Genomic DNA, 72,089 nt, shown 5'->3' with positions numbered 1-72,089 from the left:
CCATGAACTGGTCCACTGGTTTGTTTTAGCAATGCCCCTTTCCCTGCCACTGCAAAGCAGCAGGGAAAGGGGCATTTAAACTCACAGATCAGCTGCTTGTGGGTATACTATTGCCCAACTGATCAAACTCTTGAGGATAATCTTCAGATGGAGACGGAAATATGCAAGGTAACTTAAGCACAGGGTGATTGCATGCCCAAGATGCTAGAGAGCGAGCAAGCCTGAGAATACAGCCCTCAAGAGAACAGCTGGGGCAGGCAAGGGTGACACCACATGGCCCCACTCTCCCAGATCTGAGGCTTGGGGAGGGAACCCACAAAGATGAGAAGAAAGACCCCCTTTTTATTCTTGTTCTTGAAATATTGAATAGAGATATAAGGCAAGATGAAAGAATTGGAGGTATAAAGTTTAGAGAAGAGTCTTATAAGTTAAGAGCCTTTTACTGATATTTTGGTGTTGGTTTTATAAGATCACTTAAAGGGAATTGAAACTTTAGTGGTCAAACTGAAAAAAAATGTGTGCAGTTGCGGGTTTTAAGGTCAATAAACAGCAGGCTAAGATGTTAACAAAAATATGAAAATTCATGACCAAATTAAATTGCAAAATAAAACAGGTCTTAAAATTGAAAAGAAGGTAAAATATTTGAGTATTACTTTGACAAGCATAAACTGTATGTTATTTCAAAATAATTATATTAAGATTTGGAATGAAATTTTAAAAGATTTGTTAAGATGAGACAAAGTTCAATTATCACTTTTGGGAAGAATAGCTGAGATTAAGATGTCTTACCTAAAATGTTATTTTTATTTTAAACAATTCCTGTTTTGACAATGGAGGCCCCATTTAAACAATGTCAGAAAGATATTTTTAGATGTATATGGCAAGGGGAAAAAACAAAACAAAAGTTAAATATAAGATACTGCAGGATGCAAAGGAAAAGAGGAGGATTGCGTTTACCTGATTTGAAATTATACTTTGATAAGTATACGTAACTGCTGTTATAACAAAACTGCCGTTTTGTGTGGATGAAGGAATGGATTTTGTTAAGAAACAGAAGAATATTGGATTTAGAAGGACATGACTTGAGATTGGGATGACATGGATTCCTGTAGTATGACAAAGCTGTTAATGCAGAATTTAATAGCCACTATGTTAGACATGCCATTTTGAGTCTATGGAACAAATATAAATTTAGGATTTGTCTGAAAATACCTTTGTGGCTATCACATGGTAAAGTTAAAATAAAATTGTATTGTCGATGTATTGTCGAAGGCTTTCACAGCTGGAGAATAAATAAAATAAAATTAAGAGAAGATTTAGTAACTGAGGGACACATTTGTCAATGGTTTTCTTATTTGCAAATTTTTTTAAGTAGACAAGAAGCATTATGATTTTGAGCAATCCAAGACTGAGTTTGAGTCAGAATTATGTACAAATAATTAACGTTATTGTAAAAATGTATAAACTCTTATTGAAATTTGAGACAGAGGAAGAATAAGTGTAGGAATCTATGATTAAATGGGCTAAAATTTTGGATATAACGTGTTAATGGAACAATGTGAAAATATGTGGTCAAAAGGGTTGAAATTTACATTAAGCTCTAGTCTTAAAGAGAATTTTTATAAGATGATGTATCATTGGTATATGACTCCTGAGAAACTAGCCAGAATGTATAAGGGTATTTTGAATTGATGCTGGAAATGTGAACAACATGAATGAACATATTACCGTATGTGGTAGACACATAAAAAAGCAAAAAAAAAAAAAGAATTGGACACAAATACAATTATTAATTCAGAAGATTTTAAAAACTAATATAAAACTGAAACTAGAATCTTTTCTTTGGGGACTGATGGATACTCAGCTGGAAAGAAGTTATGAAACTTTGTTTTTACATATGACTTCAGCAGTAAAACTATTAAATACACAAAATTGGAAGAGTCAACAAGGAGGCCCGCCTAGCCTCGACTACAGCCAGGGCCTTTTCGGTCCTGGCTCCCACCTGGTGGAATGCTCTGTCTTCTGAAATCAGGGCCCAGCAGGACCTACTATCTTTTCGCCGGGCCTGCAAGACAGAGTTGTTCCACCAGGCATATGGCTGAGGCTGGGCCTCCGCCAGCCTGGAAAAAGGGGTGTCTAAATCTTAACCCTCCCTGTGAAGGCTGTCCACCATCCTGTTTTAAATGTGTGTTTTTTTAATGTACATGAATTTTTAATTGTATTTTTAATATGTTGTTATCCGCCCTGAGCCCACTCGCGGGGAGGGTAGAATACAAATCTGAAATAAATAAAATAGATAAATTGCCTAGGATAGAGGAATGGTTAGTTAAGGCGTTGGAATTAGCAATGATGGCAAAACTTACATCAATTAGAGAAAAGACAGTAAGTTTGTTCATTGTTGAATGGAATCCACTTACAGACTTTTTTGCATGAATTAGATAATAATTTGATGATTTGTGGGTTTGCTGAATAAGGATTTTGGACATTAGAAAAAAGAGTGTTTTTCTTTGTAATATAGAGTAAGAGAAAATTTGAAAATTATATTTGTCACAAAGAAAATTGGAAGACTTCTTTTAGTTTATATAGTTTTTTCTTTTGTTTGTTTTGCCTGTTCGTTTTGTTTCCATTTTTTATTTTTTAGTTGTTATTTTCATTTTGGCTATTATGTGTGTAATTGTCTTTTTTTGTCAATTTGTCATTTTCTTCATTTAAAACATTTAATTAAAAGGGGGGGGGTGAAAAGAAATGGTGAATGGTAAGGGGGTGAGCCCCATGGAGCCTGAGTGCCACAATAATATATAACTATATAAACTAACAAGCTATTAAAAATTTATTTACCTTGTTTATATCCCAATGGGGACCCCAAGTAGCTTACATTGTTCTCCTCCATTTTATCCTCATAATAAAAGCCTACGAGAAAGGTTAGGCTGAGAGTCTGTGGCTTGCCCAGGGTCACCCAGTCAACTTCCATGGCAGGGTGAGGATTCAAACCTGGGACTCCAAGAACCCAGTCTGGCACTTTAAACATTATACCATACTGGCTTATATAGATGTTCTTTCAGATGTTCTTTCCTTGCTTGATAGGCCCGTATGGAAACATTTCACCCCCAAAGGTACTGCAGAGTGGAGCTCTGCAGCACTGGATCTCCTTTCCACCTCACCTTAGGAGTTCAATTGTATCTTGGTAACAACAAAGCCCCTGTTCTACTTGGCTGATGCTGAGAAAACAGCGTACACTTGACTCCAGTCCTCCCCAGCCATCCATACATCTGGTTGCTGCTGATTTCTTGGGAGTCATAAGAAAGCTTGGGGAACAACCGTCTATTGCTGAAGGTGGTGTAGAGCAACATGGTGTGTGTTATATTGTGTTTTGAATAGGCATACTACAAACTTCCTAGCAAACATATTTGATAGGAGAACATATTGTGCTGAATAGCCATGTTCACCTTGAACCAAAACTGTTTATTTGTCCACATCAAACAGTTGTTGAACACTGGCAGAATTTCAAAACCCATACTGAGGAATAGAAAGAAATAACCAAGCTCCAGCTAATCTTTTTTTTCCATTAATACGTATGGACTGATAGTGCACATGCACTCTAGCTACTGCCTACAAAGATTATTGGATAAGGGATGCAGGCTTTAGCAATCTTTTCCTTAGTCATTTTGAAATTTAAGTCTGCAATCTTGAGATTTAGAAGCCTGTTCTTTATTAAAATGAAAGCTGAGAATCTGACAAGTATGAAGGGTTCACTTGATATCATATGACAAGTCAATATGACCTCAGCCACTCACTAACGTCTGTACAGTTCTTTCAGTCCCATATTAAAATTACCAAGTTTTGACTTTTCTTGCTATCTGAAGAGCAGACTTCCCCATGCAACAGACTATTCCATTCCAAATCTAAACCAATACACTAGCATTTTATCATTTCTCAAGGAAAAATCAGTTTCATTCTTTATTAATAAGTTGGCTTTAAAATAAAACATATTCTTGAAATAATAGCTAATAATCATTAGCCTCTTTATTCAGTGGCCTCTTCTTTCAGCTTCCTCTCCTCTGGTTTGCCATAAACCTATGTGCCTGCTGTCATTTCTCCTCTGAGTACCTTTGTAGCCCTCCTTCCTTACCAGCTTCATTGTCTCTGCCACTTTGATACTCAATTCTTTCATACTGTCCCTCAGGCTTTGAAAGCTTCCTCTTGTCTGACAAAAGCCCTCCCCCACATTCAAATCCCTGCTTAAAATCCACTTCCCTCCAGAAGCCTTCAAGTACTGATCTCTTTGTTGACATTCCTGTCCTCCCTCCCCACCAACTTGAATTAAATTGTCATCCCACTAATTGTTGTCTGTCGGAATTAGACTTTAAGCCCCTCAGGGTAGGGACTTTTGTCTTACGTACTTCTAACATGCCATGTACATTTATAGTGTTGTACAAAGATTTTAAAAATTATGTCAGAAGAGCTACTGTAAGTGCTAGTGGGAAAATAACGCAAGACGAATGTAATTTAGCATGTAGGCAGCACTTCTGATAGCATAAAAATTGAGCTTGTGAAGCTAATGTTTCACGAATCCTTCAGTAATCAGGTTTTCAAAGACCTTGACAAAGACCCCTCCTTTGTTTCTTTTCCATATTAAAGTTCACTGGCATAAATATCTGCTGAAAACACACGTCCATTTCATATGATCCATTTGAAAATATGTCATGGTAATGATATTTTTCTTGGGTCCATGAATTTCCAATAATTTAAGTGGCCCGGACATTCGTTTAGAAACTTCAACCCTGTAATTTTATTTATTTATATCTTGCTTCTACAGTCAGAATTAAAGTACAGTTTTAAAATAAAACAATAATCAAAAAACTAAAAGCAGCTATAAACGTCACAAATTAACAATAAAACTGTAATTCAAATTTAAAAGCTCAGAGAAATAAAACACCATTAAACATTTTCAAAGGCATGGTGAATGTATTTTCAAATGTCTCTGAAAGGCCTGCAGAGTAGAATTTTTATTTTTTAAATTTCACTTAATTTATACCCTGCTATCCTCCCCACTGGGAATCCAAAGTGCCTGACATCATTCTCCTGTCTTCCATTTTTTCCCCTCACAACAACGCTGTGAGTAAGATTAGGCTGAGAGAATGTGACTGGCCCAAAGTCATCCAGTAAGCTTCCAAGGCAGAGAAGCAAATTGAACTAGGTCATCCAGATCCGAGTCCATCACTCTAGCCACTACACTACACTGGAGTCCAAATGTACCTCCTGTGGGAAGGGGTTCCACAATACAGCGGTGGTAACCAATCCAGTCTTTCCATGGGGCTCTGCTAAGTGAACTTTTGAAAGGCAGGTTCCTGCAGTAAATCCCTCCCCTTATACACCCTCTGATGTCACCAGAACTCAGATTAGTTTAAATAAGTGATCAGTGTCCTTCAGGTAATTGAACCCTACATGTCAAACCACAGTTATGGTTCAATCTTAAAGACACTGTCTCGGGAGTAAGACCCATTCAACAGAGCTGAATAAGATGCCGAGTATACCTATTTAGGATTGCTCTCCTGACATTGAACCTGGAAACTGGAAGCCAATGTAATTGACACAAGATTAGCACTGTATTCTGGCTGTAGTTGATTCCTCTACAGCTGCCACATTTCGAACCAGTGAAAGTTTCCAAATCAGCTATCTTGTTGCTCATTCTAAAGAAATTCTTAAGAGAGCAAGATAAAATTATTCTCAGAGTCTTAACAATCATGATTAGACAACGGTAGAGGAGTCCTGCTATTTAGGACTGATAATATTTATGAGATGAGGGCTAAAGTTTTCATAGTATATGATGCTTTGGGCAATTTAATGGAAAGATGCCCCCAAACTGAAGTAAATAAACCAAATGAAGATTTGTTCTGAGAAAACACAGCTTTAAAAATCATTAAACAAGAAATATGGCTCTCAGATGCTTCACTAATGAGTAAGGAACCATAGACTTTACCACTATGGCCAAGCTACAAGTGAAAAAAGGCACAGATTGGACACTTGTCAGCTTTCCTCAAGTTTTGATGGGAAATGTAGGCATCCTAGTCTTGAAGCTTCGCTCTCTGACTGCTGTCCAATGGACTTTTCAACTGTCACTTGTCCAACATTCCGCCAAGCTGCCTACATTTCCCATCAAAACTTGAGGGAAGCTGACAAGTGTCCAATCTGTGCCTTTTGTCACTTGTAGTTCCGCACTATGTTGCCTTATGTCACAGAATCACGGAATCACAGAGTTGGAAGGGGCCATACAGACCTTCTTGTCTAACCCTCTGCTCAATGCAGGATGAGCCTAAAGCATCCCTGACAAATATTCATCCAGCCTCTTCTTGAAAACTGCCAGTGAAGGGGAGCTCACTACCTCCCTAGGCTGCTGATCCCACCTTTGAACTACTCTTGACCATGAAAATCTTTTTCCTAATATCAAGCCAGTACTTTTCTGCATGTAATTTAAGCCCGTTGCTTTGGGTCCTATCCTCTGCTGCCACTGGAACAGCTCCTTGCCCTCCTCCAAATGACATATTTAAAAGAGCAATCATGTCCCCCCTCAATCTCCTTTTCTTCAAACTAAACATTCCCAAGGCCCTCAGCCTTTCCTCATAGGGCTCAGTCTCCATACCCCGGATCATTGTCATTGTTCTCTTCTGCACCCTCTCAATTTTGTCCACATCCTTTTTGAAGTGAGGCCTCCAGAACTGCACAGAGGATTCCAGGTGCAGCCTGGCCAAGGCAGTATAAAGAAGGACTATGACCTCCTGCGATTTTGATGCAATGGCCCTTTTGATACAACCCAAGACTGAGTTTGTCTTTTTTGCCACTACATCACACTGACTGCTCATATTTAGTTTACAGTCCACTCTTACCCCAAGATCTCTTTCACAAGCACTACTACTCAGTGGTGTATCCCCCATCCTGTATTTGTGCTTCACATTTTTGTGGCCCAGATGTAATACTGTGCACCTATCTATGTTGAATTGCATCCTGTTCACAACCACCCACTTCTCCAGAGTATTCCAGTGTTAAATTTTAACTCTATCTTCTTAGGTGTTTGCCACTTCTCCCAGTTTGGTATCATCAGCGAATTTAATGAGTAGCACATTTACCCCTTCATCCAGATCATTGATAAAAATATTGAAAAGCACTGGGCCCAAAACCGAGCCCTGTGGCACCCCACTGGACAGCTCTCTCCAATCTGATGACTTTCTCCATCACTCCATCTGATGACCATCACTCTTTGGGTGCTGTCCTTAAACCAGTTCCCTATCCACCGAACTGCCCTATAGTCCAGTCCGCAGTCTTCCAGTTTACCCATTAGAATGTCATGGGGAACCTTCCCAGCAACAGAAGTCAGACTGACCGGCCTGTAGTTTCCCGGGTCATCCTTCTTCCCTTTCTTAAATATTGGGATAACATTTGCTCTTCTCCAATCTTGTGGCACGTCCCCAATGCTCCAGGAGGCCTTGAAGATGATGGACAGAGGTTCTGCAAGTTCTCTAGAAAGTTCTTTCAGCACTCTTGGGTGCACAACATCTGGCCCAAGGGATTTGTATTCATCCAGTGCAGCCAGGTGCCTCTCCACAACTTCTCTGTCAATGTCAACTAGCCACCCAGGTGTCCTGTCATGTCTTCTACCATCTCTAGATTGGCTCTTCAGGGAGAAAAAGAGGCCAAAAAAAGTCATTAAGCCTCTCTGCTTTTTCTCTGTCCTCCATTAGAGTTTCTCCTTCCACTCTCAACAGTGCCAATTGCCTCTTTTACCTTGAGTTTGCTTCTCACATATCTGTAGAAGTTTTTCTTATTGTAGTGAGCCCCCTGGCCAGACCCAGCTCATATTGAGCTTTGGCTTCTCTGATGGCTGATCTGCAGTACCTAGTAACCCTCATATATTCCTCTTTAGAGGTCTGTCCTTTTCTCCATTTCCTGAACTTTTCCTTTTTCTCCCTTAGCTTATTCTGGAGCTCTCTGTTCATCCACAAGGGTTTCCTGGAGCCCTTACCATGTTTCTGTCTTGCTGGAATAGTGAGGGCTTGAGCTTGTAAAAGCTCATGTTTGAGAAGAGCCCACCCTTCACTTGCTCCTTTCGCTTCCAGCAGACTCACCCATGGAACGACTCTCATCAAGCCTCTGAGTTAATTGAACTTAGCCCTATGAAAATCTAACCTACAAACCTGGCTATGAACTTCCTTGGCTCTCCACAGCAACTGGAATTCAAGGTGGACATGGTCACTTCCCCCTAAGGTCCCCACCACCTTCACCCCATCTACTAAATCTTCCCTGTTGGTTAATATATGGCTGAGCCCCTTGCAGCTTCCTCCACCATTTAGAAAAGGAAGTTAGTGGCCAGGCAGGTCAGGAAGTTGTGTGATTCTTGTCACTTTGCTGAGCTTGCCTCCCTGCACACATTGGGGAAGTTGAAGTCACCCATAATTATAAGGTTCTGATGTCTGGATACTCTACCAATCTGTTCAAGGAGGGCAGCATCCATTTCCTCTTCCTGGTCAGGCGGTCTGTAGCAGACTCCAACAACAATAGCCTTTGTCCTTCCTTCCCTTTTCCACCCATATACTTTCCACTAGGCTGTCAACCACATTCTCCAGAACTTCCTGACAATCAAGCCCTCTCCTCACATACAATGCCATTCCACCTGCTCTTCTACCCTTCTGGTTTTTCTTGAACAACTCGTACCCATCCACTACCACATTCCAGTCATGGGAATCATCCCACCAAGTCTTAGTAATTCCTACTGCCGTCTGTTTGCAAGAGAAGCTCAAGCTCCTATGTCCTATCTCAATGTCCTATTTGTTGCTTTAAGTATGTACACCTATGTATTACCTGAGCTTAAGTATGATCCTACTGGGAAGTTATATGTTGTCTAACGTCAGTTATATGTTGTCTAAATCCAACTCTGTATTGGATTCTTGCTAATGCTATGTCTTTGTAAAATTGTATTTCTTTACTCTATGGCATTGTTTATGGAAATGTCCTTGATACTGATTGTACTAATCTCACACTATATAATTCGCCTTGAGTCTCAGTGAAAAAGGCAGACTATAAATGACATAAATAAATAAAATTGAGAACCTTGATATAAAATCTCTTCTTTGATAACAAATGATTGAATCTCTCTAGCCTCTGAATATGCCAGGCTTGAGGATCTTGGTGGTATAGGGACACTGTGATGGGACACCAATTACAAGAGAATGCTAATGTTAATGGGTGCTAATTGTTAGGAAATGGTCCCCTGGACAACTGCACCACATAAGAGGAAAGGGCAGAAGCAGGGAGGAAGTGAAAGAGAGATTTTCAGTGAAGTCCTAAGCAAAGTTACTCCAGGCTAAGCCGATTGATTTCAATGGGCTTAGACAGGAGTAACTCTGCTTAGGATTTCACTGTTTGAGTTGGGAACAGAGGCAGAGAGAGAAGCAGTCAGAAACAGCTATAACTTGGCCAAAACCTTGGCAATGAAGTCTCTCCCCTTCCCCTGGTTTGATGAATGAGAGTGTAACTGCTCCCCTGTAAGTCCATGTTTACTTCCTCCTCTGTTCTACTTGTATATTTGAAAAAAGACTCTTTTGAAGGCAAGTAGTGCTGTCCCTAGAACTTTTCAGCAATTGGAGGAGTGAGGAGCAAATCATAGCAATTTTAAAACATCACTGATTATTTGTATTTCTATTTCAGTAGCAAGGGGAACTATAACCAGTAAATTGGCTAGAAACAGAGGTTCTTCTATGGAATTCTTATGTGCGGTCTGAAAACTACAAAGGTGGCATGTGACCTCAATCCACCCTTCTAGTCGCTACAAAAAGTGTATATATTAAGGGATAATACAACAGAAATGTGAATTCTTCACTTTAGAAAAGGGTTAAATACACTGGATGAATAATTAATCATAAATTATTTGCTTAGCTTAAAAATGTTTAATGACCTCTTATACCGTTGGAGAGGAGGGACAATAAAAAAAGTCATTTTCAATAAATATCAGATATGAGTGCACTTTTGTCATAACCCTCTTACTGACAAGAATGTCAAGTGATATGCTCAAGTGTTTTTTAGTTTGCAGATGTCTTACTTTGCAAGGGCTGACCTGAAAAAAGGATTATTGTATGTTATTTTTCAGTACCTCAGATTATGCTAAGCTTGTCACTTATGGAGAATTTGGACACACTCCTTGCTTTGGAAAGTAAGAAACTGACATTTAGGTAAGATTCATTGAAGGGAAAACAAGACAGCAGTGAAGCAGTGAGGGAGGACTGAACTGATAATTCATGAATTAGCAAAGGCCAGAATAAATATTTATTCTTTGCACTGTCTGGTGTCAGCAGGTGTGAAGATGCAGAATTCTATCTTATTCCTTATTTCTAATGTAGTAGTTTATTGTTTATGAAATTGTCCTTGATACTGACAGTACTACTCTCATAGTGTGTAATCCACCTTTAGTCTCAATGAGAAAGGAGGACCATAAATAAAAATAAATAAATAAAATAATGCTTACAACTTTTATCTTACCTGGTGGCATTTTACCTTTTCCAGGTTCTGTGCATTATAGTCTTCATTTAATACTTTTCTTTTTTTTCATATTAAAGAAGATTTTATTGGGTAGGTTAATACACACATATATCTAATATATACATCAGTTCCCTATAACACTCTACAACTTTTATACCGTATATTCGTTAATTAAAACATATAATTTAATACTTTAAAAACATTAAATACTTTTCCTTTGAGTCTTTCTGGGGTAGGGATGACTGAAGTCACCCCAAAGTAATTTTTTTTGGCTCCTGACAGACCCATCAGCACAAAGATAGCTGATAGATACCCAGAGTATGTAATATGGAGGCAAAACAAAATCTAGGGTTCAGATAGAGATAGAGCTTCTCAAGAACTGGCTAGAGTGCTCATTGCACCACTGCTATTGAAAACAGTGAGTGATACTCATACTGTTACATAACACTGTTGTAGTGTAGTGGTTCGGGTGTTGGACTACGAACTGGGATGACTGGGTTTGAATCCCTTGCTCAACCATGGACCCATAGTGACCTTGAGCCCATCATAATCTCTCAGCCAAACCTATTCTCACAAGGTTGTTGATGAGGATGAAAAGCCACTTTGAGTTCCTGATTAGTTAAAAAAGTGGGATATAAATAAAACAATAAAATAAATAAATAAATAAAATAAATAATAAGCATATAACGCTTACCATAGGTATCTGCTTCATCACATTATATGCTTCCATGGTCTCACCCATGGTCACTAGGAATGTAGAATGGGACGTGAAACATGTAATGCACTGATGGTAATCTTCTGTTTCTTAGGGAGAGAGACTCCTGTAATAGCTTTAATAGCCATTGACATTTAGGTTTTTTTTAAAAAAAAAAAAAGTTTTTAAAACCTCAGTTGTAAATCAAATGAAAACTTGAATCAAGCTGCTTACTCAAACATGCAATGTTTTTGGTAACCCCCAAAGCAATAGTATGGAGGCTGCCTAATTGATGCCTGAATAACTGCCTATTCACGTACCACCACCATCCCATTGTTCTGCAACTTCTGTTGCAAATGTCTTTTTGGTAGGTTGAGGCTCATCATAAGGAAAGCCAGGTCCTCTGCAAGCCAGGTTGCAGCCATGCTGCTTCTTCAGATTCCTAGATGCAGTGGGAGACAAGATGAATGCAGATCTTTGGTCTGCACCATGGCAAGTCAACTCACTGTAGAGAGCTATTGATGCATTGCTCTCAAAACAGTCATCATACAACAACTTGTTTGCAGTTAAACTTACAAGACACCTGAGTGCCACTGGATATAGGTAGAATCTCTGAGAAATGTGAAGCAGCTAGGGTGAGTAGATTCAAAGGAGATCAGGGCCATTTCCACACGGCTTACCTGAAGCCAGGCCATGGCGCAACGTTGCGGATCATGCCAGGGAAAACGCGAAATATCGCGTTTTCTTGCTTGAGTTTTGCACGACGTCACGCAAAACTCACGCGAGAAAATGCGATATTTCGCATTTTCCCCGGCATGATCCGCAACGTTGTGCCACGGCCCGGCTTCAGGTAAGCCGTGTGGAAACAGCCTAGGTCTTTTGTACCCATCAGAGTAGTACAGAAGAGGGAAAAAGTGATGAGTCTTGCATGCAGAGATGAGAAAAGCTGCACCTGCTGAAATTCCCTTTCTTACACAATTGCTTAATTCCGGTTTGCGTTGTAGGATGATTAATTAAAACCCTCCTAAGGAAACGGGGGTTATTTTTGCTGGCAGAGTACAAATAAAACAGAGAAGTTATGTTGTGCTGATTAAAGAGGCTAAAAGTTTATTTAAGAAATTCATACTTGAGAGTGAAGAAGAGAGATAGAGATAGAGTCCTCCTGACTCTCTGACTACATCTTGGAGAAGAGTGATAACGCAGGAGAGAGAAGAAGCAGGATATTGCCCTGTTTAGCCCAACATGAGACAAGACAAGACAAGGAAATGACCCCAGGAAATAAGAGAGATGCTGCTCTCACTGTCTAAACTAAGTGATCCTTGCTGCCCCCCTGTATAGAAGGCTCATCTTCCCTTCTTGCTGCTGCAATTTCCAACAATTTTGACCCTGGAAGTCATTGAAAAAAATTGATATACCCATTTAAAAAGTTCTACAGACACCCAATTCCCGTTGTGCTTTCTCCCCAATGAACTACAATGCCCTGAAGTCCCTCTCTTCCCTCTCCACTGCCTTTCTTTTTTAAGTTTGAGGTTCATACAACTTATGAAAAGAGCCATTCTGGTCCCAAAGTGAAAGTACTTTGCATAATTGTAGTGACCCCCCAATAAATATTGAAAAATGATTTTAGCACTGTTTCCATGTATAACTAGATGGACCAACATGTATTATCTCCATTTTATAGGAAGGTGGACTAAATAGTGAAAACATAAATTATGGAGATATTTGTTGTGCAAAAATATCACACTTTTGGATCTGGTGTCTTACACAAGTTTTGGAATTGGGGGTTGAAATTACCCCCAAGGAAACCACTGTTTGAAAACTGAGCTGTTGTGTATATAGCAAGAACAGGTAAAAGCCCTGTGTTTGAGCTCTCTCAAAGCTTCCCTGATGTCCATAGCCATGTGGAAAAGCTCAAAGTGAACTGTATTGCAGTTTGGGAAAATGCAGTCATTCACAGTATGAGTTGCCAACATGGTGGTGGCGGCGGGAAACTCACTCCGCTTGTGAACTACTATGAGGTAGCCAGCAGAAGTCAGTCCTGTTTCACAAATCTTCCTCACAGTAGTCACAAGAAAGACAACCCAATACAATCTTTTACTGCATTAAATCACATTAAAGCTCAAGATCACTCATACAGAGTCTCCTTGAGAAGGTTAAACCAAAATCAAAGGAAAAGTTTAACTAGCAGGGCTTATCCCATGACATCATCTATCAAGCTCACTGTTCTTTATTTTTTTTAAAAATGCCCATCAGGTACCATATAAATCTTAAATCCAACAGAGCCCTACCTCCAGGTTTGCAATCTAATTACAATGAGAACAAAGGGGAGATCAAGAGAAAGTGGAGAAATATGTTAAATATTGGTTCTGTTATCATTATGTTAGCATGGAAAACAGTCAACAGTTTCACTGAGGCAAAGGGGGAAAGTGGGCTTTTAAATATTCATGTTTTCATCTTGGAAACTTACCCCTGTGCCTCAGCTCAATAATCGGAAAGTGCTGGAAATTTTGTAATATCCAACAGGGGAGCTTTTACTATTGTGGATATTTCCACCATTGTGGCTGTTTCCAGGAAGCACCCTTGTAATGAAAATGTATAATTTCTTTTACAGCTTCAAAGCAAAAACATTTCCTGAAACTGGAAAACCTCATCAGCTCAAACTTGGAGCATAAACCTAATACTGCTAAAAGAATAATTTTTTCAAGCCCACTAATCAATATGTTTTCTTTAAAAAATAAATATTCGTATTTAAGTAGATATTAACTGAAACTAGAATTTTTTAAAAAATGTGAATCAGTACTGAGATATGTAATGCCAACCTTAATCTGCCCCCCTCATCTTAAACTTTCCCTCCTTCTCTACCCCTAAGAACTTCTGACCTAAAGTCCAGTTACCTGGTGGGTGTAATATTTTGGATGTAAATTAAGTTTCAGTATTTTATTCCAGCTGGGTAATGTGGGGTTTTATATATTTGTTACTGTGGATTTTAATGCAGATTTCTGAAGTAAGGGGGACTGGATGGATGAGTGAAGTGTGCCATGATTGGGGGCAGAGTTAACTGGTTTTAATCAGAGAACAAAGGAAAAGGTTTTCAGTCCGTTTTTGTGTATCTCAGAGTCTCTCTACACGAGACGTCTAGGCGCATATTCGTCAAGTCCCAGAAGATGCAATATTAGACAGAGCCAGCAGTAATTGCTTCAGAGGGGGTGGATTCTCTCACAGCCCTCCACTGCCTCTGCCAAGCTAGGCTGTCTTCCATTCCGGAGCCTTTGCCCTGCCACCCTCACAGCTTAAAACTTCGAATTAACTGAGCCTTGGCAGGGCAAAGGCTCCAGTCCAGCATGCCAGAGGCGGTGGAGGACTGTAAAATAATCTGTCCCCTCCCGAATGATCTCTGCCGGCTCTGTCATTTAAAACTATGCTTCCTGGCTAACATTGTGTCTCCTGACATGTGAAGAACATGTGTCAAAAGTAATGTGTAGAGAGACACTCAGAGAGAGGTTATTTTGGCTAAGTCAGACACGCTGTGTGGAAGCCTGAGAGCCTCATTCTGTCTAGGTCAGGCAAATTGTGTGGAAAGGCCTGAATGAATCTATATCTGTGTGGGTGAGAGAAGAGTTTATTCTGTTAGTGAGGATCTGGGTGAAAAATTAGTCTTTATGACTAGATTTGTGAATATATAACTGTCTTTGAAGCCACCAAGCTTAAGAAATATTCTGAAACAAATAGGCTTATCAAAACTCTGCAACCGTCACACATGTACTTATAAATAAATTCTACTTTTGTTTTTGTTTAAAAAATCCTTTTTAACCTGACAACCACCCACATGCGCTGACTGTTCTGTCATACTACCATCTGTAACAAAGCCTTCTTATAATATCAGTTAAACAGAGGAGGCCTAAGGTGAAAGCCTTTGGTTGCAGCGAAACCTTTTAAGAACATCAGGGAGGCAGCAATATATAAATCACACAAACAGAGCAAAATGTGACAGGCAATGTTATCAGTGAGATTCAAATCCCCCAAAAAGGTGTTCTTTAGCTATAAGCCTGGGTAAAGTAGAGAACAGCTGAAGTTCTGTTTGTGTGGAGAAAAAAGTAGTGTTAGTTGTGACTAGGGCCCTCCTGAGGCAAACGTTTACGGTAATGTAAGAAGAAGCTGAATTAAAGGTCCAAAGGCAAAGGGGTTTTTTAAAAAAAGAAAATTGTTACAGGCGGTGGCAGTAGTGGGATGATGACATCGTGAAAAATGGTAGAAATATACTTATAGCTTAGAAGAACACAGACTCAAAAAAGAGAAATGGCAGAATTTCTGGGAATGAAAAAGGACTCTCTAACTGAAATGTGTATTAAGTTGAGAATAACTCATGAAGAAAAAATTATTGAGATGTTAAGGGTGTACCTGATACTACACCAAACAAAAAGGAGTGGTAAAGTAGGAACTTTAAGAAAAAACAGCTTGAACAAGTTAAGGATAAAATCAAAGTAGAGGGTTTAAATCCTCCAAGGGTGAAACTTAAAGATTTTATTTCATATGTGGTATAGAAAGGTCCTCAGATTTTTGATGAAAGCTGCTTTTGAGAAAGCTTCACAAAATGGGAACGTTCTTATCTCACTGTTTATGAAATATCTACCCAGACTTATAAAAGAAGAACTGGCTGAGGTATATGAACATTTCCCCTCAGACAAAATGATCAAATATGACAAATTTAAACAGGCAATATATAATGGAATCAAGTTAGGGTCTGATCATTTCAGAAAAAAAAACCAGAGCTTTAAAAACCCCAGCCTGGGAAGTCATATGTAGCCTTTGGGGCAAAGGTGGAAGATTTTTGTAAGAAATGGAACCTCAGCTGATACAGCAGAGAAAATGAGGGATCTGATGATATATGACCGGATCTTATCCCAGCTTCCCTCCAGTATCAAAATTATTGTCAAGGATAGATTACCTCAGAATGTCACACAAGCAGCAGAGTGGGCAGACACACTGAAGGCTAACAGGGAAAGGTTTGACAAGTGGATAAGACAACCATATTTAAGCCATTTTTCAAACCTGAGAACTGGTGGGAGGAAGAAAGGAAGAGGGAATATGGGGAAAACAATTTTACCAGAGAAGTGACTCACTCCACTGAAAAGGCAGGAAACCAAACTAAATGTGGGGGAGAGAGGGTATACGGTGAGTGTGGGAAAAGGGATGCAAATGCCTGTCCTACAATGCCACCTAAGCAGATGGCTTCTGAGCATGAAGGTGAAGGTAATGAGGACATTCTCTGATAAAAAGAGAGAAAGCCCTAGGGCCTCATCACCTTTAACTCGGTGACCAAGAGAACCCATACAGTCCCATGTGGATCCCAAAGACAGAGACAATAAGAAATATTTATATGGTATCCAAGTCGGTAGCTCGTATGTGGACACAGAATTTGGAGAAACAGTACAATTTAATGGAGAAAATACTCTAGCTGTTTTAGATAATGGATCTTCAATTACTCTGATAAGAGCAAACCTTGTAAAATCGAAAGATATAATCCCTGACCATTATGTGCTTTGAAATGGGTTAGAAGGAAAACAGGAGAGGTTCCTGTTGTCCAAATGAAAGTAGGATGGGCTTGCAGGAGGTACTTCACTTTCCCCAGCTGTATCCCTTTACCCAGATCATTTTCTTTTTCCTTCGTCTTGGAAACCCCCATATGCTCACCTTTCCCTACCTTCTTCTCTCTTTCAACCCCAGCAAACAACGTACCTTTGACCCACCCTGTTGACATAATGAGCCAAGAAGCATGTGTGCATCTTGCTGTTTAGGTCTGTCTGTCATAACTGATGTAATAGATCTATTTGACAGGTCCTTGGATGATGCAAGAATGAAGAAACAGCTTAGTCACCTCACCTGATGTACTGGGATTGGACACTGGGGGAGGTGCTATAGATGTATATAAGCCAGCTGTGTCTGGTGTAAGTGTGGAGCTTGTTCCAGTAAGTGCTTGGCGAAGCACTTTGACACTGAGAACAAAGTCTTGTATATAAGTCACTGTAAAATAAACTGTACGTACACTTTTACTACTAAAAGTGTGTGGAAGCCTTATTTATAGCTCAGCTACAGTTCAAACCACGCTGTGCCAACACACCCACCCCGCATCTTCTGCTACAATGTTATTTATTTATTGTATTTATATATTCCCTTTCTCTGCAATGGGGACCCAAAGCAACTTATATCATTCTCCTTTTTATCCTCACAGCCACTCTTTTATGTAGGTTAGCCTGAGAGAGTGTAATCCGTCCAAAGTCACCCAGGGAGCTTCCACAACAGAGTGGGGATTCAAACCTGGGTCTCCCAGATCCCAATCTGACTCTAACCACTATATTACATTGGCATTAATGTGGTGACTGCTGTTGAACAGTCACAAGAAGCTGGGCCTGAGTGAGTCATGCAAGTTGGATGGTAGCAAGTCACCCAGTGGTTGCTGATGGACCTGGCCCCTAAGAGTTCTCCCTCAGTGGCTAAAACCGTCCTGGAAAGGGCCATGCTCTTCCCCTCACCTTTTATTGACAGATGCCAAGGATTCAACTGGCAATACTGTTGTAGTTACTTAGCAACAGCCACTAGGGCATTTTTTTGTGTAAAGCTACTGCTGCTGCTTCTATTACCTTGGGGGTTTTATGGTTTTTTTTTTAAGATTTCAGATTTTTCTGCACACCTATGCTGTTTGTCAGGTTTATAGAAAAGTCTATCCTGTCTGTTCATATCTCCATTCTCCAGTTTTAAGTATCCACACATTTTGTGATGTTGAAAAGTAGATATTTTGATGATAACAATTATGGCTGTATTATGTATTTTTTGAAATATTTTCATATTACCAGTTATATTACCTGTAAGTAAATACAGAAATAGCACCAGTTCACAACAGTGTAGTGAATTAATACAGCTAATTTCAATTTTTTAAATAGTGACCATGACAACCAGTGCTATTATTTGCAGCAAGCACCAAACCAATTATCATGTATCATGCTGGCAACATGGTAAAACAGTAGTGAAAAGACCATTCAAATGACATAGAGATTGTACTTCTATTTTTTTAAAAATGTGTGGAATAGAATAGCTTCTAGATAAAAAATGAGACTGGAGAGCTTGAATATCAGAACAGTGGATTGTTGAGGAGGGACATCCATTATAAATCTGTGTACAAACTGTGAAAATCACACCACATTTCACTAGTGTAGAACCATGAATCATGATTCTTTTAAATTTGATGATAATCATTTTGTGGAAAGTACTGGAAATCAGCTAAATTCTGATAGTTTGTGGGCTTGTTAAGGAATGTATTGTAAGGATCTGCCAAGCAACTCTCAAAAGACTTCACTGTAGGCAGTAAACAAACTTTATTGAAAAGCTGCTAGTATCGTGAGCTTACTCCATCTTTGCCAGGAATATTGTTCACATGCAAGCATCAAACATATATAGGCTTCCAAAGCATGAGCAAATTCTAACACCCCCCCCCCCTCCCCAGTCTAACGGTCAGCTAAGCTCAGCAGGAAAGCATCTAAGTGGGAAAACAGCAGACCTGATGTATGGGATTTTCAAGGTTGTGGTGCCTGTGCAGGTGCCTCTTCCCAGACTAAGGAGAGAGGGCCCTGGTGCAGTTCAGAGGAGCATACAGATAACAGCAGGAACAAACACCTCCCTTGCATAGTTTCATATCGTGGATCTGAAAGACAAGGCGAGTAACATTTGCAGTCCAGAAAAAGAATATTTACCATAACCATAACATAAAGCATTAGACTACAATTATATCAGCAGGGTGTTGTCAGGTATGATAAGTGATACTAAGCACCTGACACGTATGCCCTAATATTCAACATATTCTAGGGAAAAATCTTTATCAAGTATTTTCCTGCTTCAGTTAGTCCTATAAAAGAGCTATAATCCATTCGCAAGAAGGAGGAAACAATGTGATTCTTAAAAGTAATAAATCAAACATAAAATGAAAATTTTGCTTCTTATATAATTTAGTTTCCCCATCAAGGGTGTTTAAATCATTCTTATTGGTATTCCAATATAATAAAAAAAGACTTTTAGCATGCTAATTACCTGTCTCAGCAGATTATACCTTTCAGTTAGGGCTTTCCCCAGCAACATAAACATCTACAATAATGACAATGGTTCATTAGTAATAAAAATTGAAAGGTGCAGGATAATCATACTTGTCTTTCTACAGTACCAGCTATTTAAGGATTGTAAAACAAGAGAAAATTCTAGACTTTAAAGTATGTGGCAGAAATGTGACACATTACAGTTGCTGCCAGTGCATTAGTGTCTCAGGTTTTTCTCCTGATATTGGCTGCCCATAATTAAACATAAAAGCAATTACAATACAAACAACAAAGATTGTAAAGCCAGTGATAAGGACAGGGATAAAAATCAGGATAAGCACTGGCATAATAAATTCAGCATACTCAGCCATGAGAAAATTCCTAGCAGGCCACTGCTAGAAAGGACTGCTGGTGTCCTAGGAGTAAACCAAGCTGATTCCCAGCAGCCTGGGAGGTGCTAGGGACTGTTTGGTTTCAACCTGGATGTCATTGGAAGGTGAGGAAAGGATGACTCTCTGTTCGTTAATGCTGTTGTCACCAGATCTGAGTTGATCAACATGGGGGGGGGGGGCATTTAGCTCTGCCTGCTTCTCAGACATTTTAACAGTCCAAATTGGAGAGGATTCTAGAGGCCTCATCTCTCCAAAGAAACATTCTTCACCAACATTTTGCTACTAACCATCTCAATTATAATAACAAAAAGGTCTAAATATGGTAAAGGACAACAAGCATGCATCAAATTTACTCAAGTTTGTGTTTGTTTGGTTTACATTAGTTATAACTTTGGCATCCTGAAAAGTGGTAAAAGATTATAATTTTTTATCTTAAAATACCTCTATAACATGACAAGAATGTCAACAGAAAAATTATGCCAAAATTTTGGCGGCATCTTCTCTCAACTATATATTCTCTAAATTATACTTTTTTGGTAAGTTCTACACACCACTTTAGTTTCCACATGACAGATATTTCTCATACTTGGAATCCATGTGTATCTTTTCTCTGCCTAATTTTAAATAAACTTTTAAACGTTAAATGTTTTAATTTCTTTTTGTAAATCTACACCTGAATGCTGATTTAATCTAAATTTACAGAAACTATAAATTTAATTTTGGTTTTTTTAATGTACTGTAACAGTCCAGTGAGAAACTCATCTATTAACTTCCAACTAAGCACATTTTAGAAGTCATTTTGTCAGCATCAGTCAATTCAATTGTTAAGGGCAGTAATTATTTTATGGAGGCATGGTTGCTTATATTTAAAAGGATGTTTAGAAAATATTCTGGCCACTACTTGTACTTGCTTCATGAATGGCTGAGCTACATAATCACCATAACAGAATGGATTTGAATTGGAAATATTAGCATATTCACCCTCACTGATTCAGAGCAGAAGGATCTCTGTGGATGGTTCTTGAAATTAGCATTTGGGGCTGATACAAATGAAGGAGATTTGGTCTTAAATAGCACAGTTACTCTGTCCATGAGCATCCCTAGGTGATTGATATTTACTTTCTGTTGAAATAACTTTAGTACAGGTAACCCCAATTTGGTAAATTATTAACTAGTCGGGATTGCTTACCTGAAGCAAATGTTTTCATGATTCTTAAACCTCTTTAGGAGCATCGATTCCCTATTTTTGAAAATGATGAGATGGAAAGGATGCCTACACACTGGTGAAGAAAATGTGAATTTTGCCAGACAGGATGAACTCAACAGGATTCATAGTGAAGAGGAAGAGAACCCAGCCTACCAGACACAGGTTCACATGCAACATGACCAAACCATGCTGATTACCACTTGTGAAGCTGGATGGAATGTAACTAATGCTATTCAGGTAACTCCATGTTCCAGAATTCACCACGTCTATAACCTATTCATCATTTTCTTTAACTGTTTTTCTTTCACAACCTTTGAAGGTTTCTACTTGCTGTTCAAGATATAAAGCAGTGAGCTAAATTGTGATCATAGTATTAGATTTTTATATATTTATAAAATATTATGCAACATGCATTTGCTCTCAGCCATCTCATCTTCCTCTCCTTTTCTTCCTCTTCCTTTGTTTTCTCCTGTCTGTTGACATTTAGATTGTAAACTCCTTGGCATACAAATATGGCTCATATTTCTTTATAAAGCACCCATACCTTGATAGTACTATATAAATTAGGATATCGAATAACTACATTGATTTATTGCATCTAATGGGAAAAAATACTGAAAAGTTTGTTGCTTTGCATTGCAACTACATGCACATCAAATGAAGCAAAACTGTTGATGCAGAGTACATAGATCAGCTTTGTTAATGGGATTCATATTGGCTTCAGTCCAAGAACTCTTGACTTGATAGCTTTTGCTTGAGGAACTGAAGTGGGACTTAACTTAAGATGAACAACAAAAGAAAAAACAATCATTTATGCTTGTTTCCATAAATTCATGGACATTCATGTAACTACAACTCACATTAACTTTTGGTTTTTGTACACATCTGCAATATTGATAAGGCAAATTGTAAGAAAATCTATGCAGATATTACCAGTTGATGCTTGGCAATACTTAAGTATTGCCCAGTGAAATTTCACCATTCCTTTCATACCTTGAAAAAAGGAAGCAGCCTGGATAGGAATAATGTTCGAATAGGACCAAGGTATGAAACTAAATAAGTTGTACATAATTTAGAAAATGAGATAGCCTATATTTCAGATAGTGATAGCTTTTAAATGAAGTGGGGGCAGGTTCACCAAGCAAATTCAAGGGTTCCCTCCTTTATGAATCTAATCTAGACTTCTAATTAATATGGCCCCAGTTTGTGCACTATTTCCTTTTCAAGGACTCATTGATGCTGCTGCAACTGCCCTTCTTCATAAAGATTTAACAATAGTATGGAGTGATCTCACAGTGAGTCGTCTGTTTAACGATTAGTTAGTATTAGACACACAGCTGTGACCAGTATATCAGGAACCATAGGAAACATTAGTTGAAAGCTCCTGCCCTTATGAACTCCATAATAACTACATTTCCCATATTTCTAGCCTCCAGTATGCTGCAGTAGCAGCATATGGATATAATGGAAATCAGAAGTTATATTTTCAGGAAAGGAAAGGGGTAGGACAGTATGAGCATCATGGAGCTTATATATTTAATAATGGCTTAGATCTCACCTGGATTTCTGTTGGTGCAGGGGTGGATGATTTTCATCAGTCCTCCTTCTCATCATGAGACACCTCTAATCCCTCTCCCATCCTATCCCTTGGGGGGGGGGGGTCCCACATCCCACAGGAGCAGAATTTTAGAGACAATTGGGAGGGTGGGTAGTGTGTGAGAGAGGAATCCATTAAATCATACTTGAGCCTACAGAACTCTAGATAGAATATACGCCAATGTTTAAATGCTATTATTCCTAATAAAAATTTCTGAGGCAGTCTTCAATTACAAAATGATGAACTATAAAATAAACTGAAATTTGATAAAAGAGCAACTGACTGCAAAAAGAGAGCCAGTTAGGTGAAGTGGTAGACTAGGATTTGAGAGAACTCAGTTTGAATCCCCACACTGCCATGGGAGCTTGCTGAGTGACCTTGGGCCAGCTATACAGTCTCAGCCTAACCTATCTCTCTGGCTTGTTGTGAGGATAAAATGGAGGAGAGGAGATGATGTAAGATGCTTGGCGCCTGCATTAGGGAGACAGGCAGAATATAAATGAAGTGGAAAAAAATCAAAACAAGAATGAATTAAAAGTTGACTGAAATACCAACTGCAGTGATAAATAATTAAAATCCTTTATTTAAAAGTGGTAGCAGCTACACAAGAAGCAAAAGAATAAAAACAGAAGAAGCTGGTATAGCAAATAATATAGCCAAAAAGTAACCATTCAACAAATTTAAGCAAATCCCTACATGCCTCAAATAAAAAACAATCTTAAAGTAGTATCAAAAGACAATTGGAAGATTATGAAGAGGACCTTCCAACACTGAGATAACATAGCAGAGAAGGTCTATCCTTGGTTGCCACTTTTTTAAATTCTCAAGATGGGGGACACAGAGCAGGACCTCTGATGACAACTGTAACTGTCACTCAGGTTCATATGAGAGTAGGCAGTTCTTTATATTTTTTGGTCCCAGGCTGTTTAGAGCTTCCTAAAGATTCCTAGCACTTTGAATTGAGTCCAGAAATAAAGAGACAGCTAATGGAGCTCATTAATCACGAGCATGATGTGTTCCCTCAAATTAATACCTACTAGCAGCCTTACTGGGTTTTTTATATTAACTCAAATTTCTAAATCCTTTTTAAATACAACCCCATATAGAATGAATTACAATACTCTAACCTGGATGTGACCAGAGTGTGGATAACTGTGGATAGATTGTACTTTTCAAAAAGTGACTACAGGTTGAGAATCAGCCACTAGCTGCAATAGAAATTTGAATGTTCATCTGTAGACATAGTATGGAGAATACTTTTATTTGTGTGTCAAACCCTGCCCCTGTTTAACTGATAACAGCAGGGGGAAGGGAAAGCTAGATGCTTTCCAAGCTGCACCCAGCCTTGGGATTTAGTTATACAGATGTGCCCAGGTGTTTATGGGGGGGGGGACAGAGACTTGGAGGACTAAAATGCCAGAAAGGTTCCTTCATGGAACTTCCAAGAGAAGCCTCTCTGACCTGCCCCTTTGATCTGACTGGAGAGGGAGGGACAAAGGGAGAGAATAAAACCACCTGGGACAAGGAAGAGAGTCTCTTTGGCTGACATCAGCTGAGAGCTGAAGGTGCTGTTGATAGCTGGCTCCTTACAGGTGGTGGCCATTGACCATCTGGAGGCTGGAAGCCTGAACCATGACAGGTATGAGGACATCTCAATAAGCTGGAACTGTTTAAGATAAAGAACCTGCCTTAAAGAAGATCTAAGTTAGGCATGTACAGAAGGAGGGGCAGGAGAATTGCATTTTTACTCTCTCTCTCTCTCTCTCTCTCTCTCTCTCTCTCTCTCTCTCTCTCTCTCTCTCTCTCTCTCTCTCTCGTTCCTTTACTTCGTTTGGAATTGTGCTTAGAAGTCTGTGAACATTTTCCATTTTCTTTAATAAAGACTTTTTACATTCCTAAATGCAGAAATGTGGTTCTCTGTACCACATAGACTTTGTACCATATAGACTCCTACTGTTCAACCACACTATCAAAAACAGGTGCCATGGGAAGGGGGTGGCCTGTTAACAATTGACTGATTCCCCCAGTGGTGACAAGTGCAGTAAACAGTCCCTGCAGTAACCAGATACTGGGTAGCAGGAGACAGGGCACAAGGCAGGGTAGTAAGGAGTCTTGGCCTTTCCCATAGGCAATTCCCACAAAAGCCAAGTGGTGGCAGTGGGTGCAAGAGAGAAGGCGCAAAAGCCCCCCTGAAGGTTAGTGGCCACCATGTGGGTGGATGTATCAGGCTGAGACTTGGACTACCATTGATGAACCCCGACACCACAGAGGGCAAGAAGGGGCAGTGCTCATGGGTCAGTGGGACACAAGGAACTAATGATAGCCACAAGTTATGAACCTGATCCTTTAGGAACTATACAACTAGGTCCCCAGTTGCTCACCAGTGGTGGGCAAATTCCTGGTGATGAACTCCAGAAGTGATGTCATTGTGCTGGCTGCAGGAGTGCTCCCACACTTTGCACAGGTCTCATTTTGCCCCAAAGCATAGAACTGATAATGTTACTTCCCAGTTTCAGGATAGGAGTAAGGGAAATTGGAAGGAAAAGAATGTCTGAGCCATGAGAGAACTAATATAAGCCCCTCCTGAAGAGGGAAGGTGTTTTTCTCCCAGGAGCTGCAAGGCAGAGAAGCAGCTAGAAGTCAGAGAACAGCCTTCACTCAGGGAGGGTTAATTGGACCTAGGAAAGAGCAGGTATTGTAGGGACAAGTCAGGTAACTGTGTTAGGAGACTTTGTTTTCTTGCTGGCTCCTTTATGTGATAATTTTGCCCGGCTTAATGAAAAGTATCTCCTGTTAAATCTGTTATTCATAAGAGTTCTTCCCCCACCCCCTTGTTTGGTGATTACCCATCTTCTTAAATAGAACAGTTTGTTTTATTCTGCCTGGATTCTCACATCTCGACCAGTCATTTGGCAATACGTTCCCCAATAAAAGAGTACTACTTGGAAGGGTGAAGGAAGGGGGAGTACTCTGGGCCTTCTGTAGGTGAACTCCCAAACCAGAGTGGTGGCAGCCAGTAAGGCCCTTGCCAGCTCTAGGACTAGGGTTGCCAGGTCCTCCTATACTCCTAACAAGAGATGTTCCTGCATCATTTTGTAAGGAGAAGTTTATATACAATCTGGAAGAAGTACAGAATTTATCTACATGAAGGAACCCCCTTGTGGGTGGTTCCATATGAGGTGATAGACCCGAGAGCTGTTGATAATGAACAACAATGCTTAACGTACAAAGAAATAACTAAAATTGAAGTATCTAAACTTAGAATAAAGACGCAAGAGGAACTATCACCTAACTATGATTGGTTCCAGTATAGGCAGATCAGAGACTTATACAATTCGGACTCTGCAAAAGGGGGCATACGAACAGAGAACTCGGAACTAGAGCAGACCCTTCTTAAAGAAGATAAGAAAAGAATATCCAAGGTATACCAAGTACTGCTGAAATGGTATACTGAGGACGAGACAGTTAAAACACAGATGGTGAAATGGGCTATAAATTTTAATAAAGAAATAACAATGGAGGCATGGGAATACTTGTGGAAAACTACAATGAAGATAACGACATGTACTAATATTAAAGAGAACATTTACAAAATGATTTATCGTTGGTACATGACACCAAAGAAGATTGCGCTAGGGAACTTGAATACTTCTAATAAATGCTGGAAATGTAAGAAACATGAGGGCTCCCTCTACCACATGTGGTGGTCGTGTGAGGTAGCTAGGCAGTACTGGGGGGAAATAATAAGAGAAATGAGTGAAATTTTACAGTTTCAAATAAATAAGAACCCAGAACTCCTGCTACTAAACTTGGGAATGGAGGGAATTCCAGCCCATCATAGGACGTTGATATTTTATATGACAGCAGCAGCTAGACTTTTGTATACGCAAAAATGGAAAGTACAAGAAGTGCCAACTATTGAAGATTGGATCTACAAATTGCTGTATATGGCTGAAATGGACAAGATGACGAGAAAATTGAGAGATCTGGACTCAGGGCAGTTTAACACGGACTGGAAGAAGCTGAAACAACATCTGGAGAAGAAATGGGAGGTGGGAGGAAAACTGTGGCAGTTTGAGAACTACTGAAGTATAATATAAGTATAAAAGAGAGGGGTGACTTTACCGGGGGAGGAAGAGAAAAGTGAACTTATAAGCAGTTAGATTAATAGATTGATATATATATATAGATATGTATAGGTTAATTGATAGAACATTGATAGAGAATAATTAATGATAAGGTTTAAACATGAGGATTGAGTAACTAACAATATTTTCTTTCTTTGATAAGATTTATATGCACCAAACTGAATGTACAGAAGAGTTAAATTGATTGACTATGTGATGAGCTATATAGAATTACCATAAAAAGATGAAATGAGTAACATATAGAGAACAAATCAAATTGTTTGATTTGTTTGATTTAAATGTGGGAAATTTTTATGGTTTATGATATATAGGTTTATGATATATAGAAATATTCAAAATGGGAAAAGGGGATAAATTGTTTATCCAAGGACGTACAGTTTGGGTGTATAGTAAGTAAAGGAGTTAAAGATGTACTGCTTAATATAATGGAGAATGCATATCTGTTTTAGATAGAGGAATTTAATAGAAGTAAGGGAAAAGGGACAGAGGGGGGGAAAGCTGTTGGAAGTCAACAAAAGGGGGGGAAAGGGAGGGGGTTAGAAATGAAAAATTTGGGGAAAATTGAATGTAATGTAAAAATAATAATATTCTAACCCAATAAAAATTTTTCTAAAAAAAAAAAGAGGTGGGGGCTCTGGCACCTACCTGTATTGGTGCTAGTTGCATGCATGCAAAACGTATGTGCACTCACAGGCCCATGTGATGATGTCACTTCCAGGAAGTGACATCATTATGAAGGCTGCAGCCACCATGAGAATGCTCCCACGCTTCTCAGGGGTGAATCAAACCTGATTAGGGCTGAATAAGGCCCAAATCAGCCTGGATCAGGCCGGAATCAGCCTGGAATGGGCCGCTGAGGAGCATGGAAGTGCTTCCGCACTCTGTAGCGGCCTAATCTGGGCCTATTTGGGCCTGAATCTGCCTGGATCAGGCTCAGATTGGTCTGAAACAGGTCTCTGTGGAGTGTGGGGTTACTTCTGCTCTCCACAGCAGCCTGATCTGGGCCAATCCAGGCCGATTTGGGCCGGAGTCGGCCCATTTCAAGCCTGGATCTGCCCAGATCAGGCCCAAATTGGCGGGGAACGGGCCGTTGTGGAGGGTGGGAATGCTCCCATGCTCCACAGCAGCCCGTTCCCCGCCAATTTGGGCCTGATCTGGGCAGATTGCTCTGGGAGAGTGCTCCCATGCTCCAGGCCAAATCAGGCCAGGATTGGGCCAGAATGAGCCTGCTGGAGTGTGTCACCCCCCCCCCCAGAACATGCCCCAGGAGGCCCTGCCAGCCAGGTTAGCAGGGGCAGAGGTTGGAGGATGGGAGCGGGGGATCCCCTGCCCCCGGCCAGGGAATAGCAACCCTTTCCAGGACTGAATGTGGCAGAAGGGAAAGAGATGTGATTGTGCTGCTAGAGGGCTCCTGGGACACTGCCTCAAGACAAAATGTCCACTCTCTTACTTGATTCAGATGAAAATGAGAAGCAGAGATATGCATCGTTTACCGCAAATATCCATATGACTTCTTACAAGTGATTTCTTCATGTAACTGTTAAAAAGCATGGAGAGTCAAGATAAACTTTGTGGGTCCAAAAGTACCTTGGAGATGAACTGGAGAACCAGATGGGGTTAGAATCACTGGTGTGTGGTACTTCTAGTGCTCATCATGGCCAGCTAGTCCAGCTGGTGGATGTCATCAAAAGCTGGTGAGAGATCCAGGTGAATCATTCTATCTTTTCCCAGCATTCTGTCTTTTCCCAGCCAAGGTCATCCATTAGGGTAGCCAAGGCAGCAGTCTCTGTTCCCAAAATCAGCTGTGAAACTGGATTAAAATTATTCTAGATAATTTAGTTTCAACAGAACTTGGAATTGCAATGTCATCATCTGCTTGAGCACCTTGCCCCCAAAGGAAATATTTGTGACTGGTCTAAATGACATTATCAGGAATGCAATAGGCATGAAATTTCAGATGAGGCGTGGTAAATCATTTTCTGTTTGGGGGAGAAATATCAATTTCTTGAACTTACTCTCAATAGTGAGAGCCCAAGTCTCTCTGCAAGTGTGCTAGGCAAACTTATTTGCCTCTAATTTTAGACTTGTGGGACTTGTTTTGCAGTTCTATATTGAAAGATAATCAGTGTACATGTGTTCAAAGGGACTTTGATGTTAGTTCACATGTGCTAGGATAAGACCACAAGTGGGAAACACGCATGCAGTTTAAGCTTTCATTAGGACTGGCTCATATTAGGGTACTTCTGCTGTAATATTATGATGATTACTAGCTTATTGCTCATAATAACAGTGAGTTTAGGATAAAAGATGACAAAGACCAAGTAAAAGGTTGAGTCAATTGCCACCTGCCACGGCTGACTTCCTCTTCCTTCAGTGTGTCTTTAAGATGGAGCAACAAGGTAGAAAAACATTGTGGGGAAGACAATATTTGACACTAAGGAGGCAAAAGAAGTGGAGTGTGAGAGCTCTTCCTCATAAGAGATGCTTGAACACCTGCCAGTATGGCTCGCATTTTACTAACTAGTTGCAACCAGAGTCAGTTTTTCCCCCCAAAGCAGTTCAACTATTCACAGACAGCTTGAAGCTGTTCAGCAGGATTCTTTTCAGATGTTCAAACCATACATTTATTTATGTCATTTATAGCCCACCTTTCTCACTGAGACTCAAGATGGAGGCTATGGTGCAATCAGCAGCATTTCATGTATGCGCATTCTCACACAGCCCAGTGGGAGTCTTAGTCCCACCCACTCACCCCCAATACACACACACACACACACACACACACACACACACACACACACACACACACTTGATCTGTTTTCACTGGGGAGAGTTAATTTGACCTACACTGCAGGTACAAAAGCAGTTGCAGACAAGACACGGAGGTCTGAGGTTTGGCTTGCATGTGATCATGGCTATGTTTATAGTGGCATGTTCATGTGCTAAACATGTTCCTCAGGAAATTCGCAACTCTCCATTATAGCATGCAAACACAGTTACCTCCTGTCCTCTTTACTTCTGTGAGATCTAAAATTATTTCAGTTTTTGCATATAATTCTACTCACGGTCATAAACATTATTAACATCAAAAGTAGGCAAACAAGTGAATTTCATTTCAGGGAAAAGAGGTAGCAGAGATGAGCAAAAGTAGATCTTTCTTAACTAAAGGTCACTTTACTTGCGTTCTTATGGTGATTGTTTACATTTCATTGCATTTTATTGTTCATTACTAAAAGATAAAATTAATTTTCTCTTTGGCCCTATTAGCACACATATATGATGATGATAAGAAAAGTTGGGTGAAATAATAATGAATTGAACAGAGGGAGAGTCTTTGCAGCCTTTATAAAGAATGATTAAAGCCATCAGACTGCTCTTACTGTTGGAAACTGAGTGTAACAAATGAGAATGACACAGTTGTTTTGCCCTACCCAGAGGAAAGGGCAAAAGTGTTTTGCATGGCAATTAGAGGTTGCTCTTCCAAGTTACATTTGGAATAGTTCAAACGCTCAGCACAAAAATATCAAATTGGAAAGTGCTTATAATCTGTATTAGGTCAGATGGGGAGCACAACATTACAACATTCTGAATGCATGGGGAAATATATATTGCTATTTATGCTCCGAATATAAATATTTCTATTAAGCCAGTAATATGCTTTCTTCCTTCTGCTGAAATGCATGTGATTTTGATGACAGTATTGGTTTCATACATTTTTGCAGATATTTAATTAAGTGAACATGTTTTCCAACTGTGTGTGCAAGTGATTAAAAAAGTCAGACTGTATGTATTATTTGGTACTATAATCAGGGATTTTTCAGGGGGAACATGGTGGAACGGAGTTCCGGAACCTCTTGAAAATACTTGGCAATAGTGCTTGAAAATAATATTATTTCAAAGAATCCTGTGTATTTTTTCCTCATTTCCCTCTTGAGAGTTCCACCACCTCTTTTCCCAAAAAAAAACCCTGACTATAATCCTTTCCTTGGTAGAACCCAAATATAGATTGAAGTGGCAATGGGAAAGAGGGCACCAACAAACTATTTTCATAGTCAAGAATGAGTCCCTGGAGCATTTCTAAGCCTTGGTAGGGGGAAAGATATGCACAACAACGGGCACAAAGTAGCACGGAGAAGCATTTTTCATCATGGAAATGGCACAGAGAAAGTGTGTTAGAAAACCCCTTCAGTGTGGTCTCAAATCATGAGACTGTTTTTTAGAGTTAAAGATTATATAGGGAATGCCACAAGAAGCAAGTGTCACTTGCCAAAGTTTTAATCCAATTGTAGTTAGGCAGAACTGAGGACATATAAAACTCTATTCATCTATGACTGGATGAAAGGTATCATCTGTCACCACTGCTCCACATTCTCCACTGCTGATAGAACTGCTAATGCTACTAAAGTCATGACTAGAGATGGGCACAAACAGAAAAAAATGAACATGATGTTTGTTGTTCGTTGCCATCCATGAACAGGGACTCGCGAACAACCATGAACATGGCCCTGTTCACAAACATGTTTGTGGTTGGCTGTTCTTGGGGGTCAGCAGGCTCTCCTCCAGCCATCATCCAAGTTTGGTCAAGATCCCTACTGCACCACTCCCAGAAACCTGACCTGAGCAGGCAGCAGGAAAGGTACCAATAATAAATAATAGCTTGGCCCAGAGCCTGGCAGCAGCCCTGGAACTTGAAGTAGTAGATCCCTATCCCACCATACACAAAGAAAATTCAAGCTCCAATGCACTCTATCAAAATGCCAACAGCAACTGTCTCTCCCTCTCCACTGTCTGCAAGCTAAGCCAGAGCTGGGAGCCCCCCTCCCCCCTGGTCCTTGCTTCCCTGTAACAAATTTGGAGCTCCACACTTGAAAGGAAGACCTGCTTATCAAGCTAAATTGGGCTTAGATTGGGGTTTCCAGGGCAACAGCAGGAGTTCAGACAGAGTTCAGACAATCCCTGCCTAATTTGCCAAGGGAATTGATTGCAGGTGCCAGACTGTCTGGCTTGACGAACAGCAACGAACAGCAATGAACGAGGCTTGCAACGACCACCTGTTCATTTAGAATGGGGCCTCACAAACAGCTTATTCACAAACAGCAGATTGGGCGGTTCGTGGCTTTCTTTGTTTGTATTGCTGTTCATGCCCGTCTCTAGTCATATGCTCCATGTTCTGCCTCCTCCTGCCAAGGGAGGCTCAGATGATGATGATGATGATGATGATGATGATGATGATGATGATGATGATGATAATAATAATAATAATAATGGGGATAAATGAAGTCATGTCTGCAGCCTGTATTAGAATATGTCTGATCATAGATGCAGATTTTCAATGTGTCTGTAAGTGGGAGATCTTATTTCATTTTAGCTATCTAGGGAAAGTCAAATCAAACAAGATGAAACATTGTAGACCAGCATTTCTTCAATTTTTTTAAAAAACACTTCTGCAGTGAGCAAAGGGAGACTGCTCTTTTCCCCTATTCCATTTTCCTGATTTTCTTCCAAAGCTATTATTTTTTCTTATTAGACAGAACTTATGAATACCCAATAGTAGTGGCAGTGATGGAATTTTTATCCTTTAAACTTACAATGGTAGCCTAGATGCAAGGAATTCTCAAAAACATCCTACTACCATCTGTCCACTTATGCAGCTGCTTCTAAGGCAGCCACTGCAGTAGAGTTAATCTTTCGCTCTCTCATACCTTGAATACTACATGAGGAATCCTGGGATATGTAGCTTTCCCCAGATGCCTGATATCTTTAGTATGGAAACTAGCCCCTTGCTGAACATGGGGAGGGGGACACATACATGACCACTTCCTCTTCAAGGGCACAGGAAATCACGCAGAGACAGCACAATCACACCCACTCTCCTTCCCAACATGTTCAGTGAATGACAGGGGTTGTCATGTATACTGGGCTCAAGTGCTTGGGAGGGAGAGAAAGACATAGGAAGAGGGAGCAGCGCTCCTTCCTGGTTCATGAGAATTTTTATCTTTTTTTATTTAACAAAATTTATATTCCACCTTTCTGCCATCCTAAGGGCCACCAAGGCAACTAACAAATTAAAACATACATACTAAAAATCACATTATAAACCATTAAAATCAACCAAAACACATAATTAAAATAGTTTAAATCAGAGCTTTACAAACACAAAGACATAAAAACAACAATTAAAACAATTTAAATGATTGTGCATGAAGGAGAGGTCGCTGAGGATACACCAAATGAAACAAAAAAGTCTTCACTCACTGGCGGAAGATGGCAATGGAAGGGGACAGACAAAGGCCCCTGGGGAAAGAGTTCTAGAGTTTTGGTGTCACAACTGAGAAGGCCTTCTCTTGGGTTGCCACCTATCTAATTTTAGAGGTACCCAAAACAGGACCTCAGAAGATGACTGCATTGGTCAAGTAGGTTTGTAAGGGAGATAGTTGTTGGGGCTCATGAAATTTGGCAATGTTCAGACATTCTGTTGTACTCCTAAGAATTATAAAAAAATACCATGAACAGTTATAAATCCAAACATTTCTAAATAAAATCTCACACTATTCAATATTTATTTATTTATTTAAAACATTTATTTCTTTTTAAACATTTTCATCCCATTCAGGGTTCCCAGTGCAGCAAACCATCAAAACATTAAAACATATTTTAAATGGCATTTATATAAAATAATAAAAACAATTCATCAAAACACAAACGCATGTGCACATACATATATAACATGTAAATAGGAAAGAGAGTCAATGAAAAAACACCAAACAGAACAGAAAAGACTTCCCCACATGGGAGAAGACAGTGATAGAGGGGAACAAATGAACCTCCCAGGGAAGGAAATCCCACACATTTCAGTGCCATGACAGAGAAGGCCCATTCTCCAGTTACCACCTGTCTAACCTCATACGGTGGAAGCACACAGAGCAGCATTTTTGATGACCATCGTGGTCAGGTAAGTTAAGGACCAAAGTCTCAAGAGCATTATCCATTGGGATAGCTCACATCATAGAAGCATAGAGCTGGAAGGTACATCACTAAGGGTCATCAAATCCAACTCCCTGCACAATGCAGGAAATTCACAGCTACCTCACCCCTTTACCTCCCCAATAACCCATGCTCTATGCGCAGAGGAAGGAAAAAAAACATCAAGGATCCCTGGGCAATCTGGCCTGGAGGAAAATTCAATCCCAAAGTAGTGATCTACATCTCCCTGGGCATATAAGAAAGGGCCATGAGAGCTAGCACTAGCTAATCCCTTCGTGCCCTCCCTCTCCTGATCTGTGTACATTCATATTGAGTTATAGAATCATCATTGCTGTCAGGTAGCCATCTAGTCCCTTCTTAAATAACTCCAAGGCAGGAGAGTTCACCCTTCACCATCTTTGTTGCCCTCCTTCGGACACATTCCAGCTTGTCTTTCTTAAACTGTGATACCCAGACCTGAACACAGAACTCCAATTGACGTCTAACCAGAGCAGAGTAAAGTGATACCATCACTTTGCGTGATCTGGACACTATACTTCTGTTGATACAGCCTACAATTGCCTTTGCCTTTTAAGATACCACATCACACTGCTGACTCATGTTCAGGGTATGATCTACTAAGACCCCTGGATCCTTTTCACACGTACTACTGCCAAGACAAGTCTTCCCAATCCTATAATTATGCCTTTGATTTTTCCTACCTAAATGCAGAACTTTACACTTATCTCTGTGGAAATTCATTTTTTTAGTTTTAGTTCAGTTTTCCGGCCTGTCAAGATCACCTTGAATCTTGCTTTTGTCTCCTACTGTGTTTGTAATCCCTCTCAATATCGTATCATCTGGAAAATTTAATGAGCATCCACACAGGGCACAGGACAGATTCCTAAGGCACTCCACTTGTCACTCCTCTCCTAGAGGATGAGGATTGAGAAACCATTACAAGTGCTACATAAACATTAGTTACATATAACATCTACCAATAAGTATTAATGATTACCAAGATGACAAATTTGAAATATCTATCCTATAATCTTCCTATTTATGTATCAAAACCTCTTTTCCTGAACATCACTTCTTCAACTACTGGATTTCATGATCATTAAGAATGCAACAGGGTTTCTGAATTTCAGAACTGGGATATTTTTTAATATGTGGAGTCCGTGGGCAGTGGTAGCTTTCTTTGCTGAGCTCAGATCTTAATTGAGACAGCCTAACTCAAGGCATTAACATTGTTTAGAGGTAAATGGACTGAGCAGTATTCAGAAATTGCTCAGAATTCCATAAAATGCTATATTGCTGTAGATATATTTAGCTATTTGTTGTGTCTTTTACATCAGGGAAGAGAGTTAAATTGAGAAAAAGTGTTCATATGAGAATGAATGAAAAAGTGAATTGGCATTTACTGATGTGTTAAACATAGTTCCACCTGCTCACTGCTGCCCCAAAGCACCTTTCCAACCGTTTTGCTAACCTAATGGACTGTAAAGTAGCTACAACTACTCAGATTGTTCCAGCTACATCTTTTCAAGTCCAATGGTGGCACTTTATCAGGGGACCCTTTAAAGTGTATGCTCAAGGTATGGCACAGAATTTATTTTTAAAGATGCATGCTAAGCTTCCTCTCCCAAGACTTAGGATTTTTTTTGTTTTATTTAATATTTTTTGGAAAACAGCCTTTTTTAGCTCAGAATGTTTGCAGTATCCTCATGATAGCTGTTCTGGGAAAGCAGTACTGTGATGAAGAGGAGAAATCTATTTGAAGCTTTTATTTTAGATTTCCTCAGGTTTTTGGAAGAACTATGAACCCAGATTTTCTCCTGGCTTTCAGCAAGAATGATAATGCTCGGTACTTCTACAAAGCAGGCAAATATCTCACACACTGGCTTGTGTCACTAGCCTATCATTATTCTTAGCAACAGTAGCTAAGTCACCACAGTACATAATGGCACGACACTCTAATATATCTTGATTTCGTTATTTCTTATAATATCAATGAATACTTGTTCTCATTGTCAGGAGAGACTCTTCTTTGTTGTCTTCTTTAATTTGTGAATATACACTGAATAGTTTGCCTGCATTGTTGCTGTTGTTCTTTCTAACCGACTTCACTAAATCTCTTCATCATGTTCCATATGCTGCTTGCCCTCATAAAGGCTATATGAGCATATGTTAGAGAAGATGCTATCATTCTAGCTAGCAGAATCTTGGTAACAAGTTCAAGTAGATCTGATATAGCAAATGCTATCTATCATGTTTTAATCCCACCATTCCTTTAAGAAGCTCAGGGCAGATTACCTGGTCCTCCCCTCTTCCATTTTTCTTCACAACCATGATATGAGGTATAGCACTTTATAGCAGGACTAGTGCCAGAACCCATTGTGATTTAATACGATGGGCTGCAGCAGAGGGGAGCCCCGCCTCCCCAGCCTCGCTGCCATGCTGAGCCTTCCTGCCACGGCTCCTCAGGCAGCTCCTCAGGCTGTGGTGAGCTATAGAGCTCCTCAGGCTCTAGCAGTGGGCTGCCATGCCTAGCTGCACTGCACTGCAGTGTGCCGCTGGACTGGGTAGCCCTATGCCGCAGTGAGCTGCCAAGTTGGGCAGCCCCACACTGCACCAGGCCCTGAGGCAGCAGGAAGGCCTGGGGCCGCAGCAGCAGGTCTTCTTGCTGCAGCACAGGTCCTTCATGGGCCTCCAGAAGCCCAGAGGCAGCAGGAAAGCCCAGGCCCACAGCACCAGGCCTTCCTGCAGCTGCACTGGGCCTTTCCGGGCCTCTGGAGGCTCTGAGGAGGCGGTGGGGAGGCAAACTGTTTTACTCCTGACTTTCTTCTTAACACCATGTACTGAGCCTGCGCAGGATAAGAAATGAGTCATCAGCAACACGGTCTTAGGATGGGAATTTGAATGCAGTTCTCAATCTTAGTCTGACATTCTAACCACTCCACCACACTGGCTCATTCAAGTACTACGCTGAGGCTAGCACTTGTTATTCTTCCCACAGCCTACTAGGTAGCTTAAGGGAAAGATGGTGCCTCAAACCTGATGAAGGTGATGATATATCAGGCTTGATACTGTACTGCCTTGCATAACAAGATCATTTATACTTGTGATTGTTTAAAGCAACCTTACACCAGAAAAATTAAATGTTATGTCCTCCATAAATTAATTTATTTAACTGCATTTCTGCATTTGTGATCTCTGTTAGAGATTTAAGAAATTAGACGAGGCTTAAATATAGACTATCAAGGAGCAGAGGATTATTTAGAATGTGGGTTTCTACCCTTGCCTGGGTCACAAAACAATGCCTTCTTCCTGATGCCCACTAGCCTCCAGCTTCACCAATTGAACTCAGAGTTCAATTGAGCCCAGAGTTATGCAACACTAACCGAGTCTGAGTGGCAAAATAGTAAAGAATCCAGTAGCACCTTTAAGACTAACCAAACTTTATTGTAGCATAAGCTTTCAAGAACCACAGTTCTTTTCATCAGCTGCTTTCAAATCTCTGCAAATTGTATTTGCATACCCTATTGTATTGTTGCTGAATGTCCCTGCTGTTGATTGCATTGACTTGCGCTGTGTAATCCGCCTTGAGTCTCAGTGAAAAAGGCAGACTATAAATAAAATAAAATTAAAAGTCTGCTTCTGGTCTGAGGTCTAGTTTGTGGATCGTTTTGTTTGTTTAAATGACTTGTTTTTATATTGATAGCTTGTTGTTTTAATTCTAAGCTGTCTTGAGTAGCAGGACTCTGTCCTAAATGAATTAATTAATAAATAGAACTTGTGAGTTGACTAGAAATGTTAGTGCTTTTGAAAATAACCCCATGTTGAACTGTGGATGGGGAACATACCCCTCCTGGCCTTCTTAAATGGGTTTATAGAAGAAACAAAAGTCCTTTTCCAATGTTCTCAGTAGATAAAATGAATATGCAGGGAGAATAGTGATAGCAGACTTTGGCTGATTCCGCACACATTGTATAATGCACTTTCAATGCACTTTATCAATCGTTTGAGGTGGATTTTTTGTTCCACACACAAAAAATACTGTTTCAAATTATCTATAAAGAGGATCGGAAGTGCATTATCCAGCGTGTGCGGAATCACTCCTTATCACCAACATCTTGGCGTACCTTAGAACCTAAGCACAAAGGAACTCTGTGCGATCAGGAACTCTCTCTCTCCCTCTCCTTCTGTTTTTGTAAGGAATTCTAATGACTACATGAAGGTCTGAGATCAGAAATTACCAGCACAATCCTCTCCACCCACCCCCAGTCCCATTAGAACTTCTAAAGGGATTCTAAAAACGGCTAGAGAGACTTGCACAAGAAGAACATTCTTTTCTCTTCTAAGCCCACTCAAAAACAGGGATTTTGCTTTTGTCTCATAGGGCCAGGCTACAAGTGACAAATGACACAGGTTGGACACTTGTCAGCTTCCCTCAAGTTTTGATGGGAAATGTAGGCAACCTGGTTTTACAGCTTGGCTCTCCGACTGCTGTCCAATGAACTTTTCAACTGTCACTTGTCCAACATTCCACCAAGCTGCCTACATTTCCCATCAAAACTTGAGGGAAGCTGACAAGTGTCCAACGTGTGTCATTCGTCACTTGTAGCCTGGCCATTACTGAGGGCCAAGCTACACATGACGAAAGACACTTGCCTGGCAAGTGGATTGAGTGGAGGGCAAGTGAACAGGGAGAAATACACTTGCCGTTCAAGTGTCATTTGTCACTTGTAGCTTGGCCCTGAGGCTCACAGTTCATGTAGAAACTACTTCTCGTTGCTGATAGATTCTTGTCTTTTAATAGTACTTTTGAGGTATGTTAGCAGTTCTGTCAATTGCATTTATTATATCAGTGTAACAGAGGCATTTAAGAACGGTGTTTTCTCTTAAGATATGCATTTTCACGTACCCTTCAAATGAAAACCATAATCGCAAGATTCTTATTCTTCACATGCTGTCCTTAAGCAATATTGTTAAAATAACTGTAGTCATTTGTACATCCTCCTACTTCTATAATATATTTAGGGGAAATAACAAATTTGGTATTCAGTTGCCTGGCACAGAAGCACTGACTTTTAAACTCCCTTTATTCTCTGGACTTTATTTTCTGTGTAAATAATTTTCATTAACAAACAGCCTTTAAGAAATGGAAAGTCTTGTTTTGAGGAAACAACATATGGATGCCTGAGTTCCATGAGTGACAATGCAGGCTGAAACTTTTAGAGCCAAAGGTTTTTTCTTCCACTCAGTAGGAAAAGAAATTCTCAGATAAAACTGTCAGTGGCTATAGGGCAGCAGTCTTTTTTTTAAACCAAAGAAGGGTGACCCCTAGTGTTTGCAAATAAAGATTCAGAAATCTGACCCTACTTGATAGGAGTATCCTAACGATTTTAGTAGGGAAAATTGTGTACTTTAGTTATCACATTGCAGATTTCAGATGCTTCTCCCTCCTCCATGTGCCCACAGTTAATCTAGCAGGCCCATCAATAAATCCAGCCATGACATCCACTTTGGAACAAGTACAGTGCTCTACTTGAATGAGCAAAATGAGCAGTTCTAGAAAACCCAAATCCCTAAACAGTGATTACAAAAAAATACTCTATGATTACAAAAAATACTCTAAGTGCCAGAAGTATTGAGGTGTATGGAATGTTTGCACCGAGTGCTAAATGAATGAAATAAACCTTTTCATCCACCACATTTCAGCTACATGGGAAGATGAAAAGAGGGACTAGAATCATTGCTTTTCAAGTTAGCAGTTTTCTAAGAAGCACATATAAACATACTGTGGCCATTGTAAAGTTTCATTGATTTCACTGGGAGAGCATTAAGCGAGTGTTGCACCTGTTACATTTGCTGCTCTGATCAAATGGGATTAAAATGCAGCATGCATAGTAATCCAGTTTAACATCCCCAAAATGACAAAATAGCATAATTTTTGCAAAAAAAAATATGAAGGCAGAAGAGTGAAAAATATGAATTTGCCTGTTTTTTTCAAACACCTATGCATGTTTTAAAGATTAATGCAGTAATCAAAAATTGGTGTGTAGTAAAAGATTAATAATTCAGGTTTATCTAATCCTTTCCCCCTGAATGTGTATTAAAGGTGTATTATTATCTGTGATCCCCTTGAACGTTTTGATAAATATTTTAGTCATAGGAAAAGGTTGTCCAGTTCCCTTTTTCTGTTTTATCTATTTTCTAGTTTCTTTTTTTCTGTTTTAGAAATCTGTTGGGAATTTAACTGTCATATGCTGTTTTTTTTTAAATATCACAAATAAAGATTCTCCAAAATTGACAGGAGTCCCCAAGGACTATTTCTAGCAGACCTTACATGTGAGATGGGCTCTGCATGATAGTTTCCAAGTGGAAAATGATGGTTCCTCCCACCCCGCAATTCAGAGTTCATGCCTCATCATAGTACTCCCCCTTTTCTGTCTCAAGGTATCCAGGATCAGTCAGTCAGCCTAATCCCTAGAGTTCAAAATGCCCACAGATGGCAAAATTGCAAATACTATGGGGAAGTGGCAATCTTGGGACCACATTGTACACAGTGCAGTTTGGCCTTGGCCAATACAAGCCATGTGGTGCATGATAAGTAGGGTTGCCAGCTACAAGTTGTAACATTTCTGGAGATCTGAGGGGTGAAACCTGGAGAAACCCGGAGAAAGTGGGGTTTGGTGAGGGAAAGGACCTTGGCATGGCATAATTCCATAGAGTCCACCCCCCAAAGTAGCCATTTTCTCCAGGTGAACTGATCTCTGTGGCCTGGAGACCAGTTGTAATTCCGGGAGATCTCCAGCCACTATCTGAAGGCTGGCAACCCTAATGATAATGCGCTGGTGAGCAAGTGAACTCATCCTACCCCTGTTGCCAGCTCTGTTTTCCTGTCTCTTTCTTCCTTGCACAACATTTTCTTTCCCTTCTCTTCACATCATTCTTTTTGTTGTTCTCTTTGTTGTTCTTTTCCTCACCCTCTTACATACTTCTTTCCCTCTTTTAATAGAATCAAAGAATCAGAAAGGTGGACAGGTCCTTACAGACCATCTAGTCCAACCACCTGCCCAATGCAGGAACAACCTAAAGCATCCCCAACAAATATTCAGCCGCTCCTTGAAGACTGCCAATTATGGGAAACCCATCACATCTCTAGGCAGCCAATTCCACAGCTGAATTACTCTTAAACAGCCAGTACCTTCCTTCATGTGGTTCAATTGTTTCAAGTCCTATCCTCTGTTGCCACCAGAAACAGCTCCCGTCCCTTCTCTAAATGACAGCCTTTTAAATACTTAAAGAGAGCAGTCACGTCTCCCTTCAGCCTCCTCTTCTCCAAACTGAATGTTCCCAGGTCCATCAGTCTTTCCTCGTAGGACTTGGTTGCGAGGCCCCTGATCATCCTGGTTGCTCTTTTCTGTACCCGTTCCAGTTTGTCCACATCCGTCTTGAAGTGAGGCCTCTAGAACTGCATACCATATTCCAGGTGGGGCCTGACCAATACGTATATAGTGGGACAATGACATGCTATGATTTGGATATTATGCCTTTGTTGATACACTCCAAGATTGCATTCGCCTTTTTGCTGGGGCATCACACTGACTGTTCATATTTAGCTTCACATACACTCATATCCCAAGAACTTGTCCACATACACTGCTGCCCATAAATGTATCTCTTATCCATTACACATGCTTTGCATTTTTGTTACCAAGGGGGAGAACCTGGCACTTACCCATGTTAAATTATATCTTATCCAAATCTGCTCACTTCCTCAATGTGTTCAGATCTCGTTGAAGTATTTCTCTAACTTCAAGGGTGCTTGCTACTCCTCCCAGTTGGGTGTCATCTGCAAATTTAATAAGTAATCCCTTCACACCCTCATCCAGATCATTTATAAAACTATTGAAAAGCACTGGACTCAGAACCAAGTCCTGTGGTACTCCACTGGACACTTCCCTCGAATCAGACGTGATGCCATTGGTAACTACTCTTTGGGTGCAGTTATCCAGGCAGTTCCCTATCCATCTAGCCATCCTAGAATCCATTTGACAGTCCACCAGTTTACCCATCATGAGGAACGTTGTCAAATGCTTTACTGAAATCAGCCCTTTCAGCCCTTATGCTAGCCTTGTTGCTGTTTTCTGCCTTCTTTCCTTTTTATCTTGCCTCCCATCTTCACTTTATTTTTTATTTACTTAATTTATACCTCACCTTTCATTACAATAAGGGCCAAAAGCAGCTTAGTTAATTCAAGGAAGAGGCAGTCTGCCTAAACCAATTGGCGAGGCACTGCTTTCCTCACCTCAGGCAGACTGGATTCTGCTTCCCTTGACTAACTTGGGGCTCAACTGGATCGAATTGAGACCATTAGTATAGGCCATAGGCCAATGGTTTACCTCACCCCCAGAAACAGTCCAGCTAGGCTAGACCTGCCCATTCTCCACCTGAGGCAGGGAAGGTGGCCCCTGGCCCATCAGAGATTAGGCATGGGAGACAGCACTCAGCCTTCATGAACCCCACATGAGTTGAGGTGGAGGAGGTGGTGCCCAGCCCACCCAAACCCTGACTTAGCCTGCCCTAAAAGCCCTGCAATGTGAGGGAGGAACCAGCACCTGGCATGACTTGCCCTGAGCCCCACTCAAGGTGAGCAAGGTAGCACCTGGAACACCCCATGCAAGGCAAAGGAGGTAATATTCAGCCTGCCTGAGCCCCATGTGAGGTAAGAGAGGCAACAGCCTGCCTGAGCCCCATGTGAGGTAAGAGAAAGCAGTGCCTGGCCAATTGGTTTAGGCAGACTGCCTCTTCCTTGAATTAACTAAGCTGCTTTTGGGCCTTATTGTAATGAAAGGTGAGGTATAAATTAAGTAAATAAAAAATAAAGTGAAGATGGGAGGCAAGATAAAAAGTAGTTTGGTGGGTGGGAAGAAGAGAAGGAAGCAGAGTAGGGTGAGGATATGTGGGTTGCCAGGAGGCAGGGAGGGGAAATAGGGAAGGGAAGGTAATACAGGGGAAAATGAGATGCCTCACCAAGTTCTTGCAGGTTCCCCATTGCGCAACTAGGCCCAGCCACCAGCACCATGCCACTGGGCCATAATTTTCCCAGGTAGAGAGTGTCAGGGGTAGGAGAAGGAGAACAACTGAAGATGGGGGAAGATAAAGGTAGGTTGGCTATGGGTAAGGAGGAGTCAAGAGAAAGGGAGAGGCTATTGAGGCTTTCAGGATAGGGAAAGATGAAATAGTGGAATAGAGGGAAATGAGATGAAACTCACGACTTGTCACAACTAATTTCTGTTCCTGAGACAATAAAGGCTCAGATTTAGGAGGCATCAGATGCTTTGACTACTAGAATGGTGCACAAAATGGTGTAGAAAAGTAACTTTTCTTTGCCACTGTTACCACTAGAGATGGGCACGAACAGAAAAACAAACAAACATTATGTTAATTGTTCGTTGCCATCTATGAACAGGGACTCACGAACAACCACAAACATGGCCCAGTTCACGAACATGTTCATGGTTAGCTGTTCATGGGGACCAGCAGGCTCTCCTCCAGCCATCATCCAAGTTTGGTCAAAATCCCTACTGCACCACTCCCAGAAACCTGACCTGAGCAAGCACCAGGAAAGGTACCAATAATAAATACTAGCTTGGCCCCAGAGCCTGGCAGCAGCCCTGGAACTTGAAGGGGTAGATTCTTACCGCACCACTCCCAGAAACCTTACCTGAGCAGGCAGCAGGAAAGGTACCAATAATAAATAATAGCTTGGCCCAGAGCCTGGCAGCAGCCCTGGAACTAGAAGGGGTAGATCCCTATCCCACCACACACAAAGAAAATTCAAGCTCCAATGCACTCTATCAAAATGTCAAGAGCAACTGCCTTTCCCTCTCCACTGTCTGCAAACGAAGCAAGAGCTGGGAGCCCCCCTCCCCCTTGGTCTTAGCTTTCTTGTAACAAATTTGGAGCTCCACACTTGAAAGGAAGACCTGCCTATCAAGCTAAATTGGGCTCAGATTGGGGTTTCCAGGGCAACAGCAGGAGCCCAGACAGAGTTCAGACAATCCCTGCCTAAGTTGCCAAGGGAATTGATTGCAGGTGCCAGACTGTCTGGCTTGACAAATAGCAATGAACGAGGTTTGCAATGACCACCTGTTCATTTAGAATGGGGCCTTACCAACAGCTTGTTCGCGAACAGCAGATTGGGCTGTTCGTGGCTTTTTTTTTGTTAGTATTGCTGTTCGTGTCCATCTCTAGTTACCACTGCTTCATAGGTCTTCCAATGGGCTGTATAGCATAATCTGTCAGTTTCAGTACAAGTTCTCTGCCAGAATCATTCTAGACATCTCCTGGCTGTCTTCAGGTCGCCCAGCTCCATTATAAACCAGGGAGGCTGGGTTCTGCCTGAAGGGTAGGAGAGGTTGACAAAGGGCAACTTTGTCAATAGCTTCAAAGGGCTTCGTATTCCAAGCTCCCACCACAATCTCAACGCACATATCTGGAATCCTAAAATCCCACAGAGCATTCTGGAATCCAGTAGGATCCATGAGCCTCCATGACCAGACCATTTTAACTGAGGCCTCTTTCCAGTGGGGTGTCAGTACCACATTAATCTTGTCTTGTTTAGACAGTGGTCAGGCCATGGTTCAGGCCACATCTTCAACTCTGAAACCAGACCTTCCTTCAAAGGATCATTAAGTACAAGGTGTGACCTCTTTCATATGCTTGGCCCATCATGATTTCAGAGAGGCCGTGGGCAGTGTAAGAAGGTATAAAATTCTGTGTTGGCCCCGGCAAGGTATCCTCAGCACTGAGGTCCTCCAAAATAATTAGTCTAGTTGTGTCCTGCTTCATGCCCAAGAGTACCTCTGAGAACTCAGACAGGGTTCCTTCCAGGAAACTAGGGAGCCATTAAACAAACAGTATGGTCAATCTATCCTTAGTTCCTAATGTAAAGAGTATATAATGGATGCCAGTCATAGTTTTCATTGGGAACTTGCAAAAGTTGAAAGATTCACAGAAGATAATAGCCACCCCTCCTCCTCTTCCACCTGTGCAGGTCTGGTGGAGGACCAAATAAGCAGCCAGAATTAGTTGGGGCAAACACTTCACATTTTTTTTCAACTGTCTCTATTATGCAATTTTCTCTTTCTGTAACATTCTGGAGAGACATGCAGTTTTATGCCTCATGGATCCGGTATTGCACAATATTAGTGTAGAGGTGGGGAGAGTAGGGGGCCCTTGCATCATCAGTGGAGTCAGTGAGCATCCTTGCCTAATACTGGCCATTTTTGATCAATCCCACCCCCCTATCTGCCATCTCCCATCTGCACCAAAATAGTGCATCCATCAAACATCCTGCTCCAGGTAAGATGGCTGCTAGCGTCACTAATAACTCCCCACCCCACATTCAAAATTATGGTATCCACAGAGAAGCCATACCATAGACCAGGACTATAGTCATGATGTGCTGATGTTAGTGTTGTCCATCAGGGGTTGTTCCATGTCAGTACTGCTCCTTTTTTCCAGTTAAGTAACTGGTATCATTTCACCTCTCCAATAACAACAAACCTTCTTCTACTAGTACGCAATGGCTGGGCCATTAAGTACGCAGCCGATCCATACCTACTGAAAACCCAGAAGTGGCTTGCCTCTCAGCATCCTTTATCAAAACAAAAAAAACCCTCCAAAACATCTTCACCTGGCCCAAATTGCTTCCTAGCAAGAATAGGCCTTATATGCCATCTTATCCAACCCTGTGCTCGATACAGGAAATCCAAATTTACAGAATTCATTTTCTGGAATTTAGGGTTCATTAATGGATGGAAATATTATTCCCCCCCTACATTTTGCTGCTGCAGGCAATGAATTAATTTGTACAGGTCTGTGAGCTTGAAACAGGTAAATTACAATCATTCAAGGCCAGCACTTTCAAAGAGCATTGGGAAAAGGTGTTATATTCTTGGCAAAACCAGCCAGAAAATGTACGATTATGTGGAGAAAAGCAAATGAATTCAAAATAACAATATTTTGAGGTTTCTTTTCTCAGGAAGTATTTCAAGGCTCCCAGTTACCAAGCATGGTTTTCTCCCTATTAAAAACAAACAAAAGAATGGAGTCTAACTTCAGGCAACATTCTGCAATACAAATGTTTTCTGAACATAAAAATAAAACAAGCAAGAAGAAAAGAAAACACTTTTCAAACCAAGAACTTTTGGTAATGGTGCTTTATAATATATAAAATGCCAATGGCATGCTAATTCTGGACAGAAATGACTGCCAGAATCTTGACAAGTTATCCATTTTTATAAATATGAAAAGTTCTTACACTCACAGTGCTTCAAATAAGCTCCCAGTGTTATGTGTTTATATAAGTACTAGGACAATACATTTCCTACAAGAACACAAAAAGAATAAGTTTGAAAAGGCACTTTTTTCAGAGTTCATAGAATAACCCCTTGTTCCTTCACAGAGACTCCTGGGAATTTTTATTCTTTTAATTTTGGTCTCAGTCAGGTCTGTAGATACACTTGACCATGTAGCTGCAAAACATTTAGGATTATAAAAATACATTGCATTTGCCTTACCACAGCAAAAAGTGAGAAAGGTTAATGGGAGCTAACCTTTGCAGACGTGTGCTTTGTTTTTATAGTATGCCTGTGTTGTGGGTAAACTCTGGGGATTTAAATCCATTGAATATTTTCTTCTAATCTCTGCTTTTTGTATCCTTGTTTTACTATTGTCCTGATACTGAGAAATAGTGGCTCATAGCACAAGCACTAATTTCACACACTGGTACAAATCTGTTCCTTATCCCCTTGCTCTGGCACCCTACATGGTTCAGGAAGACCACACCAAGTATATTTTATGCAGGGGAGATTTGCTATTACCATAAATGTAACCAGAGCAACAGCATTCCAGCACAAGATGGTAGTACAAAGCAGTCCATGGGGGAGGGAAGAGTTTAGAGAACTGTGGTAGGCTTCTCAGCCTCCCTCCCATAAGATGTCTTCTTGCCTTCTCATATGATGCAGTGCAAACTAGCTGTCACTTTTGTTAGCTCACAAACATCATATCCCTCATGGAATACTGTGGCACTTCTGGCCAGACCCCAGCCTTCCTCTTTATTTTCATCCCTTTATCCACAGCAACTGCCACTGAAAACCATGGTGTCCAATCAATAGTCTTCTTTTGGAAGAAGTAGTTGTTACATCCAAACTGAGAGCCAGTTTGGTGTAGTGGTTAAGAGCAGCGGGACTCTAATCTGGAGAGTTGGGTTTGATTCCCCACTCCTCCACTTGAAGCCAGCTGGGTGACCTTGGGCTAGTCACAGCTCTCTGCAGCTCTCTCAGATAGGTAGGGATAATCAGCAAACATCCAGAGCCATCACAGTGATGGAGGGAATGTCCAGAACAGGCCATCTCAGGCCATGCGGCTGGGTGGTGCTGTGAAGGAGTGCCCTTGGTGCTGAGCATCACCTCTTGAACCTTGCAGCCTGTCGGGGGAGGCAGGTAACACTGGGCGTGGCACAGCATGGTAAGTAGCTCCTGCTGATTGGCTGACCCTAATAGTTCCCCCACCAATGTTGCCTTGTGCCACATCTGGGTTAAGGTGGGCTGAGGCAAACTGGTCCCATGGCTCTTAAAGCCATATACCCCACTTCTGGGAATAAAAGAAGGCAGATAGTCTACCTATCTTGTTTTACTCTTAGGCAAAAGCAAGAGAAAAGCTGAAGATCACCCACTTTAACCCTGTATTTACCATTAACAAACACTGTCCTCCAGTAAAAGTGCACTCTCTGTTTTCTAGTTAAGTAAACAGTTCAAGTGAGAGAATCTGAAGTCCTAAAAAGGCCTTTTCCTGGTCTTCTGTCTTATACATATATCCCCTTCACCATGTAGTTTGCCATGCTGACAGGGAGTCATGAAGAAATAAATACCACTGGTTTTACTTTCTCACCAAAAGACCCCCTTTCCCCTTTCTTCTTAATTTAGTGTTCTTTAAATGTTCCTTAAATATTTAAAGGAGGCCCAAAAGGTATTTTTAACCAGCGACTGTGATGGTCCTTAGCAGCCCTAAAAAGGCAGATAAACAGATCAGCTATAACTTCACTAGAGAGGTAAACCACAGCCATGGAGCATCTGCAGTCAAAGCCCTACTCCTTACTATTAATTTTTTCACCTCGTGGAGTGAGGGTACACAGGGCAGGGACCGCTTTGCAAAATACAGTTAGCAGCTGAGCTTATAACTGGAGAGGTGGCCTTTGAGTTACACAGCTCCCAGGTCATAAATAGCCAGCATCTTGATTTGGCAGGAAACTGGCAATCCGATCACTTGCTGTTATGTGTTGAATATGTCCTTGCCTCCCAAATTGGTGGTGGTGGAGAGTGCTGTCAAGTCAGAGTTAACTTATGGCGACCCCTTGTGGGATTTTCATGGCAGGACACTAACAGAGGTGGTTTGTCATTGCCTGCCTCTGCAACCCTGGTCTTCGTTGGAGGTCTCCCATCTGATTACTAACCAAGGCCGACCCTGCTTAGCTTCTGAGATCTGATGAGATCAGGCTCACCTGGACTAATTACTGGTTCTATATTAGTTGAAGCTTCCAAGTCATCCTCAAGGGCTGTCCAACATGGGGCACATTACAGTAGCATATTCTGCTGATGCCCATAAGAAGAAAAGCCTGAACCAAATTGAGGCAATGTTGCTTTACAGTTCTGGCAGGAAATTCTTCCTATCCATCATGACCTCTTTCCAATCAAAACTATTTACAGTGCCATCCTATCAAAAGTCACACTTTTCTAAACTCACTGAGTTCAGCAGATTTAAAAGGATGTAATTCTGTTTAGGATTGTACTGTTTTTCTCTTGAAATTCAAGATGGAGACAATCTCTGGAAGAACAGCAGGCTAGATGGTAACAAACTAACCCCCTGCAGTTGTTCTCATGCTGTTAAGACATTAATCTAATAAGGATAACTTAACTACATAAATAATTTTCTCCTCTTTTTCTCTCTTTCAATTGCCTTTTATGAAATGAGAAACACTGACAAGAGTATGACTGATGTCCACAGTACAGTTTAAAGCTTTGTTATATGAAAATGGAAAATGTCGATGAGGACTGTTTATCTGAAATTGAATCTTTTTTTTATCCACAGCTATTGTTCAAGTGGATTCTGGTTTCTGTACTAATGTGAATTAAATGGTAATAAGAAAAACACACCGTGCATGGAAGACTTTCATTTGAATGGTAGCTCATGCTTTTTGTTTATATTTTAGAAAAACATTAGAGGTGTAATAATATTTAAATTTCATGTAAGTATTTCTGGTTTTCTTTTGCACAGTGCAGCCAATCACAAAACATCTGCGGAAAATCTAGACAATAAAGGTTTTATTTCTTAAACAGGATTTCATAAAACAGAAGTTTTGTTAGCTACGCTGAACATGGAATGGTCAAACATTATTCTAGGTATACAGCAGAATTGGCACCAAGCCAAAATGGAGCCCCTCCCCCAGTTGCAATATAATTGTTATTTTTTTTAATGCTTCAAAACTGGGAATTGTCTCTAATTCATAGTCCTCTAAGATTCCCCACATCTTGGAATATTGCTACTCCATTTTCATGCAATTGAATAGTTGTGTAGCCCCAAGAAATTTATACTTGTCTTCTGCATTTAACTTCAAGACATCTAGCAGGTCAGTAGAGGTGCAGCGTATACTTTTTCTAAATGAATGAACTGTTTGTAGTTGCATACCTAAGGAGCAGAGACGACATACATAGTACCTAGTCATGAGGGTGAGATAAAGACTTCCACTTTTCATGTCTCTGGAGGATGCAGAAAGGAGAGGGAATATGACAAAAATGTATATCGTTTCTCCTTAGATCCATCATTACTGCTAGAAGTGCCATCTTCCTACTTATACACATTGTGTAGAGAAAGCTAAACCTTTTTGATTTCATCATTATTGAACCACTATTGAACATTAATATGCACATTGACTAAATAACTGCTCTGCAGCCTTTTAAATTATGCTCACAATCACACCAGCACTTAATATTTAATAAGAGTTTGTCTCCATAGTTTGCTTGTCTTCAATTTCCTAGCTTATCTGGATTTCTGTGCATCTGCCAGTAGTTATTTTTTTAGTGCTAACTTCATTCATCATGAATATACACATTTTTGCCACCTATTATTTACAGAGACAGGTTAATGTAACAGTGATCCGTCCATGCAATTAGCAAAAGGTAGCCACCAACAGCTGCAGGTTTGAAAGGGTTGTTTCTAGTAAACATTTTGCTTCGGGGGTTTTTGTCTTCTCTATTTTTGTCTCTAGGGGATTTTTGTTCTAGGTCTGCCATATGCTCTACTCCACAGTGGATACAGCGGGCTGGTTCTTATTATCCTGGCTGCAGTTTTCTGCTGCTACACTGGCAAAATTCTAATCGCTTGCCTGTATGAAGAAAATGAAGATGGGCAGCTCATAAGAGTGAGAGGCACATATGAAGACATTGCAAATGCCTGCTGCAGAGAGCTATTTCCGAAACTTGGTGGCAGAGTTGTCAATGTGACCCAAGTGATGGAACTGATCATGACGTGCATTTTGTATCTGGTTGTTAGTGGGAACTTGCTGTCACATAGCTTTCCAGCTCTACCAGTGACTGAGAAAATGTGGTCAGTGATTGCATTTGTAGCCCTGCTGCCTTGTGTGTTTATCAAAACCCTCAAACTTGTTTCCCAGCTTAGTTTCCTCTGCTCCTTGGTCCATTTTGTTATTATCTTTGCAGTGATAACTTACTGTCTGACCCAAACACATCGGTGGTCCTGGACAAGTTTCAGCCTCTCCACAGAATTTGAGGACTTCTTGATTTCAGTAGGAGTGATCATTTTCAGTTACACATCACAAATATTTCTCCCTACCTTGGAAGGAAGTATGAAAACCCCTAGTGAGTGCAGATCCATGTTGAATTGGACTCACTTCTTGGCTTGTGTCTTAAAGACATCCTTTGCACTGACTGCCTTCCTGACATGGGGTGAAGAAACAAAGGAGGTAATTACTGACAACCTACCATCATCTTTACAGACTTTAGTGAATTTGTGCCTCTTAACAAAGGCTCTCTTGTCTTACCCATTGCCTTTCTTTGCAGTGACAGAAATCTTGCACACTTGTGTATTCCAGGGGCAGAAATCCAGTTCCGAATTGCCATTGCTTGCTATGATTTTCAAAAGTTCAATCCTTTTGTTAACTCTGTTGATGGCCATGTTTGTGCCCCACTTTGCCCTGCTGATGGGTTTAACTGGCAGTGTAACAGGTGCTGCAATGACTTTCCTCCTTCCATCTCTTTTCCACTTGAAGCTTAAATGGAAAAAGTTAATGTTCTTTGAGAAATGTGCAGACATTTCTGTGTTTATGCTGGGCATTTTCTGCAGCTTAGCTGGTCTGGTGTGTTCCATAAAAGGTCTACTTAAAGCATTAGGGCAAAAGTAACATGATTGCTTCCAAGTAATATACAAAATTAAGTGTTTGTCTTGATGTCTCCATGTATGCACGCAGATGTTTTGACAACTGACTTCATATTCAGAACAGTGAGTGATTTACATTGTCATCCTAAATAGAGTTATATCATGCCAAGTTTATTGACATCAGTGGACTTAGAAGAGTGTAATTTTGCTTAGGACAAGTGAATTCCCCCAAAGGAATGCAGAGATATCATATACTGGAAGAGACAGACTTGTTGATGAGTGTGCCACAAGACAAATTCAAATTATGAGAGCTTATGGTGCATATGCACCTTTCTATATTTTGAGCTGACTTGCTCCTAGTCAGTTGCAGGGAAAAGGAGCAATACAGAAAAAGCAAGCAAAAATACAAACATGGCTCTATGGCATAGTAAGGCTGAAAGTTCTTATGCCCCAGTCCAGGAATGACACAAACTCCCCTTGCCTGTGCCACCTGCCCCAGGATGCCTACTCATATTGTACACTTGCCAGGGTGAGGACTATAAATGCGTATGAAATAGCCATGGCAAGTCCTTTTCTCTTTGGGGGGGGGGGTATCACAGGCTAAGTGAAAATATATGTAGCCCATCTCAAATTGCTCATTTTAAAACCAGACAAAGCTGGTTTTAGAGTAGGTGATTTGAAACAAAGTGACAGGGAGTGCTTAATAGTTGCTCTACCTGCCACTTTTCATCTCCAGATGTACCCCCCCCATTAAGGCAAATATATTAATTTCATAGAGGAAACCTGAGGAGCTAATTTGGAGCAAAAAGTAGTTGGCAGGGAAAGGGTTACCTACACAAACACGCAAACACTTACACTGGTTCTCCAGTACAAATCTTCCTTTCCTGATGTGGCCTTTCCTGAGAAAAAATAAGCGCTGTCAAGGTCTGAATACATGCCATTTGCATATAACATGTAATTAGGCCCAAAAGCATTTGTTTCTTATCTCTTTACTGAAATCTTGGCCTTGTTTCTGGGCAAAAAAGTCTCCCCCTGCCCTGATTTCTAGCCTTACAATTTTCTGTGGAATATCACAGCAGAACAGATTCACTATCATCAATAAGTCCATTCTAGACTGAAAGAAGGGGTCTGTCAGTCTAGCTTATACTTCTGTTAGCCTGATAATGTGTTGCCATTCTGATGGTGTAGATTCTTAGAGTCATCACAGAAAATATCCTAAATCATAGTTTGTGCAGGATAAATTCTCTACAGTTTGCTTTTCAAATGATGCCCATAAGGACACAGAAACCGTATCAACTGATAATTTTATAAATCATGTTTGGCATTAATGTTTCCATCAAATATATAATGAGAGTATCGATTATTCAACATCAAACAGTGAACTAAATAATTATACTAACTGTTCCCAATGCCTCATACATTTATTCCTGATACCCAATATACAGTGACTGTTAAGATCTGAAGCACAGTGCAAAACAATGACAAAGTTATTCCTAGGTTTGAATCTTAAGGTGCTGTCAGATTGGCACAGCACTAGCTCCTCTGACAGAACAGCTTTGCTGTCTGTGGAGAAAAGAAGGGAAGTTTTTGCCAATTTCCCCCTCCTGCTGCAGATTCCTAGTTTGCTCTGTGCAAATGCATTCCCCCCCCCCTCTGAAGTGTCAAGCTTCTCCCTATTTTTCAGGACCTCTAACCTGCAGGAGCACCATGTCAGGGAGCACAGAAGGCAATAGTAAGAGGGAGAAATTGCCTTCATCTAACTCAGCTCTGCTTCCACTGCTTAGGGTCCAAGCCTTGGACTGTGACCTAAATATGTTCAGTACCAATACTCTTTTTTTAATAGGGAGAAGCTTGATAAGTCAGAGGCATGGAGAGAACGCAAGACATCAAGACAGCGCTGTAGCCGGGAACTCTGGAACAACAATTTTTGACAGCTGTTTTCTCAGTGTCTGCATTTGTAAGAGTATTGTTTCTGGAATGCAATTATCCTGTACTCTGGTAGGAACCTCAATGGTGTCATGAAGAAGTTAATACGCAATTAATTTTCTTTCTTATTGCAGAGATTTTTAAAATTTCTTTTTATGTTATCTGAGAAAATTGAAAGCTGGAATAAGGTAAATCAACTTCAATAAGCAGACACATAATTAACATCCTGTACAATAGACTTTAGTTTTAAAAGATATAAGCTTATTAAAAAGAATAGGCATCAGAATGTATTTCACATTAGTGATAATCCATTATGATAGAAAACAGTCTAGATAAAGTAGTTTAATGAATACTTAGTGTCTTCTTATGCCAAATCTATCATAGGTTAGGTAATTAGAATAATTATTTGAAAGACAAAAAGTTAAATTATCATTACTAACTCTTTCATACAAACTGGTACTGAGTCATAATAAAAATGTGCATGTCAACAGAGGCTGAATCCCAGACTTGAATGCCAAATCATAATTTCAAAATGCAGAATTTGCCTTTGTATTTCTTAGCAATGCTGCTTCTGATTTGCATGACTTCTCAAGATTAATCTGTTGAATAATTACAAATGTACAATTAAACAAAGTTGTCAACATTGAGTAAAAGGCTTAGAATTTCTTTTAATTTTTCTTGTGTACATTGATTAGGTAGAGAACATGAATTCATAAGAGTTGTGTACGCTTACTTTGAGTGTAGTTCAGAAAGCGTTAAGTGTTAATACCCAATTGCCTTCATATTCCTAGGAATATTAATGACAATCAGAGGATTCGCAGGGACTTGCAAAGGGCATCTCATTAAACCCTCCCCCTCAACCCCCATAACCCCTCCTTTTCCTGTTTCCTTCTCTCCTTCGCAACCACGAGCCAAACTACCTTTCTGCCTCCCTGTCTTCAGCTTTCCCTCTTTCCCTTCCCTTGGCAGCCTCTACCTGGAAAACTGTGGCTCAGTTGTACAGTGGCAGCTGCCAGGCACAGTAGCATATTGAGGAGGAACCCACAAAGACTTGCAGAAGACACCTCACTTTCCCGTGTCCCCTTCCCCATACTATTTCTTTCCCTCCTCCTGGAAACCTCCATATTCTCACCTTTCCCTGCTTCTTTCTGTCCTTCCTACCAACCTACCTACCTACCTACCTTTTATCTGCCCTCCTCACATATTTGAGTATATTGATAGTTAACTTCATTTAGACCCCCCCCCTTTTCTCCATAATGGGATCCCAGCTTATACTATTCTTCTCCATTTTATCCTCACAACAACTCTGTGAAGTAGGTTAGGTTGAGAATGTGTGACTGGCCCGAAGTGCAGACTCGAGACTCAAACCAGAGTCTCCTAGATCCTAATCTGAGCTCTAATCACTATAGTGGCTTTCATGGGGTGGCTACTGTTGAACATCAGTGAGCAGCAGCGGTGTGCATAACAAAATTCCCAAGATGTAAAAATTACAAAAATAGCTGTTTGGGGGCCTTGTGACTCCTTGGAATGGAAATGCTGGTCCGGGCTGCTTGGTAGTCATGGAAACACCTCCCTAAACATTCTATGATATTTTTCAATTTTGAATGTTTTTGAGTGCTACTTCATCACAATAGCATGCAGGCAATTCTTGGTTATTGCAGGATATTTTTCTATTTTTTTCCTAAGGCAACCAACCATATTTATCCCTTTCAATGTGATAACAAAGTACAAAGCTGTCCCAGCCAATCACCAAAGCCCCAAGGAGGGCACATGGAAGGTGAGATGTTTTTCTATGATTTTTTTCTGAGCAACCGGTCACATGTATTCCTTCCAGTCGGAGAAATCAACACAGAGCTATGCCAGCCAATCACCACAGATGGGTATGGAAGGCAAGGTAGACCTTGTTTTTCTGTTTTGATTTCCCAGGCAACTAGCCACATTTCTCCCTTAGAGGACCCACAGGTGATCACAGGCAAGGGGGCACTGGACTACATGCCAGTCTGTTCCATCTGCTGATCTCCCCATCCATTCCACTGTGAGAAACAAATCTACTATTGTTAGTGATTATGGGAGCTGCAATTCACTTGAAAGCCCAGAAAGATTTCATACATTTTTCTTTCTGGGTTTTCATGGGCTCTCACTCTCTAACAGTTCAAATGGTAACACTGAAGATCAGCAGATTTAGTAATACTGATCCAAGTATTCTGTTGCTTCTGCATTTGTTGGCTCCTTTCTTCTCCCTCATCCACTCATGGTTAACCAAAGAAGCAGGGGAGACCTGGTCTCCCATCCACAATGTTCATTAGCAGATTCTTGCCACCTGTCCCACCCCCAACAATAACTCCACAGATTCAATGGCTTCTCATGGAATCGCAGCCAGTAGCTGACAAAGTTGCTTGCATCTAGTGTCACACCTATCTCTTCCTCTGTATAGTTCTCTGCACTGCAGAACTCAGCCAATTTTTTCCTGGGAGCAGTAGGGAAGGGAGGAGGATGGGGGAGATAAAGCTAAATTGGTTCATGGGTAGAAAGGAGAAGCAGGAAAAGGGGAGAAGACATGAGGGCTTTCAAGGAAGGGAAAGAAGAAACAGAAAGGAGGGGAAAAATGAGATGCCTCCTAAGTAGGGTTGCCAGGTCCCTCTACCTTCCTGGCAGGAGGGGGGACCTGGTTCTTACCTTGTGCCAGCAGAGTCTCCCATTGTGTGCATGCTAAGCTCCCACACAAATCTACAAATCTGTCCTCAAGGTAATAAACAACTACACAGATAAGGGGGGAACTAAAGCAAATAACCTCAGCAGTTCTGAAAAACTTATGAATTATTTATTATCCAAATAATATCCAGAACAGTGTTTCGCTTCATCTGTACTCCCATGGTTTAAAGAACCTTTACAACAAATGACATGAATATGTGGGACATTCCATCTAAACACCACCAGCCCTGACTGGATTGGGCTACTGAACTAGTGACTTCTCACAGGATTCTCCTTTGTGTTTCACATGTTAATGGAGTAATAAGTGTACAGACAACGGAAAGTGCCAACCACATTTGTTAGGTGATATATGAATTTAAACTAACAAGCCAAGCATCCACAAATGGAAGCTTTATCCATAGTGATGATATATCCTGTATTGCTTCTTCAGTCATCAACAGAGCCATGAAAGCAGCTGAAGCAAGACCTCTTGCTGTCAGTGGCTCAATTAATCATTATCAGTTAAATTAAGAATCATAGTAAAATTGGCCTACAAGGGGTAAAAGTGAGTGATACTATGGGAAGTAAGAAAGCATAACGCAACATAAAATGATATCTAACAAGAGACCTACAGTATGATTTTTCCTGAGAGGAGAAAGGAATGATGATTTAAAAGCAATACACTTTATGTTTGCCTGGAATTAGAATGGCCAGAGATTGAAAAGTTTCAGAGATGTTAAACAAAGAGGGTAGTGCTGGGGAAGAGAGTGTCCACGCACCAGCCATTGATGTGCGGTGTTCCGCAGGGGGCAATACTCTGTCCCCTGTTGTTCAACCTTTATATGTGCCTTCTCGCCCAGTTAGTGTGGAGTTTTGGACTGGGTTGTCACCAGTATGCGGATGACACCGTTATATCTGTTGATAGGTGGCCGACCTGAATTGGCCCCGGACGTCCTGTTGAGAGCCTTGGAGGCAGTATTTGGTTGGGTGAAGCAGAGCAGACTGAAGCTGAACCCTGCGAAGACAGAGGTCCTGTATTTGGGCCATGGGCTGCAGGATACGGGGATTTGTCTTCCAGCCTTTGAGGGGGCCTCGTTGGTGCCTACCTCCTCAGTCAGGAGTGTTGGAGTGATCCTGGATTCCTCCTTATCTATGGAGGCTCAGGTCACATCTGTGGCCCGGACAACTTTTTTCCAACTATAGCAGGCTAGGCAATTTGCCCCCTATCTTTCAGTCCAGTACCTAACCACAGTGATCCATGCAACAGTCACCTCTAGGCTAGATTACTGTAACTCCCTCTACGCAGGGCTACCCTTGGGTCTGACCTGGAAACTACAGCGGGTCCAGAATGCTGCTGCTCAGGTCCTGATGGACGTTCCATTCAGGTCATGTATTACACCAGTTTTGCAGCAGCTTCACTGGCTTCCCGTGGAGTTCTGGGTCCATTTCAAGATGTTGGTGTTGACCTTTAAAGCCCTAAACGGACTGGGACCAGCATACCTGAGGGACCATCTCTCCCTGTATGTATCCCGGAGAGCACTTTGTTCAGCAGGTAAGAACTTGCTGGTGATCCCTGGCCCCAGGGAGGCTCATTTCGCCTCAACCAGGGCCAGGGTTTTTTTAGTCCTTGCCCCAACCTGGTGGAACTCTCTGTCTGAAGACACCCAGGCTTGCCAAGATCTGGTATCATTTTGGCGGGCCTGCAAGATGGAGATGTTCCGCTGGGCATATGGTTGAGGCCAGTATTAGGACCGTCATTGAGCCTCCCGTTGCCTTCTCCTATTCAATGGCATCCCATCCATCCAGGTGTCTCCCTCTTTGTATTTGAGGGCAGGAATGTGCAATAGGCCATCGGAGTTATGATTTTATAATATGATTTTAACTGTATTTATATAATTATGTATTTTATGAATGCTGTACCCCGTCCTGAGACCGCTTGCGGGGAGGGCGTACTAAATACCAAATAAAGTAAAGTAAAGGAAAAGTAAAGTAGAAAAACAATGAAAAAACAAATACAATTTAAATTAACCCAGTAGAAGAGAGCAAGACTCCAGTAGCACCTAAAAGACTAAAAAAAAAATTGTGGTAAATTAACCCAGCTACCATCCAATATACTATCAGTATAATTAAATATAATTAAAAGCAACATAATCAAATACACAGGGCAAGCACATAACCAGTAACCAACAGCATAGTCAGGAAAGGGCTTCTGAAAAAAAGACTGTGCAGCATATGGTGGAATATCAACAAAGATGGGACAAGAGGATTCCCTTGGAAAGGGAATCCTGAGCCATAGCATCAGCATAGAGAAGGCCATCTCTTAGCATCCCACTATTCATCAGATAAGGCATACGGACAAGAATCTGATGATGAGCTCAATGCTGGGCACTGAGCCTTATTAAAGGGCACCTAATTTCTAAGACTATTTGCATGAGGCAAATAAAGACATCAAAAACATTCCAGGCAAATACTGAGCAATAGCACAGAGAGTGATGCCACCACCATTGGTTTAAATAAATTTATTTACACACACTTTAAATTGTGATGGGCTAAACTTTTTTAAAAAGTACCACAAAACAAAAGAAAAAAATCTGGTATGGTTGGTTTAAAATTGGCCAGATGACATACCTAGGGATAACAAAAAATGAGTTGAAACAAGCAATGACAGCTGAGGTGCACTGGTCAGAGGAAGAAAAAGAAGCAGAAACAGCCTAGACAGCAAAAGTTTTCTATACTTGCTGGCACAGCATAACCTTCTAAAGGCCAATAGGTTCCTACTGTGGGTAAATAATGGACCATGAAAAAGCCAGGTGGCACTATGGACAAGACACTGCTGAACATCAGTGGAAACCTGCCAGTTGTAGAACACTCAAGCAGCAGTTGCAATATTTAGGCACAACTAGGGAGACCAACCTAAAGACTGCTGTGGCAATAGTTACTATTCTAAATATGCTGTAATTGCAAGAACATCTGATACCACTGGAGACTGCAATCGTTCTGGGGAATGGATAGTTTCAAAAGGGGAAAATAATTGTAAAGCAGCTAGAGAAAATATTGCAAGTAGCACTCAATTGTTCCAGAGTTTTAAAACTTGTATGTTCCCTAAACATATTAAAAGATGAGACCCAGTGTTCAAGCCAGACAGCATAACCTTAAGATCAGGGCTTTTTTTCTGGGAAAAGAGGTGGTGGAACTCAGTGGGTTGCCCTCAGAGAAAATGGTCACATGGCTGGTGGCCCCGCCCCCTGATCTCCAGACAGAGGGGAGTTTAGATTGCCGGCGCAGAGGTCAATCTAAACTCCCCTCTGTCTGGCGATCAGGGGGCGGGGCCACCAGCCATGTGACCATTTTCAAGAGGTTCCGGAACTCCGTTCCCCTGTGTTCCCCCTGAAAAAAAGCCCTGCTTAAGATAACATAAGATAGTTCATTGTAACTCTGTATTTATATTTGGATCCATGGCACTAAATGAACAATAGCATAGGAGTCCTTTACTTTGGGGTAAATAGTGACTTGTTTGCTCTGCCACATTTGCAATACCCTTTTCATGTGATGAAGGCAGAAGCCATATTTCTAGGAACAAACCTTAGCAGGTCAATTCATCTGTTCATCCACAGAGATAACTGCTGCCCTCCTTACCAAGCTACTACCAAGAGTTCGCTTTCAGACTCTACAAGACAAGATAAATCTAATAGACTGATACAAGCAACAGCAAGAGGGGGTGTTAGGAGGATTTAATGCTGTCCCTTTCCTCAGGAAAGATAGAAAGGTCTATCTGTTTACTCTTACTGCCCTGAACTATCCTTTGATGTGTAGATTGCTCATCTCAGGACTTCCTCCTCATCCTTCTCTTCCTCCCTTTGTCCCACAATTATCTCTTCTCACCATCTTACACCATGGACACAGGACTTGTCCTGCAATTCATGCCCATCCTTAAACTAGATAAGTAGATAGGAATCCATCTCTCCTCTTTCCTATCAGAGTATGGCGTTCCTATAATAAAGAACTCTTATTTCTTTTCTAAACCTAAGCTAAGTGTAAGTTTGTTATTTTCTCTCACACACACCAGCCAGCACGCTCCAAACACCCATCACATTCTCTCTGTGATTGATATACTCTGCCCAGATTAATATACTTTTTAATATATTCCAGGTCTGGGTTTTTTAATACAAGCATCAACTGTCTTGGGGTGCACACTAAAGCTTTTTTGTGTTGCTCTGTCATTCTTTTTCCACAATAAGCTGCAAGCAAAAATGAAATGAGGATTCCACACAACTCTTCAGCCCTGGTCACAATTTACAGTGAACACGCACAATCTGTATACAGTGTTTGGGTGAGCTTTTAGGTGCATTAAATAATTTTCATGTTACAATCAACTAATGCACAGCATGTGATGCAAACCCCTCATTTATCCTGGTACTGGTCCTCAGTTTCATTTGCAAAGTCAACGTATGTGTTGGCTCTTTCTTACAAACAGAAGTACAAGCAGGAGTATGTGTGTGAACAGGTCTATATGATAAACCACTATACCCCCACTAAATCCATCCCCAGTAGCAAGATGTCTACTGGATGTTTGTTTGGTAGTCAATCATGTTCAGCAAAAGTCCTGATTGTTCCTGCAATTTCTCTTTTGCTGCTTTGTTTTCAATTAATTGTTTCCTGGTCTCTTGGGACTTGCTGGTTCTTTCCCAGCATTTAAGATCCAAAGGTTAATTACCAGGTTTTTTTCTCTAGGGAGGGAACAGGGAATAAAGTCCAGGTTGTTTATAGCTAGCCAAAGTAATTGCTCATTTTTTTAAAAAAAAAATCAATTATAATATGATCATAACAAATAACAAAATAAATATTTATTTATTAGATGCATTTGTTCCCTTGAGATTCAACACAGTTTCCATACAAAAAGACAACACATATACACATTTACAACAACAATATTTTTGTAAAATCTTTCTATATTCACAATCCAACATCATAGTTTACAATAAATCCTAAAATCCACAAATCAGTGGAAAGCCCTTAGAATGTGCTGCAAGCAGGGTTGCCAGATCCCCTACATTAAAATTGAGGGGATTGTGTAAGCTCCTGGTGTGGGGCGCCACTTTTCTTCTTTTGCATATGTGCAATATGAGCTTCTGATAACATCACTTCTGGTTTAAATAGGCTGTGACATCATTGGAAGTCTGCAGAGCATGCATGCACCTGCAAGCCTCCACACACCCCTGCAGGCCAGTGAGCAGAGATGGGAGATGGTAGCTGGAGGCGAGGGATCCCCACTCTAGCAGGGGGCTGGTATCCCTAGCTGCAGCCAATTAAATCTCCCTAAAAAATGGACTGAGTCCAGAAATTAGTGAGACAAAGGAAATGAATCAAAGATCAACAAGTTGTTGTTGAACTATTCAGTAAAAATAAATTAAGACCCAGAGCTTTACAAATTCATCTACAATTCTATAATCATTAAACAAGTCATATAAATGCTATTAAATTCAATTCACTAGCCTAGTCAAAATAATATTCCATTTATCAAACTTACCTAACTTTTTACCATACAATATACAGGTTAGTTTACTCGGCTGTACACATTTTTCTCCAACCAATCATTTTTATTTGAGATTATATTCCTTTTCCAGTTTCTAGCAAAGACTAATCTTGCATAGATTATGGGATTTAAAAGAATACTGAGTATCTTTGAAAAGTCTGCATAGTACAAGAAGAAACATTTAGAAAATAAACGTAACTCCTTACTTATTCCTTGAGAAATAACTCATTTTTCAATCTTCTTCTGCTTTACTGCATTTCTACCACATATGTATAAAGTCTGAAATCATCAAGTCTGTAAATCCAATAATCACCTTTAGCCCCTTTGTTAATTTTAGCTAATTTCTGAAGAGTTAGATGCCACTGTTAAAACATTTTGATCATATTCTTTTTAGCCATAAGATATATTGAAACATTTAAGCCATTTTTCAGCACTGATATCAACAATACAGGTTCACTTACAGATTACAAATCCCTATTCCTGTGCTGGAATGCGGGCGGGGAGTCCGACACAAGCCTCACTAAACTCTGGAGTTTAACGAAGCCGACCAGGGAACAAAGCAGGGACCATAGTCCAGAGAGCCAAGTCCAAAAGGTCAGAGCCGATAGAGCAGAGATGGGTCACAGTAGTGCACAGGTGCTTCTGCAATGAGGGAAAGGGTGTCCTGGCTTAAGAGCAATCACCTCCAAGGCAGTGCTGCATCCTGCTAGGACTCACGGTCACTACGCCACTGTTTGAGTGCCTGAAGCCTTGCACTCCATCTCCTTTCCTGTGCAGCAAGACGCTGCTGCACCCTACGCTGCCTCTCAGGTTCAGGGGAGCTGGGTGGGGATGTTGCCCTGGTCTCAACTGCTGGCTCGGGTAAGGGAACAGCTTCTGTCTCTGATTCTGCCCTGGATTCCTCAGCCTGCTCTGGCAAGGGTTCCTGCTGTTCCACTCCCTACTGGTCCTCCATGTGCCTGACTCCTGAGGAGCTTGGAATACACTCTCCCCTATCGTCCTCCACAAAGTCCTCATCCTCCAAGGAATCAGAGCCCACAACAATTCCACATCTTTACAAAAATTTTCTCCTGATTTCTATCTAGATCTAACAAGTAGATATGGGCACGAACGGGAAAAAAGACCTGAACACCCTGTTCATTGTATTGTCGAAGGCTTTCACGGCCAGAGAACGATGGCTGTTGTGGGTTTTCCGGGCTGTATTGCCGGAACTACAATGCCAAGACCACAGCAATACAGCCCGGAAAACCCACAACAGCCACCCTGTTCATTGTTCGGTGCCATCCACGAACAACAAACACCAAACATGGACGAACATGAACTGTTCCCAGACATGTTCGTTGTTCATGGGGGCCAGAACCCCAACCCCACTTAGCCCCCCCTCCCCTCAAACCCACTTACCTGGCCCTTTAAAGATCCCTTTAAACTATCAGCTGGCAGGTGGCAGGGGGGGATTCCCCCCTGCTGCCTGCCAGCTGATAGTTTAAAGGGCCCTTTCCTGCCACATGCAAGGAGCAGGGCCCTTTAAACACCCGACAAACTGACCTTCCCAATGTCCAATACCCACCAAATTTGCAGTGGACATAGTCCTCACTGTCCTCTGAAGACCCTCCAAGTTTCAGAGAGATTGCACCCCGGGAAAGGCATGATTCACGGGTCTCCCCGTTGGCTGTCATTTTCTCTTCACACTGGCAAAAACGGGATTTTCTGCAGGAAGTACTTTGAAGGGTTAAAGCCAGAAGGAGTTCAGACAGAGTTCAGTCCCTCCTTGCCTCCAGTTGCCAAGGGGATTGATTGCAGCAGTTGCCAGACTGTCTGGCTTGCCGAATGGCTGTCGAAGGCAACGAACAAGGCTTTTAACGACCACCTGTTCGTTTAGGATGGGGCCTCACGAACAGCTTGTTCGAGAACAGCAGATTAGGCTGTTCGTGGGTTTTTTCTGTTTGTAATGCTGTTCATGCCCATGTCTTACTAACAAGAGATGATATACTTTAGAAAAACTATTTCTTTCTCCAGCTATTGCTAATTTTTCAAAATCTGTCAGATTTCTTAACTTCGATTATATAAAACTTTTAACCTGCAAATACTGGAAGAAAGGCATCTGCTTACTGCTTAAAGATAAAACAGAAATTTTGACAAAATCCAAAATATTATTTACATTTATAATAACAGCTGATAATACTTAACTGCTTCATGAATGCCAAATTACCGGTCAGCCCATAGGAGAAGAGAAAGTCACTCATGCTGTAAGGAAAAAGAAGGACTGAAAATGTGAAATGACAGTAGTCCTGAGATGTTACAATTGCTCTTTGACTGTCCATATGGGTTAGCCTGGCATTGTGATCACATTTTAATTTTTTAAAATCATTAAAATCATGTATGAAAAAGGCGGAAACCTCCACTGAAAATACTGGAATGCAATGTGTCAACTACAACAACATCTAGATGGTGCATAAAAACTGAACAAACAATGCTAATTAGGGATTCAGTGTAGAATCAACAAGCTGGTATATCAACAAACATTTTTCAAGGAAGTTGCAGGATTTTAGTTAATGCTGCTCTCTTTTATTCTTCAGAATTTCAGTCTTTTCAAAATCCAAGTGCACAATCAGTCTGAAATGAAAAGACAATAGATTTCTCACCCCAGTGACTCATTTAACACCCCCCCCCCATAGTTTCCTTTTTTATGTGCAGGAAAGAGGACTTAGCTAGATACATACACAATAAATAAAACACTCATTAAGGACCAGCAGGTTACACTTGTACACTAATATGCTAAATAAAAATAATAGCTCAATATGGGTTAATGGTATAAAAGTGTAAACTGGAGTTAATAGGGTTGTTTTTAATGGAAATAGCTACAAAATCATTTCCATATAAACTTTTATTTCTTCCTGTGGTTGGCCTAACAGGCTTTTAAAAATAATGCATTACTCTGTAAAAATTAAGAAAATGGTTTACGTTTTCAGATCAATACTGCAATGCACTGTGTGAGCTTGAGTCACCATAGATGTGTTTGCATTGTTAAAATGTCTTTTATGATTAAGCAGAATTAAACACTACCATCATTTCATATTCCACACTAAAGTATGCATATGAAAACAAGATAAATGATCAGTGCTAGCAAGCACGCTTTAGATACCCCTTTTCCTATAAAATGATTCTCAAGGGAGCTAAAACTTCTTCTTTAAAGAAACTATATTCACTCTAGAAAACACTAATATCCTTTTCTTTATGGTCAACCACAAGTCTGACAGGAGCTGGATTGTAGCTGTAGCAATGACTGCATGTTATACCAGCAAAAGAACAAGAGGATTAATTAGGATTGACAGATTACTTCCTCCAGTCCTCCTCACTAACTGCATTCCCAAACCAAAGCCCTTAAAGTTTATTACATCCTGTCCTTAGGGCAGGGAACACATTCCTCATAATCTTACTCTCCTGCTCCTCTTGGATAACATGAGCTCTTAAGAGATTTACAGGGGAAAAAGGGGGGGAAAGGAAAAAAAATTAAAAAGGGGAAAAGGTAAAAGAAAAAAGATTAAAAAAACAAAAAAAATTTAAAAACTAAAATAGAGAGATTTACAGTGCAATCCTATGCAGAGTTACTCTAGTCTAAGCCTATTGACTTCAATGGGCTTAGACTGGAGTAACTCTGCATAGGATTGCACTGTTATTCAGACCAGTCCCCCTCCTGTTTATTTTCTGTTTTTCCCTTTAAAGAACTTCCAGGAACCTCTAACTTTCCATGTCTCCTGAAGCATGACCGGGAAAGGAGTCACCTAGGCTTTTTTATATCCACAAGGTAAGCAGAAATCCCTAAATTGTCTATGGCCCCATTTTGCTTCCCCATTGACAGGCCTAGGTCTTTCAAGTTCTCTCTTAGAATGAACAAGCTGGGACCACAAGAACTTGCAGAGGGCTTCTCATTTCCCCCTCCCCTACCATGTCCTCTTTCCTTTTCCTGTCCTCCTAGCCTCTTCCCCTTTTCCTGCTTCCTTCTCTCTTTCCCACCCACCTTTGCCTACCCCCCCCCGCAGTCTTCACCTTTCCCCCTCTACCCGAGAAGCCTCTACTCTATGGCCCAGTTGTATGGCGCTGGCTGACCTGAACCCAGTTGCATGGAGGACTTGCAGTGGTTACTTGTATGATCACCCTCCCCACTATTTCCTCTTTCCCTCCTACTGGCAACCTCCATATGCTCACCTTTCCCTATGTCTTTCTGTCCTTCGAAACCTCTAAACAACTTACCTTTTATCTACCCGCCATCTTCACCTATATTTCTTAATGGGATGTATTAAAAGGAATGACAGGATTGCCCACTGAAAATAATGGGAGAGGCTTGAATGCCCATTGGAAATAAAGGGAACCAAGAATGCCCGTTTATGTGCATGGGCTTGATTGAAACACATTACAGCAAAAAAAAGTTGCAAAGAAAATGTGGAGTGTATTTTGAAGGAAGGTCCTTGGGCCCAGATAGACTATTCAGGGACTGGAATGACAGCCCCGTGAGTGCAATGATGGCCCCTGGGTGTAATAGAAGGGGTCTGGGATGGGAATGATAGCCCCCTGACTAGAATGACAGACCCTGGGTATAGCAGGAGCACTCTGGGACTGGAATGACACGCCCCTGAGTGGAAGGATGGCCCCTTGGTATCACATAAGGGCTCTGGGACAAGAATGACAGCCCCCTGAGTGGAGTGACAGACCCTGGGTGTAGCAGAAGCTCTCTGGAAGGACAAGCCTCTGAGTGGAATGACGGCCTCTGGGTGTATCAGAAGGGGTCTGGGACTGGAATTACAGGCCCCATGGTTGAATGACAGCCCCTGGGTGTGAAAGAAAGGCTCCCTGGGGTGCCCTGCCCCCGCTGGACGTGGGCCAGAGGCAGTTTCTCTAAAACAGAGACAAACAGTTTCTCTAAAACAGAGAAACCCATTTAAAGTTCTCACTTGAAGGTTTTCAACTGCTCAGGATTTAAGATAAAACCTTCAACCCATCCCCACCCCCATAGAGGATTTTACTTAATACTTTTTACTTAATGTTTAATAGTAATGTTTAAAAGTTATGTTTAATACTTATGCCTAATATGAATGATTATAGAAGCTATACTGTTTGACTTATCTATATACATATTTGAGTTGGAATGTTAGTAAACTTACAATTTTATGACATTTTTACAATTTTATAACATTACAACTTTGTACCACAAAAGTTTTAAGATTTGCATGTAGAAAAAGTTGCCAAAAATCTTTTCTTTAAAAAAAATCTCCATCCCCATCCCCATCCCCAGAGACAGAGAGACAGAGATGGGTCGTGGCTGCACCACTCCCCGGGGCCCTGCCCACTGGACACAGGCCAGAGGCCCCGAGTCGCGGTTGCTGTCTGTAATGCTTCCCACTGTTTTTTGGGGTACTGGCATTTCTTTAATGCCTGTTCCGTCCCGTGGTGTTCCAGGAGCATTTTGGCAGGGAAAGGGCTAAGAAACGTGCCAGTTCAGAGTTTTCATTTCTAAAATACTGAGGCTGTCATTCTACTAAGGGGCCTGTCGTTCCAGTCCCAGAGCCCTTCTGTCACATCCAGGGGCCATTATTCTACTCAGGGGCCTTTCATTCCAGTCCCAGAGCCCTTCTGTCACACCCAGGGGCCGTCATTCCCCTGAGGGGCCTGTCATTCCCATCCCAGAGCCCTTCTGTCACACTCAGGTGCCTTCATTCCCGAGGGGCTTTTCATTCCAGTCTCAGAACACTTCTGTCACACCCAGAGGGCGCCATCTTGTACCAGCACCTTGGCTACCAAATCAGGGCCATTATTCTACTCAGGGGCCTTTCATTCCAGTCCCAAACCCCTTCTGTCACACCCAGGGGCCGTCATTCCAGTTAGGGGGCTTTCATTTCAGTCCCAGAGCCCTTCTGTCACACCCAGGGGCCATCATTCCACTGAGAGACCCATCATTCCAGTCCCGGAGCGCTTCTGTCACACCCAGGGGGCTTCTACTCAGGGGACTTTCATTCCAGTCCCAGAGCCCTTCTGGCACGCCCAGGGGCAGTCATTCCAGTTAGGAGCCTTTCATTCCAGTCCCAGAGGCCTTCTGTCACATCCAGAGGTGATCATTCCTGTTAGAAGCCTTTCATTCCAGTCCCAGAGCTCTTTTGTCACACCCAAGGGCCGTCATTCCACTCAATAGCATGTCTTTCCTGTCACAGAACCCTTCTGATACACCTAGGGGCCATCATTCCACTGAGTGGCCTGTCATTAAAGTCCCAGAGCCCTTCTGTCAAACTCAGGGGCTGTCATTCAACTCAGGGGCCTCTCATTCCAGTCCCAGAGCTTTTCCATCACACCCAGGAGCTGTCATTCCACTGCAGGGCCTGTCATTCCAGTCCCAGACCCTGTCTTCTACACTCACAGTCTGTCATTCCACTCAGGGGCATGTCATTCCCATCCTAGAGCCCTTACGTCAGACTCAGGGGCTGTCATTCCACCCAAGGGCCTGTCATTCCAGTCCCTGTGCCCTTCTGATACACCCAGAGGCTGTTATTGCACTCTGGAGCCTCTCATTCCAGTCCCAGAGCCCTTCTAATACACTCACAGGCCCACATTCCTCTCAGAGGCTTGTCATTCCAGAGAGCTTCTGCTATACCCAGGGTCTGTCATTCCACTCAGGAGGATGTCATTCTTGTCCCCGACCCCTTATGTCACACCCAGGGGCCGTCATTCCACTCAGGGGCCTGTCATTCCAGTCCCAGAGCCCCTGTCATTCCAATCCCAGACCCCTTCTGCTACACCCAGGGGCCATCATTGCACTCAGGGGCCTGTCATTCCAGTCCCTGAATTGTCTATCTGGGCCCAGGGACCTTCCTTCAAAATACACTCCACATTTTCTTTGCAACTTTTTTTTTTTTCTGTAATGTGTTTCATTGGAGCCCATGCAAGTAAATGAGCATTCTTGGTTCCCTTTATTTCCAAAGGTCATTCAAGCCTCTCCCATTATTTTCAATGAACAATCCTGTCATTCCTTTTAGTACATCCCTTTCTTAATTTACTGTATTTATAGACTGCATTTCTTCACAATGAAGACTCAAAGCAACTTACATCATTCTCCTTGCCTCCTTATTATCCTCACAGCAACCCTTAGAGGTAGGTTACTGTAACTCGCTCTACGTGGGCCTACTCTTGAGCCTGACCCGAAGATTACAGCTGGTGCAAAATGCAGCGGCATGCATCATTATGAAAGCACCAAATAGGGCGCATATTACACCAATATTATGCAAGCTGCATTGGTTGCCAGTGGAGTATCGGATCAGGTACAAGGTCTTGGTATTGACCTATAAGGCCCTGTGCGGACTGGGGCCAGCATACCGTATAGGGGCCGTCTCTCCCCATATATTCCCCAGAGGACCCTCCAATCAGGAGGAAAGAAACTGTTATCAGTCCCTGGCTCCAAGGAGGCCCGCCTGGCCTCGACTAGAACCAGAGCTTTCTCAGTCCTGGCTCCTACCTGGTGGAACGCTCTGTCTACTGAGACCAGGGCCCGGCAGCATCTACTATCTTTCTGCTGGGCCTGTAAGACAGAGTTGTTCCGCCAGGCTTATGGCTGAGGCTGGGCCTCTGCTGGCTGGAGGATACAACATCTACCCCCCCCTCCCTATGAGAGCTGCCCACCACTGTTCTTAAGCTGATGCTATGTTCACTTGTACTGTTGCATTATTTGTTATTAACTGTGTTGCCACCATCAGGAAAAAGAGTGCTGCTATTTTTTATATTTTTGTATGATGCTTTTAAATGTTTTATATGGAATGCTTTTAAATGTTTTATATGGAATGCTTTTAAATGTTCTTAATGCTGTTATCCACCCTGAGCCTGCTCACGGGGAGGGCGGAATACAAATACGATAAAAAAAAAAAAGGTTAGGCTGAGAACAGATCAAATTAACCCAGTGATTTTCCACCCCAGAGTGGCAATTAGAACCTGCTCTGAAGCCAACAACTACATCTCACTGGCGGTGGGGGGAGGGGGGAAGAGTTGCTGTCGAACAGTAGCAAGCAGCCCGGCCTGTGTGAGTCATGCAAGTCATATGTTATCGAGTCACCTGGTGGTTGCTTCTGGGCTTCACCTCAAAGAGCCCTCCCTCAAAGGCCAAAACAGCTCTGGAAAGGGCCCTGCATCACCCTTCTGCCTTTTCCTGGCAGAAACCAAGCCTGGAATATTGGCTAAACTACTGTGGTTGTCAAACAACAGCCACTGAGGATGTCTGGTTAAAGCTACAGGTGCTCCTTTTATCTTTTTTTTTTTTAAAGTATCAGATTTTTCTGCAAACCTGGGGCATTTTTCAAATGTAAAGGAAGATCTATCTTGTCCATTCATGGCTAATGTTTCCTCAGATTAGGACCACTTTGCTATTAGTATATAAGATAATGAAGCTCTTTTAACCAATGAAACAAAAGCAATCTGTTCTTTAGTTCCTAGATATGCATTTATAAAGACAGTGGAGTAATTACTGTCCAGTTCATGATCTGATTAATCTAATTACTTGGTTCCAAAATCAGACTCATTACTTAGATACAAGGTAATATTTGAGCAAGTTGTGTTGATGTCCCCTAAAGTATAAGATTTCCAGTATATGCATCCACACAATCCCAAATGAATCTGGGGATTTTGGACTATGTTAAAAAGTTGGTTAAATGGCAGCAAGACTTTTACGTTAAAAAAAATTAAACACTGGGTGGGGGGCAAACAGGGCCAGGAAGGAGGAGGGGGGCAAAATTCAGGGGGCGTAAATCAGTTTAAGGCCATATGAAGCCAGAGTCATGCTACATTCAGCATATGCATTTCAGTTTATTTTACTGCAGCCTCTAAAGGTACAGGGAAGGCAGAGTAAATAACAGTGCCTCTATCTGCTTGCTGCACCTCTCTGCAAACTTTACTCCACCAGAGCAGAATCAAATATTCACCACCACTGGAGTGATGGCTGCTACAATAATGGCCAGGAGGATGCAGCCTGCTAACAAGCTCATTGTCTCCAGCAGACGATGATTTCACTCTTTGTTTCGTTCCACCAAGCTCCATAGTTTTGTCTGCCTAGCCAGCCTTAGTAGATGTAGATAAATGTAGAACAGAAGTTAGAACTTCTTTCCCATTCCCTTCTTTCCATTCTTTAATTAAATTTTAAGCACTGTTCAAGCAGTAGATAGTGATTGTTGTTGATGTTGTATTGGTGAAACCTCTAATATCTCTTTGTGAATTCTACTTTGCTATTGTTGACATTAAGCTTCATGTTATATCATATAATGTCACAACTGGACAGATATGCAGATCCTTTTATTATTATAGATTTGTGGTAACAGCATGTTTTGTTACAATATTTGGTTTGGATCAAGGTCACGTGAAGGGACAAGATGGAATCTTTGTCTAGGCACCCATGGTGGCAGCCAGGTCCCTCTGCATGAAGATGCACAAGAGATTCTATCAATATAATGACACCTCATTACATCCTAATATATTTTAATAATGCAATCCAAACCTATTGTTTAGAGTACTTCTGGAATAGCAACCAGAATTCTTACAGTTCACAATAAAGTTCTAGGATTGTTTTCTTCACATTGAGAATGATTTTCCAAACTACCACCTAAGTCCTTATTTTCCCTTCTTTGATAATGATATATGTGGTCCCTCCCCTGATTACTGATAAGAGGATTTCAGTCAGGAGAAGATATTGAAAGGCAATTCTTGAGACCCAATGCTTTTATTAAATGTTCTCCCTGATTACCATGCAATACATTATCTGAGCTGAATGTTGAACTGCACACCAAAAAACTCATTTTATTCTAAGCAGCTATTTTGAAGGAAAAAATGGGCATGGGAAAATGGAAACTATAAGGCATGTTATCTGCGCTTCAAATAATAGACTGATGCCTATCTACAAAATTCTAAATCAAGTTTCAGTTTTCAGTATTCCTGTTCATTAGCTATAAAACTTTAAAAACTTGTAACTCAGTGCTGAGAATCATTTATCCTGTTCTCCTGCACCACTATTAATACCAGGACAATCTATCTCTGTTAGAAAAAGTTTAATCTTCCAAATTCCAGTTGAAAAGGAAATGAAGTTCAAAAAAAATTCTGATGTTATTTCAAGATTTACGGTCTGAGAAGCTTATATGGGAAATAAAATGATAGGAAATTTATTGCTTTCTTTAGTCATTTGTATTGTATTTGAGACAGCAAGGGAAAACCGTTAAAAAAAATCTGTGGACTGTGTAAAAAGTTGCCGACATTGTTTTTTCTGCATTGTGGTAAATCTCACCATAGTTGTGTATGGGGCTAGGCTGATTCTTGCACAGTGTGGCAACTTAATTCCCAGTACTTTAATAGGATGCAGGTAATGTAACTGTGCACAGGGTTCTTTCTATGCAGTCTAATTCTAAACATGCTTATGCGGAAATGTCCCACTGTACTGAATAGGATTTGCTCCCCAAAATGTGTATTGGATGGGAAACTGAGGATGCAATTCTGTGTACTCTTATCTGGAAGAAAATCCCAGTTTAAGTCTCACTTTAATCTAGAGTTATTCAAAATAAAATTCCATTTATGGCAATATTACTATGTTATGGAATAGATCCCTATCCCGTGGTTCAATCCCTGCTGTCTTCAGTTAAAAGGATCAGGTATTAGGTTATATGAAAGACTTCTACCTGATAGCCAGGAGAGCCACTGCAAGGCTGAGTAGACTGTTCTGGCCTTGATAGACCAGTGGTCTGATTCAGTATGAGACAGCTTCATATGTTCATGTGGATTGGTGGGACCTATAACAGAGTTTCCATGAGTGGAAGGATTTCCATTTATGAAGTGCAACTTTGTCCTCCTG

The 72,089-nt window shown here is 41.1% G+C and overlaps 1 protein-coding gene across 1 annotated transcript; it reads left to right on the top strand.

Moving 5' to 3' along the window:
• Nucleotides 1–16,087: 16,087 nt before the first annotated feature.
• LOC129324506 (vesicular inhibitory amino acid transporter-like) lies at nt 16,088–51,103 on the top strand. Its single transcript, XM_054971807.1, has 3 exons — nt 16,088–16,224; nt 20,922–21,138; nt 49,952–51,103. Exons 1-3 carry the CDS (start codon nt 16,088–16,090, stop codon nt 51,101–51,103), a joined length of 1,506 nt encoding a protein of 501 aa, XP_054827782.1.
• Nucleotides 51,104–72,089: the final 20,986 nt, after the last annotated feature.

This window comes from Eublepharis macularius, chromosome 1 (assembly GCF_028583425.1).
Source record: "Eublepharis macularius isolate TG4126 chromosome 1, MPM_Emac_v1.0, whole genome shotgun sequence".
NCBI classification, from domain to species: domain Eukaryota; kingdom Metazoa; phylum Chordata; class Lepidosauria; order Squamata; family Eublepharidae; genus Eublepharis; species Eublepharis macularius.
This window is presented reverse-complemented; position numbering and strand designations above follow the sequence as displayed.

Excerpts from the sequence above, each read along its gene's own strand:
- LOC129324506 (XM_054971807.1), top strand. The coding sequence starts at position 16,088 with ATGAGGGATCTGATGATATATGACCGGATCTTATCCCAGCTTCCCTCC. Across the intron at positions 16,225-20,921 it reads CTGAAGGCTAACAGGGAAAG|GAGCATCGATTCCCTATTTT; the intron begins GTTTGACAAGTG and ends AAACCTCTTTAG. Across the intron at positions 21,139-49,951 it reads ATGTAACTAATGCTATTCAG|GGGATTTTTGTTCTAGGTCT; the intron begins GTAACTCCATGT and ends TTTTGTCTCTAG.